We start from the raw sequence: 72,089 nt of genomic DNA, 5'->3' as shown, positions 1-72,089 counted from the left end.
CTCTCATCGCCTGTTGGCATTCTCTCATATTTGCTATCATTCACTGGTCCCTTCCAGCTTCCAATCCTACCCTTTCTTTACCCATGTGTTACATCTTGACATAGCTGACTCCTTTATCCACATTCTACTGAATATACCACATCCCTTGAAATTTTGCATTTCCCTCCAGCCAGTGACCCATGGAATGTTTTCCATGTTGTTTTATGTTCTTCAGGGACTTTTAGGTCTGCCAGTGTTAATATCTAATCTCTCTAGTTGTATTGCATTACATCTATCATTTTATCTTCTCAAAGGACTATAGTAGGTGAATTTTTCTTTATCCATTTCTGTAACACACATTCCTATGTAATCAATAAGGCCATATTCATAACCATCTTCTGCTGTCTCTTTGTAGATTTTTCACATTGTATTTTCTCAGAGCTTGAAGCTGAGAAAGTATGTATACTGATTATTTCCCTTCAAAGATCACCTAACCCCAAATCACAGTTACTTGTGTTTTAAATCATTCATATCATTATTGACTCCTGATGCAGGCATTTACCCAGGGATTCTAAATATTGCGCCTTAATTTCCATGCAGAAATCGAAGCATATTCTATAATAGCACATAACTTAATTGGTTAGCTAGCTAATCAGCGCTGTCAATTGGATGTTAACAAGCAATTATCAACACTAGTTGGCATTAATTAAGATTTACGCACACGACTTGCTAAGTGTTTTCTGTAACGTGGTGTCACGTGATATCCCAAGCTAGAGCCTATTGGCATATTGTCAGTTTCTCTAATGTACTGTAGTTCTGGAATTCTCTTGTTGATACTACCTGGCCTACTTCCTTCTGCCAGTATTGGGCTAGGCCCTACAGTTTTCCCACCCATTGTTTCTTTTTTTTCACATGGAATACCCCTGTGAAATTGAATTTCTCCTCCCAAGTTTGCTGCATTTCATTTCTAAACAACTTTTCACCCCATAGTCTTTCTTAGTCCCATTTCACAGATCCAAGATAATGGCTTACTTGTAAGAATTTAAAGAATTGTGGTTGAGGGATGTTATATTTGGACTGGAGATGTGCAAAGGATTGTATGTACCTTTCCCTACATCATACTTATCACATGTCCCATTTAATAATTAAGGGCCTCTTTTATCAAACTGCACTAGTGGTCCATGGTGCGGTAATGCCGACAAAGCCCATTCACTTGAATGGGCTTTGTTGGCATTGCCGCATGGGAACCACTAGTGTGGCTTGATAAAACAGGCACCAAATTAATAACATTTTAGACATCATCAAACAAGGTCTAGATTTAATGGAAGAATGGGCCTCTACTTTCAGGCTTAACTTAAATAAAGATAAAACTAAGTTTTTGATTATAACAAATCCATTCAGCCCTGTATCAGAAACCAGCTTTACAATCAACCAAACTACTTATACCCTTGAATCCAACTTGATATTTCTAGGAATAATAATCAATTAATACCTAACTCTAGAAGCCCAGGTAAATAAAGTGACCACAAAGATTTTCAAAACATTATGGAAACTAAAGAGATTAAGAATGTTTTCCCCTAATGAAACCTTTAGATCCCTGGTTCAAACATTAACTCTCTCACAAAGCGATTACTGCAATGCAATTTATGCCGGTAGCAAAGAATTGTTAGTTAAGAAACTGCAAACAACACAAAACACAGCTGCATGGCTGACCTACAAAGTTGCTAAATTTGAATGGGAATTTCCACTTTTGGTAAGATTGCATTGGCTCTCAATAAGAGCCAGAACTGTTTTTAAAATCTATACTGTGGTATACAAAATACTATATGGGATGGCACCCGAATATAGGCCTTTATTATCAATCTGTGTTAGCAGCTCCCAGTGCGGTAATGCCGACAAAGCCCATTCACTTTGAATGGGCTCCGTCAGCATTGCCACACTGGAACCACTAGTGCAACTTGATAAAAGAGACCCTATATGCTTAATCTGCTAGACCTTCCTGCAAGAAATGCCGTACCAGACACCAGAGATTACCTCATTCTCCGTTTCCCTAGTTGCAAGAATATTAGATACAAATCAGCTTCCTCTAGTGACAAAATGGTGGACTACATTTCTGAAGGGAATAAGATACGAAAATAATTACCTACTATTCCAGAAATCTTTAAAAACCGTCTTATTCAAAAAGTTCTTATCACAGGATGTCAATTAATCTTATATAATGAAATACAGCTCTTATAACAATGTATCTGTTTCATACGCCATTCACTCTTTCTCAATTCTCTGTTTATTTATAATGTAACTTTATACTAATATATGTAAGCTACGTTGAACTGATATTACTTTTTGGCAAATGTGGGATATAAATACCAATAAATACATAAATAAATACATATTACCTCTCTCTTGACATGATGAAGCAGCTTACTGAATAATGGGGATATTCAATACCCACTGATGCCACAGAGCTGACTCCTATGATCCTCAGTCACTCCTATCCCATCAGGCATAATGGCACAGGTTGATCCCTAGAAGTTGGTTTGTGGTACTACCACCACACATCAAGCTGCTAAACAAGGTTGGATGTTACTGGGAGGTAAAATATTCTCAAAGCTGGCATGAATTTTTCATGAATAATTCAGCTTGCAAAGTTACAGTGGTGGAAATAAGTATTTGATCCCTTGCTGATTTTGTAAGTTTGCCCACTGACAAAGACATGAGCAGCCCATAATTGAAGGGTAGGTTATTGGTAACAGTGAGAGATAGCACATCACAAATTAAATCCGGAAAATCACATTGTGGAAAGTATATGAATTTATTTGCATTCTGCAGAGGGAAATAAGTATTTAATCCCTCTGGCAAACAAGACCTAATACTTGGTGGCAAAACCCTTGTTGGCAAGCACAGCGGTCAGACGTCTTCTGTAGTTGATGATGAGGTTTGCACACATGTCAGGAGGAATTTTGGTCCACTCCTCTTTGCAGATCATCTCTAAATCATTAAGAGTTCTGGGCTGTCGCTTGGCAACTCGCAGCTTCAGCTCCCTCCATAAGTTTTCAATGGGATTAAGGTCTGGTGACTGGCTAGGCCACTCCATGACCCTAATGTGCTTCTTCCTGAGCCACTCCTTTGTTGCCTTGGCTGTATGTTTTGGGTCATTGTCGTGCTGGAAGACCCAGCCACGACCCATTTTTAAGGCCCTGGCGGAGGGAAGGAGGTTGTCACTCAGAATTGTACGGTACATGGCCCCATCCATTCTCCCATTGATGCGGTGAAGTAGTCCTGTGCCCTTAGCAGAGAAACACCCCCAAAACATAACATTTCCACCTCCATGCTTGACAGTGGGGACGGTGTTCTTTGGGTCATAGGCAGCATTTCTCTTCCTCCAAACACGGCGAGTTGAGTTCATGCCAAAGAGCTCAATTTTTGTCTCATCTGACCACAGCACCTTCTCCCAATCACTCTCGGCATCATCCAGGTGTTCACTGGCAAACTTCAGACGGGCCGTCACATGTGCCTTCCGGAGCAGGGGGACCTTGCGGGCACTGCAGGATTGCAATCCGTTATGTCGTAATGTGTTACCAATGGTTTTCGTGGTGACAGTGGTCCCAGCTGCCTTGAGATCATTGACAAGTTCCCCCCTTGTAGTTGTAGGCTGATTTCTAACCTTCCTCATGATCAAGGATACCCCACGAGGTGAGATTTTGCGTGGAGCCCCAGATCTTTGTCGATTGACAGTCATTTTGTACTTCTTCCATTTTCTTACTATGGCACCAACAGTTGTCTCCTTCTCGCCCAGCGTCTTACTGATGGTTTTGTAGCCCATTCCAGCCTTGTGCAGGTGTATGATCTTGTCCCTGACATCCTTAGACAGCTCCTTGCTCTTGGCCATTTTGTAGAGGTTAGAGTCTGACTGATTCACTGAGTCTGTAGACAGGTGTCTTTCATACAGGTGACCATTGCCGACAGCTGTCTGTCATGCAGGTAACGAGTTGATTTGGAGCATCTACCTGGTCTGTAGGGGCCAGATCTCTTACTGGTTGGTGGGGGATCAAATACTTATTTCCCTCTGCAGAATGCAAATAAATTCATATACTTTCCACAATGTGATTTTCCGGATTTAATTTGTGATGTGCTATCTCTCACTGTTACCAATAACCTACCCTTCAATTATGGGCTGCTCATGTCTTTGTCAGTGGGCAAACTTACAAAATCAGCAAGGGATCAAATACTTATTTCCACCACTGTATATTTTTTAATTTATATTTTAAATGTATACAAATTCTTACAAGATATAACTCTTGTAACAGCAGATAGGGTAAAAGCATAGAAATGAAATACAAAATAAAAAGTTAAATCAATAAAAAAAAAAAAAAAAAAAGTCAATAGGTAAATTAAGAAGCAATCATTATGCAAAACCCCCCGCCTCAAAAAAGGGAGAGAATCCAATAGAAAAATCTAAGAACATTAACAAAAGAGAAAAAAATTAGAAGGGACAAAAAATCAGAAAGGACAAACATAACATGACCTGCTAACTCACCACATTAGAACTAATGCTTCCATCTGCCAGCAACCCATAGGTTGTCTGTAAACAAAACTTATTTGCTAGAAATTCCTTCAGGTGTGCAGGTTCATAACACAAATATTTCCCATTAGCAAATTTAATTAAACATATCACAGGATATTTAAGAAAACAATTCACCCTTTTCCCTATAACATCTTGCCAGAGATGCAGAGAAAGTTACTCCTTCTCTGCATCTCCATGCAAAAATCAGGGAAACACCACGCACAATGACCCATAAACTCAACAAATGCATTATCAAATTTTTGCCATTCTTAAAAACAAAGGAAATGAGTAAGATTGCTTGATCTAGCACAGAGGTGCCAGTCAGGTTTTCAAGATTTTCACAATGTATTCATGAGATTGATTCGCATGTACTACTGCCATTGTATGCAGATAGATCTCATTCATATTCATGTATGCAAATAGATCTCATACACATATGCAAATAGATCTCATACATATTCATTGTGGAAATCTCAAAAACCTGACTGGGTTGTGGCCCTTGTGGACCGTGGTTGACTACCCTTGATCTAGCAGTTCCTCAGAAGGCGCTTCAAGCATAGCTGTTACATTTAGAATGTCCATAGATCCCTGCATACAGTCTTCCTCTTTCCTCCTGCTTTCTCTAATCTGCCCTCTCTTAGATGGATGATAGTACAGTTTGTTAAATGGCATTTGACGCGTGTAGGTCATTACCACCCGGTTACCATGTGAGACTCTACCGCTAGGTCAATGGCTGGCGGCAAAGTCGCAGACCCAAAATGGACGCGCGGCAATTTTGATTTTGCTGCATGTCCATTTTCGACAAAAATTTTAAAAGGCTTTTTTTTACAGGCACGCTGAAAAATGGATCGGCGCGCATCCAAAATCCGCGCCTACACTACCGCAAGTCATTTTTCAGCGCACCTTAGTAAAAGGATACCTGAGACTGAACTCCCTATACTTCCTCAGACTTCTTTTCCAGTGCTGTTAACTGTCCCTTTTACTGCCTTACTTTCTCCTCTAGAAGGGCTACCTAGGAGGTCGCAGAGTCTATAGAACCTTCCAGTCCACTCAATGTGTCCTCAACAGTACCTTCAAGAATAACAATGGCTTGACAGATGGACTTCAACGTGATCACTGCAGGTTTCTCTAACCTCTGCAACCCACCATTTTCTGGCTTTCCCTGCTGTTGGGTTTCTGATTCAGTCTCAGAAAAACACAGAAGAACCAAACTCCACAGTCAAACAATGAAAAGATACCATAGTGGAGGCAACAAAGAAGTCAAGGATGTCTTTATTTCAAATTTTCAAATGACTCAATACAGCCGTGTTTTGGCTACAAGACCTGCATCTGGAATCTGCACATGGAGTCTAAAACACATCTATTTAATAAAAACCCCCAAATTAAAACAGTGATAAAAGATATGAAGTGCAATAAATGTCTAAAATAGTGCCAAAATATAAATGCACAACAAATGTGAAATCCCTCTAAACACTGTAAAATGGCCAAGATATGGAATTATCAAACTTTACATGAATATGGCTAATGACAAGGCCATGACTGCACAGTATCTCATGTGATCAATTGTTAACTAATTGATAATCTTTTCTCTATGGTGTTTTGTTATTTATGTGTTTCATGTAGCCTAGTTAGTTATTTATTCATTGATCTGGCTGTCATTGTAATGTGTTTTTATTGATTATTATTTATTTGAAATGTTTTAATTATTTATTCATTATCATCTATTTATTATGTTTTTTATGATTTATTTTTCATGGTCCTTGTCATTAGCAATATTCCTGTACAGTTTGATAATTCCATATTTTTATTTATCGCTTTTTTATTTTACTCCATGTGTAGACTCCTGGTGTAGGCCTTGTAGCCAAAACACCGCTGTGTTGAGTCATTTGAAAATTTGGAGAAAAGACATTCTTGTTTTCTTTGTTGCCTCCACTGTGGTATCGTTTCCTTTTTTGGGGGTCCTGATTCATTCATGGTTAGAGCAGTGGGCTGAGAAACTGGGTTTGATTCCCACTGTGCCTCATGATCCTGAGCAAATCACTTAACCCTCCATTGCCCCAGGTACAAAACTTAGATTGTGAGCCCACTAGGGACAGGGAAAGTAGCTATATATACAACTTTTCTGCAAAACGTCTCTGCAATTACACCCATAGATCTTCCTGGTGTACCTACCCTCCATTGCCCCAGGTAGAAAATAAGTACCTGTATGTAATATGTAAATTGCTTTGATTGTAAGTACAGAAAGGTGGTATATCAAATCCCATCCCCTTTCACTTTCTCTGCACTGCTTCTTGGTGTCACACTCATCACATCACCATCTGAAGCCAGCACTTCAACCGTCCCCATCATTGGGGAGCTAGTGGTGGGAGCAACTGGAGGGGCCTAATCAGCCAGGCTAAAAGGGTAATTGTATAATCTAGACATTGTAAGAGGGAAACGGGAGCTAGTACCGCCACCTTTCCCTATTTCATCAGAGAAAATAGATAAGCAAAGAAAATTTGATGCAACTAAAGGTTTCCCCAGTAGAGGGCACTGGGACTCAGTTAAGCCAAGGTGGGGAAGGGGACTCAAGATTGAGGAAGAACATAGTAACATAGTGGTAACATAGTAGATGACGGCAGAAAAAGACCTGCATGGTCCATCCAGTCTGCCCAACAAGATAAACTCATATGTGCTACTTTTCGTGTATACCTGACCTTGATTTGTTTCTGCCATTTTCAGGGCACAGAAGTCTGCCCAGAACTAGCCCCGCCTCCCAACCACTAGCCCCGCCTCCCACCACTGGCTCTGCCACCCAAACTTGGCTAAGCTTCTGAGGATCCATTCCTTCTCAACAGGATTCCTTTATGTTTATCCCATGCATTTTTGAATTCCGTTACCATTTTCATCTCCACCACCTCCCACGGAAGGGCATTCCAAGTATCCACCACTCTCTCCGTGAAAAAATACTTCCTGACATTTTTCTTGAGTCTGCCCCCCTTGAATCTCATTTCATGTCCTTTAGTTCTACCGCCTTCCCATCTACCGAAAAGGTTCGTTTACAGATTAATACCTTTCAAATATTTGAACGTCTGTATCATATCACCCGTTTCTCCTTTTCTCCAGGGTATACATGTTCAGGTCAGCAAGTCTCTCCTCATACATCTTGTAACGCAAATCCCATACCATTCTTGTAGCTTTTCTTTGCACTGCTTCAATTCTTTTTACATCTTTAGCAAGTCCAGAAAAACTCTGGTGGTACCACCCAGTGGAGGAGAGGCTTCCTGGTAAGGAGAAGAGCTATATAATGCCTCAGGTTAAACTAGAAAGGAGGGAGGAGACAAGTCAGCCCATAGAGGTGGAGGAATACCCCGGAGCTGCAGAGCCTAGTAAAGAAACTATGAGTTATGACGAAGTTGCACCTGTTCTCCAAGATTCAGATGAAGAGATGAAAGTCCAGCATACATAGCAGCTTATAAGGTAGTGGCAAGCAGTGCCTCTGTAAAGAAACTCTGTGGATAAGAATATGAAGATATAATTTACCTTTGTTCTTTATGTTTTTCTAGCAGAAATGGGGAGGGTAGCACAAAGAAGCTTAAGCCTGCTTAATTGTGACTGATAAGGGTTTTGGGTCTGCCAGCAGTCTGAGCCCTAGGCTTATGGAAAAGGGGCTCAAACTGTTCCATTTGGAAGTATTCCTTTACTGCTTTAACAGGACGTTGCATGGAGGTAGACTTAGGAGTAACATCAGAAAATACTTTTTTCACAGAGAGTGTAGTGTACATCTGGAATGTTCTTCCAGGAGAGGTGGTAGAGTCAAAAATGGTGAGTGAAATAAAAACAAAATGCATGGAATGGACAGAGGGGATGCCTGAATAGAAAAAGGATGGAAATACAACATGGCTGTAGAAGTGTTATATTGGGCAAGAATGATAGAACTAAGCCAAAGCCAAACAGACTTGTATGGTCCATGTCCCACAAATGGCAAAAGACTGAAGAAGATTTACCAAATCCAGTATGGGGAACTAAAGCCAATGCCAGATAGACTTCTATGGTCTATGTTCTGCAAATGGCAAAAGACAGGTGAAGCTTTGGCAACTCCAGTGTTGTAGATCAATTTATTGTCATGTGCTGCAAGTGAAGGTGCTGTGCAGCTCAGGAGGGAGAGGAAGACATTTTGACTGGTGAGTTGAATACTTGGGGATGATATATGGTTATAACCAAGACTCCCATCATGTTTGGTTGCCTATAGGGTTGACATAGTGGACACTTGACAACCAGTGTTTAAACTTGGGTGGCTGGGACCCTCACAGATTGGTAGGCATGGCTCTGGTCATCTTGTTAGGCAAACTGGATGGACTATGCATATCTTTTTTTTTTTAACTTTATTTATTGATTGTAAAGCAACATAATATTTATAAAAACATATAACAGCATATAATATGGAACAAAGAAGAAAAAAAACAAAAACAAAACAAAACAAACAAAAAACCCTTACAGGTCAGTGAACATTTGCTTTTCTCTTGTTGTAATCTTCAGTAGTACTGGAGGTTGGTTTGGGGCACCACCCAGAAAATATTTACAATCCAAGATGCTCTATCTTTTAAAATACTAATCCTCAAGGCTTTGACTCCTGACTTGTCACTTCCTCCTAAATATGCCAAACTGTTTAACTTAATGATTTCTCTTGCTCTTCATCTGATTGCATTGCATTGGAAGAATAATCAGCTTGTTTCATATCACGAACGGTGGAATCTGCTGTGTTCTTATAGGCGATATGAGGAACTGGCTGCCATAAGATTTGGTTGCATCTCCTCTTTCCATAGAGCATGGTCGCTGCTAGACAACTATGTGACTTGTGAAGGGAATTAGCTCTCTAAGGTATGTTGCGCATATTGTCCTGTTTTATTTTTATCAGCTCACTGACTATGCATATCTTTATCTGCAGTCATTTATTGTGTTCTGTGTTATACTAGTATTCTATAATGAAATCTGGGTGCCTAGGTTCCATTATGGAACATGTTCTTACTGCTTGTCCTCAGGGAGCCTAAATGGAGGCTCACATTTGTTAAATTGCCCCTAAGGACAAGTCCTTGGTGGGGGGGGGGGGGGGGGGGGCCTTCCCCGGGGGGGGGGGGCCTTCCCCTCTCTGAACTACCAGTGAGCATATTCTCAGCTACTTGGTGGTTAGCCAAAAGAGCTGCAAATTGAAGAATAGAAGATTGCCTAGGCAGTAAGGCAACTGGATTAACACTTGAGTTTACATTTCCATTTGCCCATTGTTGCAGCAAAAAAATTAAGAAAAGCACAAATTCGCCGAGCAGCCTGTCCAAACATCCTGTCCTTGCACCATCTTGGATTCATATTGCAGCGTGCACAGTTCACAGCGTGCTGTTCTTCAGTCTGTATTTGTTTCTTATTATTTGCTGGAGTAAAGTAATGCAAATTATGGTAAAATAATGCACAATTTTGCCAGTTTACATGTGTATCGCATATTAGTAACTACCCCCCTTAAGAAGTGAAATGCACCTTTTTGTAATGCTTATTGCATCTATTTTTCAACTTGCTTCTTTGTTGTTTTTCCTATTTTATTTGCTATTTTCCAGCATAAAAGAGATTTTAGCTTTTCTAAAACACCATTTACGTACAGAAGAGTCTATATACACACGTGCCCCTGCTCACGGGCTAGGAGGTGAGTATGCTACATTTTCTTGTTCATGTGTGTTTAAGCCATTTGAAATGAATGGATAACAAATTTTTAAAAAATTAAAAGCTGAGATTCAAAGTCTGCTTGAAAAACTATTGTCCTCAAGAAAACGTGTTATTACTTTCCTATTGCAAAAGGACTGATTTAAGAGAGCATATAATGCCAGTCTTAGCAGAAGAGAACAATAGGATCTGAAAGTCACAATTCATAATTCCCATCACATAACAGAATAATTTGCATTTTAAATGATCCAAAAGAAAACTTTTTAGTTACAAAAGTGATTTTCAGGAGTAGTTCTTTATATCTCTAAGAATCTCATGGCACAAATTGTAAGTAGATTGCCGAGCTGAATAAATGAATATGAATTACTAGGTCTGGCTTTGCATCACCTTGCTTGGTTTTTCTTAGAAGTGAATCACTGTTTCCATTAATGCTAATGAAGGAAAGCAGAACAGATGGATGAGATTTTAAACATTTACAGTAGAAGATGGCCAGAGAGTATTGCTATCTACAGGCCCCTTCTACAAAGCTGCAGTAAAAGAGGCCCTGCGGTATCATCGGCACATGGATTTGACATGCGCTCAGGCTGCCTTTTACCACAGCAGGTAAAAGGAGTTAAAAAAAAAAAAAGAAAAGAAAATTGCCATGCAGTAAGTGAACCAATTGCTGGACAGCCATTTCCCAGGGAAGCCCTAACCACCATCTGTTTAGGAGGTGGAAGGGGCTCCCGCAATAACCCAGCGGTAACCGGGCAATGTGTGGGGCTGCCCAATTACCGCTGAGTAAGCCCCCGGTGCTAAAAAATAAAAAATATTTTTTTAAGTGCCAGAAATGGTACATGCTGGGGCAGGCACTACTGCCAGGGCTCCTGAAATGACGTGCGGCAAAGCAGCGAAATGGGTCTGCATATATGTGTGTATATCTGTATCTATCTATCTATCTATCTATCTATCTATCTATCTATCTATCTAGGATGTAGCTATGTGGGGCCATGGGGGCATGGGCCCCCACAGATTACGCCCTGGCCTCCTCTACATCTGCCCTCCCCCGCCGCCGCCCGCTCGCCCCCTGCCCTGCCGCCGCTAAATCAGGTACCTTGTTTGCTGGTGGGGGTTCCCAAACCCAGCCAGCAAAAGAGTCTTCTTCAGCGCCAGTCGACTCCGGCGCCTTCGTTGTGTGATCATCTGTTTCTGACGCCTTACATCCTGCACCATGCATGTAGCCCCGTGCAGGACGTAAGGCGTCAGAAACAGAAGATCACACAACGAAGGCGCTGGAGTCGACCGGCACTGAAGAAGACTCTTCGACTGGCAGGGATTGGGGACCCCTGCCAGCAAACAAGGTACCTGATGCGGCGGCGGGGCGGGGGTCCAAAGTGGCATGATTTAAGCAGGCAGAACAGACTCTAGTCTTCTTAAATCATGCTGAGTGGGTCAGGTGCTGATAGCCATGGGCAGTTAACCAAGCAGGGCTGCAAATATTGGCATATCAGCTCTGACTGCCATAACACTGTCTGGTTAGTGCCGAGACAGTTCGTGGGCAGAGCTTGGACAGAGCTGGCACTTAAACGCTTACGGACAATATTCAGTTATCTAACCCGTTAAGTATGTGCATAAAGTTGAGACAGCAACTTTGTGCGCTGAACTAACTGGATACTGGTATGAATATCGGCCAGTGCCTGGTTTGCTTTCCCACTGACCCAGACATGATCGAGCATTGAATCTGCTGGCTTAATCTCTCCGCCCTCCCCCCTCCCACTTCCCCCAGGACTTAAAACCAGCTGACAGTAGCAGGCTGAATATTGGCTTCACTTTGTGAAGAGTGCACACATTATCTTTGATTTCAAACTTTTAATATACTTGGAGTTACCATCCACTGGTATACTGTACTTTGCTTGGAAGATACATTTATGGAAAAAGAGAAACCATGGACAGTGATCATATGCACTTTCTATTTGCACTGGGGTTCAGGCTGATAGTGAGAACAGCTAGTGGATACCTCAGAAGAAGGGAAATCTCCTGATCAATGAGCCTAAAGTTCACTGTGAGGGTGAGGGCGCCTATTTTTAGGTACCAAGAATGCACCTACTTTTCTTTAAAAAATATGTCAAAAAATGCAACTGTATTTTAGAGGTGATCACTTACTTGCTGTCTTACGAACCTTTAGGACTCATCTAAGGTTTATTTACTATTGCTGCTTTTGGTTTTTACTATTTTGAGGTTGTTTTTGTTTTTATTTTATTATATATGTTTTTTTTATCTCCACCTCTGATAAAGATGGTATATAAATACAATTCTATTCTATTCTACTCCAGCCACCGAGCTACTGTAAATGCTCGTGCCTAGATTTGGCAGAGTGTGGGTGAGGTGCATAAACTTTGCCTTTCTGAATGTTCACTTGTAAAATTTGTGCCATAGAGCATTTACTCACATAATAGCACATAGATTGAACATACATATGTCAACACGTATGTGTGTGTATTCATGCATGTTCTTACCATCTAAATCTAGGCAGCCGGAAATCACTAAAAACTAACCTGTTTAAAAAGGCTTACCCTACCGATCCAACTTAAATGCCTGACCTCTGCAACACAACAAATCTAAATTGCGTAACGGACATAACTCAACTCTTCCGTTCATGATTCCCTAATGTGGCTGTGCCACATGAACTTTATCCTATCATAACATCACATTGTATTTGTTCACACTGGAATCTGCAAACGCCTCTCCGGTACTATGTAAGCCACATTGAGCCTGGAAATAGGTGGAAAAATGTGGGATACAAATGTAACAAATAAATAAATAAAAGGGGGCCCGTTCACAAAAAGAAATGGTTGTGCGGTAAGTGAACCTCTTGCTGCATGGCCATTTCAGGAGGGAAGCACTTACTGCCACCCATTGAGGTGGTGGTAAGGGCACCCAGCGGTAACTGGGCAGCGTGCGGTGCTGCCCGATTACTAACAGGTAAGCACCGGTGCTACAAAAATAGAAAATATTTTTGTAGCACCGGAAATGGCATGAGCTAGGGGGTGGGAACTACAGTAGCCCGGCAGTAGTTCAGGCTTGGCGTAAGGCAAGTATGTTGCCGTGCGCCAACCCTTTAGTAAAATGGCCCCTGAATTACCCCCATATAGACAATCTATCTCTGCCACCAGGCAGTTCAAGTCCAGTAATGATTTATTTCATTATTGGCTTGATTTTGAACAGTTTATGTAGTGCTCCTACCCAGGGTATCTTACAACACAGACAACAAGGTATAGGATAATGAACCCAAAGCAAAACAATGATGGGATGTTGTTCTAAAACAGGGATTCTCAACCCAGTCCTTGAGACACACCCAGCCAGTCTGTTTTTTTAGGATATCCCCAATGAATATACATCCTTATAATACTGGGCTATACCCTACTTGCTAACTGAACCAACAATACTACCAGTATAAATCTCTCTGCCAGTTAATTCATTTTTAGAAAATACCTTTATTATTTATTTACTTACAAAACCTAATACCTTAACATATCTTTCCTTCATACACACTCATGCACACTCACTTACAAATGCACACTCATACACATTTCACAATAAAACCTTAATGGAGCAAACCCGCTAATACATGTTATATCATAACTGTTCAAAATGCCCAGTAACCTCAGCAGGATATTTGTTCAAAACGTTCCTCTGATGCTAATACTGCACTGCCCCCACGGTGAATATACACGAGATAGATTTGTATAAAATGGAGATAAATTTGCAGGCACTATCTCATGTTGGATATCCTAAAAACCTGACTAGCTAGGGGTGTCATGAGGACTGGGTTGAGAACCACTGTTTGAAATGAGTAATTTTGTGTTTTGAGCAGACAGAAAGATTTGTTTATTTATTTATTAGGATTTATTTACCGCCTTTTTGAAGGAATTCACTCAAGGGGATGTACAGTAAGAATAAATCAAACATGAGCAATAGGCAATTACAGCAGTAAAAGTATTCAAATAACAATACAAAGTATGGTGTGGTATACTACTTACAATGTCAACACAATACGTAATAGAACATTTTAACTGACAGTGAAGGGTATAAGCAAAGATGAAACATATAGATATGTAAGAGAGTAAGAGGAGTTAGAAAGTAACTGCTGACCCAACTTAGTCTCTGACAGATGCTTTTATTTCATTAAATTTGAAAATAAAAATTAAAGGTTCGACATTCAAAATGATTTAACAGGGCAGGAGAAGCTCCTTCCCAGTTAAATCACTTGTGCCTGCCTATCTGCTAATATTCAGTGGCACTTAACTGGATAATACTGCTGAATACCAGCACTAACCATGATACTTGAAGTCAGTGATTTCATGGAGAGTCCAATATTCAGCACTTAGAAACATGGAAACATAGGGGCTCTTTTACAAAGTGGAAGACCAACATGAGATTACCACACGCTATCCCAGAGCTATCACTGGCCCAACATGGCTGTTGGTGGTAGTTCCAGCTCCAGTGTGCGCCATTTCTGGCATGCCAGAATTTTATTTTTTAATAGCGCGGTGACAGAAAATATTCCCCGCTCTATGGCCACGTGGTAAGAGTTATCTTACCACATGGCCATTTTTCGGGGGACGCATTTTACCTGCTGCTGTAAAAAGGGCCCTGGCGCATGGGAAAAATGGCCCCCACCACTACCGCAAAGCCCTTTTCCCCACAGCTTAGTAAAAGGACCCCATAGAAACACGTCAGTCCAACAAAGTGTGATGTGATAATATATATGAATACTTGACCTTGATTTGTCCTTGACATTTTCAGAGCACAAACCGTAGAAGTCTGCCTGACACTGGCCTCAGATAAAGGCCAAATGGTCCATCAAGTCTGCCCATCCACAGCATCCACCATCTCTCTCAACACTTAACCACATAAGCTAACCAGACAAAAGGGACCACATAAAACACAGTACTACCTTTGTCCACTTTAACTTATACAGTTAAGTGTCTAATATCTCACCTAACCGCATAAGTGACAGCCGTCCACATATATCTGGATATTTAATGCCAGTGCCTGGACACAGCCTGGAATTAAATATCCAGGCGTAACATTGGCAGTGGCCAAAAAAGCACTGACCGCCACCAGCTGAATATTTGCCCCTAAGAAAATATCTACGAGGAAACAATGGCATGTCCTCATGAAACAAGGATTGCATTGATGATGTATATATAGTTCATGGAGTGCCTGGAAAGAAGAAAATGTTGCAATCCACTCAGAATGACTTTCTTACAAAATATTCCATGGAATATTGCAAATTTAGTAATTCGTTCACAAGAAGAGATGAAACCATCAAAGGGTAACAGATTAAATGAGGGTTCCTTCTTGGGAGACAAAGACATAGAGGGGGATTCCTAAAGTCAGAGAAACATTGTAGGAGGAAATGGCTGGGGGTGCTCTATGGGTCAGGCAATGATTACAAGCCCTAATTTAGTCACTGATATGTTCTGTTGGCCATTTGCTTTAGTTATTGGTTTAGCTGTAAAACCCATTTACCTCAGTTTGTAACTATCATATTGTGAACCTATGAATTACAGTATTGTAAACCCCCTAGTGGTGGAGTAGGTAATTGCAACAAATAAATAAATAGATAAATGAAAATAGAAATGTCACGGTTTCAAGTAGAGTTCCCAAATAAGCTCCACACAACCAAGGGATTTGACAAGAAAAATATTAGATATTTTATTAAATAGTAAATAAATGGAAACACTTGGATATGTTTCTTTAAGTTGGTACCAATGGTATTAAATAGAGATGGTAGAAGGTGTTAAATACTTTCCAATAAATTACAAAGGCAATAAGGTGTTCAAATTTACAATAAAAATGACCAAGACCCTAATCCAACTTCTGCGATAACACAAGACATCCCAAATACAATCACAAACTTGTCACTTCGCTTCTCCACTACCTCTGCTACTAAAGTTCAGTCACTCTACAATAAATACTTCAAGGATAAAATTCACAGTTACTCTAAAGCATCAGACAGATATACCTAGCTACTTCTTTCCCCTTAATGTAACTTCAACTCTGTTCCCCAGGGACCAGACCCTTTGTTCCCAAGTCTAAATTTTCTCTTACAGATTCACATACACCCAGGCTTTCCTTAGATAAGTGTGTTACAGTGAGTGTGTAATGACAGTTAGTGTACTCAGATCCGAGGTTTTTTTCTTTTTGGCATCAATTTGTGTGCACACAATGATATTACCGATATATCAGTTCTTCGCTAGCATCGCTGCTGTTTTACAATGGGTACCTTGGCTGTCTCCACGTCTCCTCGGTTGGTGGGGTCAGCTCACTGGCTCAGGAACTCCAGGGTACCTACTATCCTGACTCAAAAATAAAACCTCAAAAAAGGAAAACCCTAACTCCCTGTTCATAGTGTGTGTGCCCTCTAGACTCAGTCAGTAATTTTCTTTGGCAAAGAGCCTTGTGGACTAACTAAATTTAAATAAAAAGATAAGTGAGGGAAATTCCTATCTAACCCTCTCAAAACATTCCCCTTTTTCTTTTATTGTTTCCCCTATCACCCATTCTACGCCCCCTACTCGAACTGATGGACCATTAAACTAAACCCCTTAAAGGCAGGCACTCACTTGGCTCCCTTCTTGGAGCATGCCTGCAGCTTCCTCTCTGTGCCCGGGCTTGCCCTTCTTCCTCCCAGCATGCCTCTGGGCTCCTATTCTTTCTTGGCTACTCCATCCCTCGTGTTCCTAGATTGGCTTGAAATTCTTGCCAATCCATGGGTCAGGCTGCCTCCTGATTCCCTATTGGGCCTCCTTTTGATAGGCCTGGGATCCTCAGCACACGATTGGTGCTGTAACCAGCTCTTGGGCCAGCCTCTTCTCTGCCTTCTCTCTCTCTCTCTCTCTCTCTCCCTCCTCTGCGACCTGGGGTGCAGCTGAAGCACTCACGAGCTAGCAGGGTTTTTTTGCTGGTCCGCCTTCCTCTCCACCATGGTGCTGGAGGATGCCACAACTTGCACTGCACTCCCCATGCAAGCAGCAGAGGCCCTTCTCCAGCTCCCTGATGCTGCAGCACTCCTCTCTCCTCTCCTCCTCCACCCCCCCCCCCCCGGTAGCCTGTAGTGCTGCCATGAATCACGGTCCATGGCACTTCCAGGTTTGCAGGTGGTCCCGGAGTGCCACCGTGAATCTCAGCACTTCTGGGTTCACAGGGGTTTGCTGGTCAGCTTCTCAACTCTTCATCTGGTGCTGCAGCTCAACCTAATACCCCCGCCAGCTCTGGGGCTCTCTCCTGGCCCTCCTGACTCCTACTGATGCCCTCCTAACAGGGAATGACGTAATTGTTTTTTCCCCCCATATTTACAATATGCAAATTTGCCTTGTGGAATAAATGCTACTCAAGATTTACTGTGGGGGACACCACTACAGTTTGCAATAATCAACCCGTCAAGGGCTCATTTTGAATCAACCAGAAAGAGTGCCTTTTACTTTTTGGCACCCTCTCTGTGGAATGTCCTCCCTGGACTGTTTGATTTGAGCAGTCCTTTTGCAAATGCAAAGCTCATTTAAAGACATATTTCTTTACCCTTGTCTTTGGGGTGACGGGGGGGGGGGGGGGGGGGGAGGGGGGTCTGCATTGGACAGTTCTGCAGCCGATCGACTATTTCATAGTTTGTTTGTTTCTCTGGATGAATGATAGCTGCCCTATACCTTATGGAGTTCCTTTCTGCCTGTTTAAATTTTATTGTGAATTGCCTTGAAAACTAAAGGCAATCGTATCAATTGTCAATAAACCATAAACCAACTCTGGTCATTTGAAATTTGTTATAAAGAAAGAGCACAATATTATTTTTAGCTTTCTCATTAATGATGATGAGCACCAGACCAGTAAATGTAGGAATGATCACACGGCAGATGGTTTACAGTAAATTGCAAAAACAGCTGCCTTAACACGAACAAAGCAATGTCTTAGAAGAATGCAATTTTAGAACATAAGAATAGCCACACTGGGCCAGACCAATGGTCCATGTAGCCCAGTATCCTGCTTCCAGCAGTGGACAATCCAGATCACAAGTACCTGACAGAAACCCAATTAGTAGCACCATTCCATGCTACCAATCCCAGGACAAGCAGTGGCTTCCTTCCCAGAGGACAGGAGAAGGGCAGATGTGGTGCCTCCTGAAGTAAGGAGGAGGCTGGGAATTACAGGCCTGTTAGTCTGAGCTCAGTGGTAAATAAACTAATGGAAAAGCTTCTAAAGCAGAGGATTGTAAGGTTTATAGAATCGAAAGGACTGCAAGACTTGAGGCAGCATGGTTACACTAGAGGCAGGTCTTGTCAGACAAATTTGATTTCTTTGACTGGGTGACCAAACAGTTGGATATGGGAGGGGCGCTAGATGTGGTATACTTGGATTTTAACAAAGCCTTTGACATGATTCTGCATAGGTGACTGATAAACTGAAAGGCCTCAGTGACTAACTGGATTTAAAACTGGTTAACTGGAAGGAGACAGAGGGTATTGGTAAATGGAATTTGCTCTAAAGAAAAGGATTTTATCTGTGACATACCATAGGGATCAGTCCTTGGGCCAGCTGTTTCTAACATCTTTGTGAGTGATATTGTAGAAGGACCATCTGGTAAGGTTTGTCTCTTTGCAGATGATACCAAACTCTGTAATAGGGTAGACAGGGTCATCCACTTGGGTTGCAAAAATCCAAGGGAATAGTATAGTATAGGGGGTGCAGTACTTCTATGTTAGAAAGAAGAGTGGAACTTAGGGGTGATCTTATCTCATGGCCAAACAGGTAGAAAAGGTGCTGGTCAAAACCAGGAGGATGCTCGGGTGCATAGGGAGGGGAATACTGTGTGTAGTTCTGGAAACTGCACTTTCAAAAAGTTTTAAACAGGATGAAGTTGGTCCATGAGTTTAGGCACAGGTATACGCTACAGTAAATGAATCTTGCCTTGATGAACTAAATTATCGTATAGCTCAAAACTGACAAAATAACTGGGCTGAGTGATTTTGGAAAAGTGCTCTTCATATGTGTGAAGGAGCAGTTGAAATATCTGGATAAACATGTGCACTCCCTTCCGGAAATGCAGAATGCACATGCATATTTTGGTCCTGCCCAAGCCCCACCTAAAACCTGTCCTCTTGTAATCCACATGTGCTGTAGATTTACACATGTACATTTCAGCTTTCTAAAATCAGGTTTTACACATGTATATGATATACTCGAGTAAACACCAGTATTTTATTTATTTATTTATTTATTACATTTGTAACCCACATTTCCCCACCTTTTTGCAGGCTCAATGTGGCTTACATAGTACCGTAGAGGTGTTCGCCATCTCCAGCAGAGAAACAAATACAAAGAGTTATTGTGGTCGAAGAAGGTTCACGTGTTATAGACACATTGGGGATTCATAGAAAGGAAGAGTTATGCAATGTCTGTTTCAGGCTGTAGTTTTGTTGTGTTATCTGGTTTAGGCATTTAGGTTGGGTCGATGGGGTATTGTCAGGATTTTGATAGTGAGCCCTTGTGCTCCGACTGAGCACGGTGGAATGCAGAGATGCCGCACTCGGTCGGGCAGCCGAACAACCCCGGGCTTCACCTGGGAGCGACCATCGTTCCTCAGGAGTTGAGCTCTCAGGTGCAGGTGGCCACCAGGACTTCTGGATACGATTGGGGTCACACGACCGCTGGCCATGGCAGGCAGAAGCGGAAAGATCAGTGAGGGATGAAACACTCCACAGGACCAGGCTGACAGTGAACAAGGAATGGACCAGGTCAATCTGAGGGTCTGGGTAGGCAGCAAACAGAGAACAGTCAGGGTCAATCCGAGGGTCTTGGCAGGCAGCAAACAGAGAATAGTCAGGGTCAATCCGAGGTCCTTGGCAGACAGCAAACAGAGAATAGTCAGGATCAATCCGAGGTTCTAAGCAAGTAGAAAAGTCAGTCACTGGAACGCACGTACGAGAGCACCAACCTCTACCAAGATAGAAGCTGAAGCAAAGACAGTGGCACCAGCCAGCTCTTAAATAGGCCTCCAATCAGAGGATCCCGGTTTCAGCTGAGAGGCAAGAGATCTCATAGGGCACGCCCTAAAGATGCTCAAGATGGCTGCCCTACCTAAGATGGCTGCTCTCAGATGATCCTGCCAAGATGGCCACCTCTCAGATGATCTTCCAAAGATGGTTGCTGCCCAGATGATCCTTCCAATATGGCCACCGTCAGAAGAACAAGGTAGGGTTGCAACAGGTATGCCTTTTTGAACAGGTTGGTTTTTAGTGATTTCCAGAAGTTTAGGTGGTCATACGTTGTTTTCACGACTTTTGATAGTGTGTTCCACAGTTGTGTGCTGATGTAGGAGAAGCTGGATGCATAAGTTAATTTGTATTTGAGTCCTTTGCAGCTTGGGTAGTGGAGATTTAGGTGTGTTCATGCTGATTTGATTGTGTTTCTTGTTGGTAGGTCTATGAGGTCTCTCATATAGCCCAGGGCTTCTCCGTAGATAATTTTATGGACCAGGGTGCAGATTTTGAAAGCAATATGTTCTTTGATTGGTAGCCAGTGTAGTTTTTCTCAGAGGGGTTTGGCACTTTTGAATCACGTTTTTCCAAATATGAGCCTGGCTGCTGTGTTTTGAGCGGTTTGAAGTTTCTTTATGAGTTGTTCTTTGCATCTTGCATATATTCCATTGCAGTAGTCTGCATGGTTTAGTACCATTGATTGTATCAAATTGTGAAATGTTTGTCTCGGGAAGAATGGTTTCACATGTTTGAGTTTCCACATTGAGTGGAACATTTTCTTTGCTGTAGAGTTAACTTGGCCCTCAAGTGTAAGGTTATGGTCGATAGTAACGCCGAGGATTTTCAGGCTGTCTGAGATAGGGAGGGTGTGATCTGGGGTGTTTATGTTTGTGGGCTTGTTCGTATTGTGTTGGGATGAGAGGATGAGACAGTGTGTTTTATCTGTATTGAGTTTGAGTTGAAATGCATTTGCCCATGAGTCCATGATGTTTAGGCTGAGCTTGATTTCATTGGAGATTTCTATCACAAATAAAGTAAGAATAGGGTTTCTAAAAGCTATGGTGAATTAGAAGCTTGACAGGATACACATGTCCTTTGGCTTCCATTTACTTAGCTGTGAAGGATGTAAATACTACAGGAACTTTTGGGAGATATTTTTAATGAATGCATCTTTGTAAAGGTTTATAAGTTTGTTGCCCAAGCAAAGCACCTTATTTTTTAATGAGTCTAAGAGCCACATGGAGATAAAGTAATAAACCAAAGGAACGTGGAGTCTGTGGCAGACAGGAGTCTTGAACTTACATTTCACAACTTCTCCACAATTGTAGTCTAATGCTCTTCCCTAATATTATAATTAATCTCATGTTCCAAATATTTATAAAGTCGCATTTTGAGGCCTTCACACTCAGGGTGCAGCTCAGACCAGTGTTGTTTATCTGCACATTTAAAATTCTGTGAATCTTCAAGATAAGCTGGAGGATCAAATTACCCTTTATGTCCCTCATTTTGCCATAAGGTATAAAGAGTTCTCTGCAGAATTTCAAGCAGGCATCTGTATGATAAAAGCCACTTACCGAAAATGAGATTTTCCTGCAGTGCGAGACTGTTCTATGACTTGCAGGTTATATCTACTCACTTTGCTGATTGAAAATTACTTTTTTTTTCACACATACAGTTACTACATAGTAAAAAGTGAATTAGGATTTGTGGTGATTCTTTCAGGAGCTGACAAATGCCTTCTTATTGTTTGGTTTCATCTCTTGAAAGATTCAAATAATGTTTTGCTTCCCATTGCAGTGACCATTCACTGGAAGGCTACTTTAGTGCAAATAACAGTAGTATAAAAATATATCTTGACCTATTTTTTCGTTCACTTATTGTGAAAAATAATTCAGTGATTGCAAGTAAACAACTGGTCTCCTGGGTAGTGCACTGGGCTGAAAACCAGTATAAACCATGGTTCAGTTCCCACAACTGATACTCCATGGATAAATGTATTTCTTCTTTATATTGGAATTAAATTTAATGCTAGGACTGGTAGGGTAAAGTTATACTTAATGTATTGATATCTGTATGAATTTTGATTTGTACTAGGATAAATGGTGCTTTTTATATTGATAGGATGGGCCTAACTGAATGCTGTTAACCTCTTTTGATTTATGAAACTGTACTTGGATTGAAGATGCTTTTTCACTGTATTATAAGAATAAGTTTTAACATGAATTCTATAAATCCTATGACTTCTTTTGCAGGAAAAAAGGTACCAGTACTCATACAGTGCCAACCTTAAGGGTGGGGTCACTATATATGGCTCCACTGCTATGGTAGCCACACCCCCATATGAGCCACACCTATTTTACCAGCCATGGCGCATATAAAAAAAGTATAATTGAAAATAGTACACACCAGTCCCTAAGTTTAACAAAAGAACCCCCAAGAGTGACCATAAACTAATAATATATGTAGGCAAATATCCAGCTGAAACCCCCCAAAACCAGACTCTAGCATGCATAACATCAGAAAAACAAAATATTTGCCCTTTTTCTGCTATAAAGATAGCAGATGTAAATTTCAGAAACTGACATATTTCATTCACTACATTACAAATTATCAACAACAAATAAAACAAAAAATTAACACAGCTACCACACTACTTTATCTTAAAATAAAAAATAAAAATCTTTTTTTTCTACCTTTGTTGTCTAGCTACGTACTTTTTTTTCAATTATTTTGGTCCCAGTCTCGTTCTTATGTTCATATTGCTTGCTAATTTAGATTCAATCACCACTCGATCTTTACTTCGGAAGTCTAATTCAAATTTCACTGCTTACAAGTCTTTCTTCCTGACTTCAGTCAAATAACTAAGGAGAGGAAAAGACTTCAGACGCTCGATACCATTACTAGATATATTATAGTGGGTATCGTGCTGCTCAGCGTTTACTATTGAAAATAGATTTTTCTTTATGTAAACATACTGGCGAGCATCCTCACAAGTCTAAAAAACCTCTCCAATATGTGCCTTTCTTACTTAATATATTATTTTCATTTTATGTATAGTTGTTTTTAACATTCTCATCAAAAATGCTCTGGCATTTATCTGTTCTGCGGTTTGGACTAATGGGTAACGCCCAACAGCAAGCTCCTGTTTCGCAGATTGCTTCATAAGGAGTAGGTCCCTTAGTCTGCCTCGCCCTGTTTCTATGTTTGCCACTGTCTTATGTGCCAACAGACTAAGGGACCTGCTCCTTACGAAGCAATCTGCAAAACAGGAGCTCGCTGTTGGGCGTTACCCATTAGTCCAAACCGCAGAACAGATAAGTGCCAGAGCGTTTTGATGAGAATTTTGCCTGCATAAGCCAATCTTCCACTGAGGTCCTTAGGGAGCATCGGACAAGCACAGAGGATTCTCTGTTGCAAGGATGCACCAGTAAAACCAGAGATTTAGGGGTCATTTTACAAAAGCGTGGCAAGCCCACCGCGGGTTTGCCCTGTGCCAGTTTGGCACTACTGCTGGGCTACTACGGGAGCCTGGGGTAGTGCCTGTCCCCACTGCACACCATTTCCACTGCTCAAAAAATATTTTCATTTTTTCAGCGCCGGGGGCTTACCCGGCAGTAATCAGGCAGTCCTGCATGATGCCCAGTTACCACCAGGTTAGCGCAGGGGCCCTTACCACCTCCTAAATAGGTGGTGGTAAGGGCTCCCCCAGGAAATAGCCACCCAGCAAGTGGTTAACTCTAGTGTCGGCATCTTAGAGTCAGTGGATGCCATTTTTTGAAAGGATTTAGGCACAACGAAAGGCTGAAATACACTTAGCCCCCTGAGGAAGCTCAATAGCAGAGTGAAACGGAGAGCCCCGTTGGGCGGAGACTTAAGCTAAATACTAAAAATATGTATCTTATGATGTGCCTTAAATTGTTATAATCATTAAAAAATATCAAAAATGTATAAAATGAATAAAACATGGAGGTTTTTTGACCAATGATAATAACGGAGTCTAAATAAGCTGGCACTTAGAAATTATTGATCTGCTGCCAAGCGTAGACTGTTGAGGTCTTTTCCTCCATCAATATAAATTATATCAAACATTAACAGCTCACAGTGAAAAGTTATTATTACTTGAAATTTCAGCTTGTTAAGTGGGTGTAACTTATCACATGGTCATTTCCTTTCTATAAAGAAGTGCTTTTTACCCGCTATGGTAAAAGGGGACTTCAGTGTGCGGCAAACCCGTGCCACTGAGGCCACCGCAGGGGCCTTTTTACCATGTAATCTATGGTTTTGCAACAGGAAGGAACATTGGCAAATTGGTTGAGCCTGATGATTTTAAGTACCATCATATTCTCTGCTAAGCCTGGAGCACAACAGAGCTTTACTGCACCCATGCTTCTCAATTCATAGTGTACAGACTTTGAGTAATTTTACTTCTTTCATACATTTACTGCTGCACTGCTATCAGCAGATACAGAACTGAAGGAAGCCCAAATAATTCTGACCAATTGTATCACACAGTTTTAAAATTGCAGGTCATTTTGTTACCTCATTTTCTCACTTAAGCCTTTTCTCTTGTTTGTTGTGATTGACTGAGCAGTGTGCAAATGGAAAATGGGAATCTAAAAATGCCTTAGAGGAAGTGATAAAGCTATGTACTGTGGAAGTTGGGAAAGTGAGGTATTTAAAGACTAGCAAAACCCCCCCCAGAAAATCAAAAGCAGAAATGGCAGTAAAAACTAATAAATACTGTAAAATGAATTCAGTCACCCCATATCATATGTTGCTCCATTTATAGTGTTGGATCAGGCTCAAATGAATCACCATAGTGTAGTTCCTTTCAATTTTAAAGCAGCAGTTCAAAATGCAGTAAATGAAAATAGTGTTTAAACTTGCAAGGATTTTCAGCACTGCCAAAGGTCATTTCCATCTGTTTTGTGAACTAATGGAAATGTTTTTATATCTGGCTCTATGTGATTGCAGTCAGAATTAAGATGATGCCTGATTCCTGTTACTCTATAATGTACTAGAATAAACAGTAATAGTGCCGCAATTTGGAATACATGACACCCTGCACACAAATCAAAGCTAATGCATGCTGTGATAAGGAAAAGTGACAAATAAATTATAATGATGCAACCTATTAATCCTGGATTCTTAGCTGCAGAGAAGCAAGGGTCGAGTTGGAGATCAAGTAGAATCACAAAGGGAAAATGGGCAGACTGCCTGGCCTGTGTGGTTTTTATTTGTCGTCATATTCTGGTTTTACTGTGTCTTTGGTTTCATGCACGATATAGAAGTAGTAAAATGGAATTCAAATGTAGGACTTGCTGTATGTGTACAAGGAATGCTGTATTCATTGTTATAAAGATACAGGAAGAAACTCTCAGCTCGATATTCAAAGCCACTTATCTGAGTAGCAATATTGATAAGGATAGTGCCACAGGCAAGGGACATTTCCTTGATCTTTGGCAGCATTATCCAAATCCATGTAAAATTAATTTGTAGAGATCACAAAGCTTGCATAATATGGGTGACACATTTCCTTTGCAGAGCAAAGTGATTCGACCATGTAACTCCGATACAAAAGCACTGGTTACCTGTTTGCTTTTGGATTCAATTCAAGATTTTAAGACTCACTTTTAGGGCTCTACGTTCCGGTTGCCCACCCTATCTCTCTTCCTTAACAATTCCTTACTTGTCCATATGGACGCTGCATTCCATCAATGACCACCGCTTGGTCCCTCCTCCTCCTCCTAAAGCTCAACTGGAAACCACACAACCTTCAGCCTTTTACTGCTTGGCTCCCACCCTATGGAATTCTCTATCTGCATCTACAATCCGAATTGATTTATGCACATTTTAGAGCCTCTCTAAAACTTACCTTTTTCAACAAGGCAGAGAACAAAGTGGTCGTCTCTTGATTATTGTATTGTGATGTAATCTTTTTTGCTTTCCTGCAGTGTAATTAAACTAGGTGCATCAGTAGCTTGCATAGCCCCTGTCAGACCCAGCCCCCTACTTTGAAAACCTCTCAGCTTTAGTCTTCACCCAAGCAGTGGCAGTGGAACTCATAGGCTGCCTCCCGCATGCTCTGGAGCTTCCTCCCTGAACCATCCCGCCCTTCACAAAACAGGAAGTTGCATCAGAACAGGTGGGACAGTTCAAGAAAGAAGTGAAGAGAAAAGCTGAGAGGATTTTAAGATATGGGGGGTGGCGGTGATGGTGGGGTGGGGGGAGATGGGAGCTGCAGTGGTGGCATGGGGGAGCAGCACAGGGGGGCAAGGGGGAGATGCACTCCCTATGAAAAGTTCCTGACTATGCTACTGTTTTCCTGTCTGTAAATGGAATTCCTTTCCTTTTCAACCATTTACCCCTCAATATTCAAAAGCAGTTAACTAGCCAGGATTGGCACCTGGCCAGTTAAATGCCTCACAACCGGCTATCTGGAGATATTCAGTGGGGGGATAGCCAGCTTTTCTCCTGCTGAATAGCACTGGATAGCAGATAGCCAGTTATATCGGGCAATATAACTAGCTATCTGCCAATTTTCAACCACACTTTAACAGCTATAGGGCCCTTGTACTAAGTCGCGCTTAAAAGTGCTCTGCGCTGGCGCAGGTGCGTGTTTTGAATGTGCGCAATTCAATTTTTCAGCGTGCCTGGAAAAAAGGCTTTTTTGTGGCTGAAAGTAAAAATGCGGCAAATTAAAACCAGCATGCGTCCATTTTTGGCCTGAGACCTTACCACCACCCACTGACTTAGCAGTAAGGTCTCATGCGCTAACTGGGCGGTAAGCGGCCAACATGCATAAACTGCTGATTACCGCCCAAAACTGCATGTTTTGGCTGTGCATCAAAAATGGAATTAAAGCCTGGGGCACGCAGTAGTCAGTCGGTAGTTCCTTAGTAAAAGGGGCCCCTGTATTTGGCCAAGTGAATACATAGGATATCGTTAGCCAGTTTGAACATAACCGGCTAAGTCTGAATATCAACTTAGCCGGTTATGTTCAAAGAATGGAATACCATCATTTGAGATTCAGCAGGATCATTCTTTTTCTTTTTCATTATTATTTTTTGAACAGTATCATGGACATCTTTGAGATTTTCAAGCATCATTTATGTGTACTGTTTTGAGTGGGTTGTTCCCCTTTAAGTGTTTCATGCATTATGAGGCTTTCATCACGTGAATATGTGACTACTCAAAAGGGAAGTTCCAGTTGCTAGCATTAAGCTCATGATTTAAATTCAAGCACAATAAAATGACAAGTAAATGGCTGCATGTATAGCTCCTGATGAAGAAATACAAAATGGGGCACCTCGTAGAGCTGCAGTCAATGCAAAGCATGCCACAGCTAAGTGATATATATATATATATATATATATATATATATATATATATATTGTTTTGAAGAGTTGTGTGGGCACATGAAGTTTTTGCACAGTGTATTGCTTTATAGACACAGAAAAACATAATAATAGTTGTTTTTAAAAAGTTGCACATATATTTATGATTTGGTTCACAAAAGAAGTCATGGTGATGTTTGAACATGGTCACCGATATTAGCAGAAGTAGCTGATAGCTCTGTTCTGCATAAGTGATGCACGTGTGTGTGTGTTGACACACAGTGATTTCTTATATGTATTCAACAACATATTGAGGGGCATTTTCGAAAGAAATGTCTAAGCTGGAATTTGGACGTCTTTGTAAAACGTCCAAATTCGGAGGCAAGGAAATCGTAATTTTTGAAAAAAGATGGATGTCCAGCTTTCGTTTCGAAAATACCAAAGACATCCTTGGATTTGGATGTCTTTGATTTTCGGCGATTTTCGAAACCAAAGACATCCAAGTCTAAAATGTCCAAATGCAAGCCATTTGGACGTGGGAGGAGCCAGCATTTGTACTACACTGGTCTCCCTGACACGCCAGGACAGCAATCGGGCACCCTAGGGGGCACTGCAGTGGACTTCATAAAATGCTCCCAGGTACATAGCTCCCTTACCTTGTGTGCTGAGCCCCCCAACCCCCCCAACCCCACTACCCCCCACTGTACACCACTACCATAGCCCTTACGGGTGAAGGGGGCACCTATATGTGGGTACAGAGGGTTTCTGGTGGGTTTTGGGGGGCTTGCTGTTTCCTCCACAAATGTAACAGGTATGGGGATATGGGCCTGGGTCCACCTGTCTGAAGTGCACTGCAGTACCCACTAAAACTGCTCCAGAGACCTGCATGCGCTGTCATGGACCCGAGTATGACATCTGAAGCTGGCACATAATATTTTTAATGATGTTTTTGAGGGTGGGAGGGGGTTAGTAACCACTGGGGGAGTAACAGGAAGTCATCCCTGATTCCTTCCAGTGGTCATCTGGTCATTTTGTGCACCTTTTTGTGCCTTACTCGTAATAAAAACAGGTCCGGGTGAAAACGTCCAAGTTTTAGTCTTGGACGTCTCTGCTTTTTTCCATTATGAGGGGCATAATCGAATGGAGATGACCATCTCTAAGGGCGTCCATCTCTGAAGACGTTCCCGCGAAGGGGCGGGGAAACCGGTATTATCGAAACAAGATGGACATCCATCTTTCATTTCGATAATACGGTCGGGGATGCCCAAATCTCAACATTTAGGTCAACTTTAGAGATGGTCGTCCCCGGTTTTCGGCCATAATGGAAACCGAGGACGCCCATCTCAGAAATGACCAAATCCACCGCACTGAGAATCGATAGCACAGCTTTGTAAAAGAGGTCCTGAAAGCACGGCCAATTGCACCAACTGAAACGTGGTGCAAATGTACATGCCTATATTAGGCGCATATCCTTTTAGTCTATAACAACATGCATAAATGCTAGGAATGCTCCCAATTCCACCCATGACCCTCCCATTTACACACCCCTTTTTTTACTTGCGCATAAAATTTAGGCACACAAATTCCAATCAAATCTAATTAGTGCCAATAATTGCTTGTTAAAAGCCAATTATTGGCACTAATTAGCTCATTAATGTCAAAGTTGTTAAGGGGCCCTTTTACTAAGTCGTGTAAGCATCTACACATGCCCAACATACGCCAAAATGGAGTTACCTCTGTGTGGCTCTTGTGGTAATTTCATTTTTGGCGCGCGTCCATATGCGCATCCGAAAAATCATTTTTATTTTCGGATTCATGTATCGGACGCACGCCAAGTGGCATTTGATGCGCGTAGGTCATTACCTCTCGGTTACCGCATGAGACTTTACTGCTAGGTCAATGGCTGCTCATCTGAAAAATAATTTTTATTTTCAGATGCATGCATGTATCAGACGCACGCCAAGTGGCATTTGACAGTCGTAGGTCATTACCTCTCGGTTACCACGTGAGACTTTACTGCTAGGCAGTGCATTTTTTGTAGGAAAAAAGGTGCCGGTACTCATTATGGGCGGGGTCACCACATATGGCCCCACCCCTATGATAGCCACACCCACATTAGCCACACCCATTATATCAGCCATGGCGCATATGAACAGACATCATTGAAAATATACTAGTATGGGAGAAAAACAATAACTTGTGATTTTTTTTTCATTATAAATCATTTCTGTAAGATGTTACAGCTCCAGTATACCCAGTGCAAAATAAGACAACAGATGTAAATTCTCGGGGGCGGAGCAAGATGGCGGCAGCAACATCACCTCGCGAGTAACATCGAGTAGTCAGCAGGAGCACAAACCCTTTCTCTATTACCTAAAAAAATTGTTTTACCTGTAAAGAAATATGCCGCACACAAAGAGAAAGGCGTTTGTTAGAGCTGCGGCCCAGGCAGCTCTAACTTCTACACCTACCCAGAAGACGCTCGACAGTTTTCTCGCGAGAACCGCGATGACGGCGTTTGGAGGTCCCGCTGAGTTTATAGCGCCAGGAGAGGCTGACCTCTTGGGACAGGATATTTCGTTGTCCCCTTCAACGCGATCTCAACCGCCACAACCGACTGGGGCCGATTATGGAGGCGACCCGCAAAACCGCGATGACGGCGAAGCGGCGAGTCAACTGGGCCCCATAGCGATTTCCCCAGTCGATGCCTGTGTTTCATCTAAGGCCCAGAAAGTGCCGGTATCACTCGAGCTATATGGGAGACACTTCAGACGGTCTTAACTTCAACTAGCAAGATTGACTCTCTTGTGAGTAACGTTCAGACTTTGTCTAAAGACCTTACAGCAATGAAAAATGAAGTCTCAGAAAGAATGAATCATCTATCTGATGAAAATGTAAAAATGAAAGAAATTTCAGCAAAGCTTATACAAGATAATACATTGATTCATTCCAGACTGGAGTATTTTGAAAACTACAACAGGAGGCTCAATTTGCGTTTGTTGAACTTTCCAAGAACTTTAGTTTATTCTCCTTTGGATATTTTCAAACGATATTTGATGGAAAATTTGAAATTTACAGAAGATAAAATACCTCCACTCAATAAAGTATATTATTTGCCAGCAAGAAAATTGAAAGATGGCCCCCAAGAACTACCACAAACAGAACCTGATTTAAATGTTTCGGAATTATTAGAATCATCCTTGACTGAAATAACTGAAAGACAAACTCTTTTAGTATCCTTTATTTTTCAACAGGACCTGGAACTGGTTAGAAAAACTGCATTAAAGCATTTACAAACCCCATTTTATGGGAAAAAAGTACTAGTCTTTCCAGATGTCACTAAACAGACTCAGGCTAGAAGGAAAGAGTTTTTGGCATTAAGATCTGCAACATTAGTCTTGGGAGCCTCTTTTAATCTCAATTATCCATGTAAATGCAATGTGAAATATTTAGGGGTTAAATATGTATTTTTTGTTTCTGAGCACCTGAAACAGTTTATTACACAGAAAAAGGTTTTATAATTTATGTTGGAGTTTAGTAGGTCTGATTAGCCTTGGAAAAAGAGACTAATGAAAAAGTAAAATGCGCGGTATATACTATTAAGCCTTTACCTCTTATTTTTGAAAGATATTTGAAACTAATCTCCTGAGTAGTACTAAGGTCCAGCCCCTTCAATTCGGGGTCTAATACAAGTTGATAATCTATATTTTCCTTATTTAATTTTTTCTTTAGAGAAAATTGCCTGTAACCTGTTAAACTGCTTTACTTGTTCAAGATATATTACTGTAAATTAATGAAAATGATAAATAAAGAATTAAAAAAAAAAACAGATGTAAATTCTCAAATTGGACAAATTCCAAACACTAAAATGAAAATAAAATAATTTTTTTCTACCTTTGTTGTCTGGTGACTGTTTTCTATCCATACTGGTCCAAGTGTCTGATTCTGCTGCTCTCTGTCTGTTCTCTTAACTCCGTTTCCAGGGCTTCCTTTCCATTTATTTCTTTACTTTCCTCCTTTCTTCTTCCATGTCCAGCGTTTCTCCTCTCTCCCCACCAACCCCTCCATCCATCCATGTCCATCAATTCTCCTCTATCTCCTGCTCTGCTCTCCTCTCCATCCATTTCCAGCATTTCTCCTTCCTCTCCTGCCATCCCATCCATGTGCATCTCCTTCCTATCTTACCTCCCCTCCATCCATGTCCAGCATGTCTCCTCTCCCCTCCCCTCCCATGTCCAGTGATTCTCCTCTCTCCCCTGCCCTCCTCTCCTATCCAAGTCCAGCAATTCTCTCTTCCCTGCCTTCCCCTTCCATCCATGTCCAGCAATTCTCCATTCTCCTCTCTCCCCTGCCCAGCAATTCTCCATTCTCCTCTCTCCCCTGCCCTACTATCCCATCCCCTCCATGTCCAGTGATTCTCTTTTGCCCCCTATCCTCCCCCTCCCTGCAATGTCCAGTGACTCGCCCCAGCCTCCACCTGCCCCCGAGATCATTCAAACCCCAGCCCCATTTACCCAGCCCCCCAGTCCCACTTGCCCATACACACATACCCCCAGCCCTACTTGCCCACACACACACTCCCAGCCCCACTTGCCCACACACACCCCCAGCCTCACTTGCCCACACACACACCATCAGCCCTACTTGCCCACACACACACACCCCCAGCCCCAATTGGCCACACAACCCCCCCAGCCCCAATTGGCCACACAACCCTCCCCAGCCCCAATTGGCCACACAACCCCCAGCCCCACTTGCTCACCCTCCCCTGCTCGCTCCCTGCTGTTTGCACCGATCCCTGCCTGGTAAAACTTATTTTTTTCGCGAACCGGCAGACTGAAGAAATAAAACAAACAGCTGACAGGCTTGCCTCCTTCGATCGCGTTGGCCGCTTCCTTTCCCTGCAATCTCAGCGCGTCCTGCCCTCGAGGAAAGGAAATGACATCAGATGAGGGCGGGACGTGCTGAGAATGCAGGGAAAGGAAGCGGCCGACGCAATCGAAGGAGGCAAGCCTGTCAGCTGTTTGTTTTATTTCTTCAGTCTGCCGGTTTGCGAAAAAATAAGTTTTATGAGGCAGGGATCGGTGCAAACAGCAGGGAGCGAGCAGGGGAGCCCCAGAAAAAAGGTGCCGGTACACCGTACCGTCGCGTACCGGCACAAAAAAAACACTGCTGCTAGGTCAATGGCTGGCAGTAAAGTCTCAGATCCAAAATGGCCGCGCGGCAATTTTCATTTTGCTGTACATCCATTTCCAGCAAAAATTTTAAAAAGGCATTTTTTGTAGGTGCGCTGAAAAATGATTCTGCGCGCGCCTAAAACACATGTCTACACTACCGCAGGCCAATTTTCAGTGCACCTTAGTAAAAGGACCCCTAAGTGAGTAATGGGGAGGGAGGCATACACATGGGCAAAGTGCGGGAAGACAATGGGTGCTTTGCCAAGTGATACGCACAACATAGAATACTACCAGTTGAGTGCGTTGCATGGCACACTTAGACATGCCAACTTACGTCATCCATCGCCCTGTTATAAGTGAACACACCTATATTTTAGTGCACAAATGCATCATTGCACTAGGATTCTATAACAGCTTAGGTGCATCCTGAAGCTCAGCATGCCTCATTATGGCACCTACATCATGGCACCAAGTTATATTTGCACAATAACAGCTTCTGGAAAAGGAGGTTATTTTGCTTCTCCTGCAATGATTGTCATTTTTAGCGATTATTTCTGCAGAGCACTGTGTGAAATGAGATGAAGGATTTTTAAGTAAGTACCAGTGAGATGAGTAACTTTCCTCACATAGCTTGGAACTTTCTCAGTGAGGACTGGTACTCATCACAGTAAAACAAATGTAACCCCTTTGAAAATCACACTGACAGGCGCTAAAAATTCAGGACATTCTCTTAGTCTTTTGCTTTTATGCCCCGTGGCATTTGATAACCCAGACATGCACCGTATATTTCAATAGTCAACAATTCTTTGGATTTTTTAATTGATATCTATGAGATATAAAGGATGTCCCTCAGAGGAAAAAAAGAAGCTCATGGAATCTGTAGATCTACTTTGGCCCTAAAAGAGTTCTTTAAAGCAGGGGCATAGCCAAACAACAGATTTTGGGTGGGCCTAGGTAAAAGGTGGGTGGGCACCAAGTGTTCTACCTCTCCCCCCCCCAAAAAAAAATATCTCAGTTGGCGGGAAAACGCTTCTTTCCACCTTGGCAGTCTGCAGCAGGCATGCGCTGAAAACTGAGCATGTGCAGATGCCAGTATCTTAGAGAGTAGCGTTTTAGTTACCATCAGGGGGAAGTCCTCAGCTGGCGGAGCTTGGGATCCCCACCAGCTACCACTAAACGTATGCTACTGTTGAGTGGGTCTGAGCCCTAAGTGGGTTGGCCCTGGCCCACCCAGGCCCACCTGTGGCTACGCCACTGCTTTAAAGAAAAACATAAATCATTACAAAGACGCCTTCTTGTTTAGAAGCATGGAGTTGGGTTACTATTGCTAAAATAATAAAATAACTTTCCAAATTGAAGTGAATTTCCCAGAAAGGCACAAGCTAATAAAAAGATAAGATCTTCAAATAATGTGTGACTAAAAAACAGGGTATGTTATTTATAAATATTTATGAAAGAATCACTAGGTCTGGCCAGAACAGTGACAGCTCCAGTACAATGCACAGTGTAAAAAAAACAAAGCAAAAGTAAGCATTCAAAAGTAAGGCAATAAGAGACTGATTTTTACCCTTTCCAATAGTTTGAAGTATATCAAATCTCTGCCTACAAAAAAAGCAGCTCAAAGAGTTGAGACAAATTTAAAGTGAGAGCTTGCAAACATCAATTAAGTCATACTTCAAGTACTTACGATATGAAATCTATTTCTTAAAGGGCCCGAGATGTGTGTGCAAATAAATTGGATAATGAGCTCTGCTAACAACCAATCATAGATGTTAACTAGTAATCATTAAAATTTGTGCATGCATCTCGAAGCACGCTGTTCTATAAAGCATGGCGCCTAATCCCATGGCATGTATCTCACAAGGGGGTGTGGTCATGTATGTGTCGGGGGCGTTCCAAAATGTTGCACACAGAATTGCAGAATTCTGCCTAATCGCTCCTAACTTGGGAGCTGGCATTTACACCAGGTTTCAGCAGGGGTAAGTTTAGCATCCAAACGTTAGGCACAGGATCCGTGCATGCTTTTTATACAATAGCACTTAGCGCTGAGTTTATTAGGTACCTACGTTTTGGAGCCCTTTATGTTTAATTAAAGTGTGTATTGTCATGCAGTAAGGGCCCCTTTTACTAAGTGGGGGTAAGCCCAACACGGACTTACTGCTCACCAGGGGCTTATCTGAGGTTCGGCGGTAGGGGGGGCCAGGGCCAGAGTGAGGGGGCACATTATAGCCCCCACCGCCGCCATTTCTGACCCCCCTGCCGCCGCTGCCATTGCCGACCCCCCTGATGCCGTCACCTACCTTTGCTGGCAGGGGACCCCCAACCCCCCACCAGCCGATGTCCGCTTCCTCCTGCCTTCAAAAATATTCCTTCAGCTGGCGGGGTCTTCTGTTCTTCTTCATCCTCCGTGGCGTGCTGTTCATTCAAAGAGCTGCAATCCAGTTTCTGAGTCTGACGTCGCTGCACGTTGTACGTGCAGGACGTCAGACTCACAGACTCTGGCTGCACGTTGTATGTGCAGGACGTCAGACTCACAGACTCTGTTTCTGTGAGTCTGACGTCCTGCACGTACAACGTGCAGCGACGTCAGACTCCGAAACTGGATTGCAGCTCTTTGAATGAACAGCACGCCACGGAGGACGAAGAAGAACAGAAGACCCCACCAGCTGAAGGAATATTTTTAAAGGCAGGAGGAAGCGGACGTCAGCTGGCGGGGGGGGGGGGGGGGTTGGGATCCCCCGCCAGCAAAGGTAGGGGGGTCCAGGGCGAAATCTGCGGGGGCCCAGGCCCCTGTGGCCCCACACAGATACACCCCTGCTGCTCACTAAACAGGAAGTACTGCTGGGCTACTGCAGCAGCCTGGCAGTACTTCCCACTCCTAGCACGCCATCATATCCGGCACTACAAGAATATATTTATTTTTGTAGTGCCGGGGTGTACCTGACACTAATCGAGCATTGCCACGTGCTGCCCGGTTACCGCTGGTTTAGCATGGGAGCCCTTACTACCACCTCAATGGGTGGCGGTAAGGGATCCCCCCTGAAATGGCCACACAGCCATTTCCTGCAGGAAAGAAAGACTTCCCTTTTACCTGCTGTGGTAAAAGGGGGCTTTGATGTGCGTGAAAAACACCCGCCGATGCCAGTGCAGGCCCCCTTTTGCCACAGCTTGGTATAAGGGGCCCTAAGTGTTTTAAACCAAAATGATAAATAATAGGCCAGTATTCAAACAACACCCCATGAATGCAAAACCCTGCTATATATATATACTAGTAAAAGAGGCCTGTTTCGAACAGAAAGGGAATGGGCGCTAGCAAGGGTCCAGGGTCCCCTCCCTCCCTCCCTCCTACCCCTTTCCAGGCGGCGTCATTGGGGAACACAGAGCCTGGGCTGCCGTAGCCACGTGGCGCGCACCTCCGGCACACGCAGGCTGGGCTGTTTTGCTATTTTCTTTGGCGCTCCGCGTCACAGCTGGCCTCACACTGGCTTGACCCCGACTCATCCAGATTTGCCGCTCCTGTCATCACGGCTCCTCCCCTCTTCCCTCTGCTAGCCAATCTGGTGCCTCCGTTCCCTCGTCTCCTCCCTCCGGCCCTGATGCATCTGAATTCGCCACTCCTGTCTTCGCAGCTCCTCCCCTCACCCCTCTGTTGGCCAGTCTGGTGTCTCTTTTCCTTCATAGCCTCCCCCATGTCCTGCATCAGTGTGTGTGTGTTTCCCTGGCAACTATACAGAGTTCCCTCGAGGGTGGGGTGATTACGAACCCTACGAACACTACACGGCTTCACTGCCAGCTGCCACGGAGTCAGCTTCAGAACAATGGAGGTGCGAATTATTATATTAGATATATATATACACATACACATTTTCAACCTCTGTACAGATAGTGGCAGGCTGATAATCTATCTAACCACTCTGTCACCACCTATATAGTGGAGGGGTGATATTAGGGCAGACTGAGGATATTTAGTTTAGATCTGTTCACAATAGTAGCTGGCTATGGTCCTTATTTTAGAAGCAACCCCATGTCTAAATGGCAGCATTTAAATGTCATTTCAAAACAGGGGCCATTCAGACATGGGGAAGCTGATACGGGAGAGCTAATGCAGGGGCATGGGGTGGGGGCTGTTGTTGATGCAGAGGGTTGGGCGAGAGGGGACTGTTGCCAATGGAGGGGTCTGGGAAGGGGAGAAGGATATTGTAAGGCTGGTGCTGATCCAGAGGGTTGAGGGAGGGAGGGACAGGAATATGGTTGTTGCTGACGCAGGAGATTGGATGGAGGACAGGGATTTGGCTGTTGCTGATGCATGGGATTGAGAGAGGGGTTGGGAGAGAAGAGGCTATGGCTGATTTCGGGAGCTGGGAGTTTCTGCTGTTGCAGGTAGAAGGGCTGGAAGGTGTTGCTGATACAAGGCCTGGGGTGGGGGGCTGTTGCTGATACAGGGGGTTGGGAGTTATGGGGGCTGCTGCTGCTGCTGGGGCTTGAATAAGAGGGACTGGCAGTGGAAAATTTATTTTGAGTCAATGAATGGAATCCACCTAAAAAACTATTATATTTTTTTTGTGACACAGATATACCAATAAACCTCTATTTTACTGATCCCTAGAAAGCACTTAGGGATTATTAAAGAGTAGTGCATGTTATCTGCCACAGGACTCATTTTATTTCTATGGGCCATGCTGCAGATAACATCATGTGCTAATCTTTAATAAAATACCCCCTCCCTTAAATGCTTGAAAAACAACCCCCTAAAATTCCAAACTAGAAACAACTAGAAGCAGTAGTTCTAGATATCATGAAATATATTATAAAATGTAAGAAAATAACCCAGGGTATTGCTATTACAGTTTGTATAAAATGCATGTATTACAGTTCAGCAGCTGAATGCCTGTATTTGTATCTATAAGAATTACGCCTACTTTTTGCCAGTGCTGATCCCTTTATGGCCCTTCGCAGAGTTTGAAATCCTGTTTAATAGTGTGCTAAATGCACAACCATTTGAATGCTGACCAAAATCTGAAAATGAAACCTCCCATTAAAGACAATTAATTAAGAAACCTCACAGCACTAGTATTTCCAATTACAATGTAAAAAATGATATTAACATACAGTATGATCATGTTTTCTCTGCAATCGAAATTCTCTAAAATAAATTAGGCTTATATATTAGGAAGAGATATGCCATATCCTCTATGAGATCTTTTTAATAAGCTGTGGTAAGCACTAGCGTGTGCTTACCATGGAGCAGCTTAAAAGGGGTTACCATGGGGCGCACAGAGGTGTCCTGCAGTAAGTTTCAAATGTGCATGCACTATCCATGCGCTAAAAAATATTCTTTATTTTTAGGCCGAGGGGGCATGTCTGGGGGAGTGGAGAGTGGATTTTTCTCAGCTAATCAGTTAGCACATCAGCATTGCCACGTGCTAACTGATTACCACAGGATTGGTGTTTGAGCCTCAGCTGCCTAAAAAACAGAGCTCCCAATCAATCTGCAGACTCATTTTGCTATGATAAATTGCCCAAAGTTACTTAGGAGTCCTTTTACTAAGGTGCACTAAAAAATGGCCTGTGCTAGTGTAAGCAGTGGTCTTCAGAACTGTGCTCAGTACTCTAAATGAGGCCTCACCAGAAATTTATACAAAGGCAATTATTACCTCCTTTTTCTTGCTGACTATTTTCATGCACAGAAGTACTTCACCCCTAAACCAAACTGCTCCCTTGGGTTTTTGCAACCTAAATTCATGACCCTGCATTTTTTAGCATTAAATCTTAGCTGCCAAATTTTAGACCATTCTTCAAGCTGTGCTAGACCTTTCCCCATGCTATTCACACCATCAGAATATTTTCTAAGCTATGTTAGCTGGTTAATGCAGGAATTACCATGTACTTTCAATTAGTATGGACCCATGATAACAAGTACCACTACTACTACTACTACTATTTAACATTTCTAAAGCGCTACTAGGGTTACGCAGCGCTGTACAATTTAACATAGAAGGACAGTCCCTGCTCAAAGAGCTTACAATCTAATGGACAAATGTACAGTCAGTCAAGTAGGGGCAGTCAAATTGGGGCAGTCTAGATTTCCTGAAAGGTATAAAGGTTAGGTGCCGAACGCAACATTGAAGAGGTGGGCTTTGAGCAAGGATTTGAAGATGGGTAGGGAGGGGGCTTGGCGTAGGGGCATTAAACATTAGTGCATGGTAATTCCTGGACTAAACAGCAAATAAATTAGCATTTTAGGGTGGTAAATGGGCATTAATTAGGCAGGGGTTTGCACTTTACAGTTAACATGGAGGTAGTTGCCATGCATTAACTATTAATGTGACATATAGGGGGAGATTCTATATATGGCATCTAAAAAAATCGGTGCTGAAATCAGTGCCAACTAAGCGTATTCTTTAATCGGTGCCTAGATTTAGGCGCCGATTATAGAATAAGCTTAGTTGATATCTCAGCACCTAAAACTACACGCATCCATTTACACTAATGATAATGTGGCGTAAATCATGGCGCATAGATTTACGTTCCCTGGGCCATAGTCTATAACTATGTGCATACATTTTGGAATGTCCACAAAATCCCCCATTTCCCCGCCTGTAACCATGCCCCCATTTGCATGCCTGCTTTAGATGTTCGTTGCATTTCGTTGCAGAATACGCTTAGCGAGCTGTGTGCCTAAATTCTAATCGGTGTCAATTAGTGCTCATTATTGCTTAATAAGTCCTGTTATCAGCGCTTATTAACTTGTTAAGTTACACGTATTGTTATAGAATCCACGCCAATTTCGGTGCAGATCTCTAGGCGCACTATATAGAATCTGGGGGATAGAGGGTAATTTTGCAAGGAGCAGCCTAATTTTGAGCAGCAGAAATAAATGGCTGCATTCTGGTCATTTTGCACATTATGCTAAGTGGCCACTATTGCACATTGAAGACCTTTTATAAAATAATTACCATCAGAAAAAAAGTGCCATGTTTTGATGGTGCTTGCTTTCCCATGGGTATATGCATAGGCAGAGTTTGGGTAAAGCATTGGCAGAATGCAAGGGACCAAAATGGCAGCTGTTGCAAGCTGATAAAATCCTCTCACTTTGGAAGAATTTTGCTTCTATACATTTTCCTTCACAGCGATGAGGAAGAGAAGGGGAAAAGTAAATGATGTTCCACCCTTACCGAGTGCTTTTAATATCCCACAGTCATTGATAACTACCAACCAGAAGCACAACAGCATCAACAAAAAACATACCTAAATCTCCACTACCCAAGCTGCAAAGGACTCAAATACAAATCAACCTATGCATCCAGCTTTTCCTACATAAGCACACAACTATGGAACACATTACCAAAAGCGGTGAAAACAACTTATGATCACCTAAACTTCCGGAAATCATTAAAAACTAACCTGTTCAAAAAGGCATACCCTACCGACCCAACTTAAATGCCTGTACCCTGCAACACAACGAAACCAACGCTCGTAATGGACATATAATAACTCTTCCTCTCTACGATTCTCTTCCTCTCTACAATTCCCTAATGTGTCTGTAGACACGAACCTTATTCTACCACAACATTACTGTATTTGTTCATACCGGAATTGGCGAACGCCTTTACGGTACTATGTAAGCCACATTGAGCCTGCAAACAGGTGGGAAAATGTGGGATACAAATGTAACAAATAAATAAATAAATAAATAAATAAATAAATAAATTTGCTTGACCTCTTTAGCTCCCAGGAGAGCACAGAGGACACTTTGCTGGCATGGAAAGAGAGGGAGGTCTCCCCAGCCTTGAAGAGGGTGTATTTTTAAGCCTGCTTGATCAGGCAAGAAAGGAAGAGAGTGCAGGTGGCCCCTACCATTGGGCAGCCCTGGGCATTTTGCCAGGCTCACTCAGGAGCCCTTTTACTAAGGTACATAGGTGCCTATCCTGCTTATAATCGAAATAGAAAAACGTCTATATTGTGACCCAAATCGGGAGATAGACGTTTATCTCACAAAAACGAATAAAGCGGTATAATCGAAAGCCGAATTTGGACGTTTTCAACTGCACTCCGTCGCGGATGCGGACAAAGTTGATGGGGGCGTGTCGAAGGCGTGGTGAAGGCGGAACTGGGGCGTGGTTATCGGGCGATCAGAGATGGGCGCCTTTCGCCGATAATGGAAACAAATATGCGTTTTTAGCGAGAATTTAGGGCACTTTTCCTGGACCCTGTTTTTCAACGAATATGGCCCCAAAAAGTGCCCTAAATAACCAGATGACCACTGGAGGGAATCGGGGATGACCTCCCCTGACTCCCCCAGTGGTCACAAACCCCCTCCCGCCACAAAATATGCCGTTTCACAACTTTTTATTTTCACCCTCAAATGTCATACCCACCTTCCTGGCAGCAGTATGCAGGTCACTGGAGCAGTTATTAGGGGGTGCAGTGGACTTCAGGCAGGTGGACCCAGGCCCATCCCCCCCCCACCTGTTACACTTGTGCTGGTAAATGGGAGCCCTCCAAACCGCCCCCCAAACCCACTGTACCCACATGTAGGTGCCCCCCTTCACCCCTTAGGGCTATAGTAATGGTGTAGACTTGTGGGCAGTGGGTTTTGAGGGGGATTTGGGGGGCTCAACACCCAAGGGAAGGGTGCTATGCACCTGGGAGCTGTTTTACCTTTTTTTGTTGTTGTAAAAGTGCCCCCTAGGGTGCCCGGTTGGTGTCCTGGCATGTGAGGGGGACCAGTGCACTACGAATCCTGGCCCCTTCCACGAATAAATGTCTTGGAGTTATTCGTTTTTGAGCTGGGCGCTTTCGGTTTCCATTATCGCTGAAAAACATAAACGCCCAGCTCAAAAAAAGATAAACGTCCATGTTTTTCGAAAATACAGTTCGGTCCGCCCCTTCACTGACCTGTTCTCGGAGATAAACGCCCAAGGAGATAGACGTTTCCGTTCGATTATGCCCCTTCACGAGTGTACAATGCGCGTCAAATTAGAACTACTGTTCGGCACACACATGCCCCGGGCTGTAATTCTAATTTTCATGTGTGTCCAATACGTGCGGCAGAAAATATATTTTTATTTTCTACCGCTTGGCGCTAACCGGGCGGTAGTCAGTAGTGTATGTGCGCTAATGGTTACTTCCCAGTTAACACATGAGACCTTACCACTAAGTTAATGGGTGGCGGTAAGGTCTCAGGCCCAAAATGGATGCACCAATTTTTATTTTGCTGCACGTCCATTTTTGGCCCCCCAAAAAGGTCTTTCTTGCAGGCGTGCTAAAAAATGGACCTGCACACGTTCAATACACAAGCCTACACCAGCGCAGGCCATTTTTTTGGTGTGCCTTAGTAAAAGAACCCCTCAATGGTAGCTATGCCCCTGACTGTAGAGGTTGTGCGCAAAGTCAGGGACCTACAGATGTTGTCCTTATTTCTAGACAACTAATGAGGGGAACATAAATTTGAAGCTTTCTATTCTTCTATATTTTTCTTTTAAACCCTAAGGTTGTGGACAGGAGAACAAGTGAGAGTTTACCATATGTAGATGATTCTTGCTTTAGGGGTTTTCCAATGAGGAAAGAATCCTAGCCTGGAGTGAAAGAATTCCAGTTGGTTTGCCAGAAAGGCATTTGGAAACCACACAACTGTTTGCTGTGACATTTTTTTTCTAGTGGAGACAGTTTCCATTCTGAGACTTCAAGTCACTGGAAGCCAGTGCCAAAAAGATGCTACACCACTGGCAGAAGAGGAGTTTTTGCCCACAAGATATTCAAGTGGTGTCCGAAGAGATAGAGGAATTCCCCAAAACATTGCCTTTTAGAAAATCCTACAACAGAAAAGTAGGGGAATCCTGCATACATGGCTTTTGACTGTAAAAATTGAAGAAATATATTCAACCCCAATCAATGTTCTGTCTACCTGCTTAGTCTTCAGGAGAAGGGAGGGGAGGGCAAATGCAGAGAGAAAGTAAAACTTACTGAGAGTTTTTCATTGGCTTCCCATATTGTTTTGAGTGAACTTCAAGATATTATATCCAACTTTTAAAACTATATGTAGCTTTGGTCCAACGGTAATTGAAAGACTTTGTGAGTTGGTATTGTCCCAGTACTCCATTGATTCAGGAGGCATAGCTTTCTGCTCCCTCTCTGAATGAAGTCAAATCAGCAACCATGAAAAATCATATCTTTGTTTGTGCATCACTGGTGCTTTGGAATACATTGCCGTTCACCTTGAGACTTGCTGTCTGGCTTTTAGATATCAGGTAAAACCTTGATTCTGCTAATTTGCTTTTGAGTAAGTGGTGTGTAGTCTGGTTTTAATGTGTGTATATATATGTAGGGACAGGTTCTGTAAATGGTGTCTATAATCTAGACACATCTGATTAACGTGCCTAGCACTATTCTATATAATATACCTAAATTTAGGCGCGGTGTATAGAATAGTGCATAGGACCAGCATTTAGGCACGGCCATTTACGCCACTGAAAACCTGGTATAAATACCTGTGCCTAAATATAGACGCATTCTCTCAAATTCTATAATAGTATGCGTAAATTCGAGTAACCCCCATACTCCTCCCTTGGCTATGCCCCCTTTTAAGCTACACATGTTAGAATTTATGTGTGCTCCCTAAAGAATATGCCTAAAAAAGTGCACATAAATTCCAATTATCGCCAATTAGTGATGATAATTGCTTGTTATTGGTCAATTATCACCACTGATTGACTCATTACTCAATTGAGTAATGCACGTAAATTGGCTGCGTGCACAATTTAACATGTGCTACTCACCACACCTTATATAGAATCTAGGGGATATTATGTAGATAACTGTTGTGTTTCCATTTTATTGTTTTCGTTTTCCCAATGATGATAATTATTTGCATTTGAGTTATTTTGATCTCATAGGCAAAAGTGGGAATTGGGATTTTATCAGACATGAAGCCTCATTTTACATAGAACATAGTGATCAGGAGATAGCCAGGACAGGATGTGCTCAGTTCCGGTAGTGTTTTAGAAAAGAAGTTGCTGATGCAGTCTTTATTAAAAATACCTGCAGGAGTGCCAGGGGCATAGCCAGATCTCAATGTTTGGGGGGGTCCAGAGCCCAAATTGGGGGCCAAAGTTTGGCTCACCTCCCTGCTGCAACCCCCGCCCCACCACAACCCCACATACCTTGGCTGGTGAGGGTCCCCAACCCCCGCCAGCTGAAGCCTTTCTCCAGCCCTATTCTCCACGCATTGCCTGCCCTGCTTCCTCTCACGTCGCGTGCGTGCTCAGTTTCACTAAAACTGAGCATGTATGCGACATGAGAGGAAGCAGGGCAGGCAATGCGTGGAGAACACAGCTAGAGAAAGGCTTTAGCTGGTGGGGATTGGGGACCCCTGCCAGCCAAACCAGGGGCCTCAGATCCAATTTGGGTGGGCCCAGGCCCCCCATAGCTACACCACTGGGGAGTGCATGTTAATGTGCTGGCATGTGCAGTAAGAGCAGCCACTTTACAAATATACAAGTTGTATAAAAGAGCAGCAATGACTTTGCAGTTTCCATGTAGAGGTGTAGGCACTTAACATGTGGAAGCTGCAAAATTGTGCTGATGTTTCTATGAGTAGCTGCCCTATCTTACAAATCTACACACGAGTGCCACCAAGTAAGTCATGAAGCTGCAGTTTTCATATGCTTTCATTTTGAAGGAGGAAATCAACTACAATGGATCAAAGGACCCTTTTACTTAGCTGTGGGAAAACGTGGCCAGTGCTAGTGTGGGCATGTGAAATTGGTGCATGCTGGGCCATTTTTTTTTTACTGCAGTGGGTTGTTATTTTTAGTCTTTTTGCCACCACCCCAAATTATTATGTACCAGCCACCCACAATTTGGAGTGATAAAAGACCAAGGCCACGTATGAGAAAAGCAATTTTTATTACTTACCAAATATAGATACAATTAATAGTTTCTCATGGGAGAACAGCTCTGCTATACATAAGTACTATCTGAAGCTGTCTCTCCAAAATAATGCTCTGATACAGCTACTTATATATATATTTTTGCAAAACAATGCTTAGCATGGCTTTAACAAGTTATCTTCCTCAGAGATAATCCTGTTCTCTTTTCTCACCATCTGCTTCCCCTATGTTGCTAAACCACATTTTCCTGTTTCTTTTCATACTTCCTCCTTTCTCATGCCTGCTTGCATGCAAGGATGTCTTATCAGATCATGAGTTTCTGAGTCACACAAACTAGTTAGCCTTTGCCCTTTAGGTCTTGACCCAAGGCTCATGGCCGTGCCCATATTCTACAGGTTAGAAAGGCCTTTTTTAAAATGGGGCAGTAAATGGCTGTGCACAAATATTAAAAGTAGCTTATTTGTTCATTTCTGATCTGAAGGAGATATTGCCTTTGAAAGCTGATCAAAAAATGTATTAAATTAGTCCAATAAGAAAGTATCATCTAATTTTCTTTTCTTTATTTTGTTTTATTTTAATTTATTACCAAATATTTAGAAATTTTATACCTACCTGACTTGATATCACTGATTTTGCAAAAAGTCATCCTACTTGGAACTGTTTAAATATTACAGAGCTACCTTTGTGATTCTCAGGTCCTTGGTTAGAACCCAAATCAAAACCAGTCTGAGATGTGCCATTCAACTGAATAATAATAACAATAATATTGAAGAAACTGAAAGAAGGACTACTTAAAAACGAAAAAGTAAAACTTAATCTCATTAAAAAGTATCCAAAAGTCCAAAAGTATCTCAGAGGCATCAAAACTAAAGCAAAAAATTATGACAGTTGCATAGAAAACTCAGCGATATGAAAACAGAGTTGTCCAGTACAGACAAAACAATGAAACCACTGCAAGTTCTTTCCACAGCTGCAAAGGAGTGAAATACAAACAGGCTTATGCTACGACCTTTGCATACAAAAGCACACAGTCTTGGAAGGCCCTGAAAACCATGAACAATCTAACCAGCTTCCGCAAAGCTCTGAAAACTCACCTCTTTAACAAAGCTTACAAAAGTCACCCTCAGTGATACAAATCATCCCAAACCACCCAAACACTCCTAAACCACTTCTCACACAACCGATCCAACATCCGCCCATCTAAATTCCTCTTTCACCTCAGCTTATGATCAACTGTATTTAAATCATGTACTGACATTATCATAACCTTACTCTGTAAGCCACATTGAGCCTGCAAAAAGGTGGGATAATGTGGGGTACAAATGCAATAAATAAAATAAATAAAGAAAAACACATTTTAGAAACTATTGTGAGAAAACCAAAAAGAACATAATAGAAAGGCACCATGGATCAACAAAGTTCCAAGTGAGTATGATTCAAAGAAAGCAGATGACAGATGTTGTGATAACAACTGAAATGGTTCAACAGCACGCCAGAACGATCAAAAACTGGAGTGCCTCTGGAAAAGATGAAGTCCATGGATTCTGGCAAGCCTACATCCCAGATCAACAATATAGTTTAACAGCATCCTGCAATCAACTACTAATGAAGAATGAATGACAACAGGAAGAACCTTTGTGATCCAGAAAAATAAAGAAAATGGCATTAATTAAAGATAATTACAGACCAATAACTAGCCTGCCCACCACCTATCAAGCTATTCACTGGAATTACAGCCACTTTAATATATGCCTATTTGAAGGAAAACTCTCTTCACCCTACAAGTAAAAGGGAACTTGCAAAAATTCAAGAGGGGCAAAATGACCAATTGCTGATTGACAAGATGATTTTGAAAAATCCAAAGAGAATGAAACCAAATCTTTTCATGGCTTGGTACGACTACAAAAGTCATTTGATTCAATTTCCCCATCATTGGATACCAAAATGTCTAAAAGAATCAATTGCCTCCTGGAAGACAAATCTGGTGGTAAATTGAGAAGAGCCGAGTGAACTCAAGATTGGATAGTCCAAGGAGACAAAAGTCATGACAACAGGTGAAAATTGGAGCAGTGAAAAAAGAAACTGAAGGAATGATCTTAGCAGCTCAAGAACAAGCATGACAAACAACTGTTTTGAAAGCCAAGATTGAAAAAGGTTTCAAATCACAGCAAATGCAGATTATACAACACCAAAGATGAAACCGTAGAGCACCTAATCAGTGCCAATAGCAAAGTAGCCCAAACCAACTACAAACAACACTATGAGTGAGTGGCTAAATTAATCCATTGGAATCTCTGCAAAAAGTATGGTTTTATTGTAGCAAACAACTATTGGGTTCATTACCATTGAAAATCTTGTGAGACTTTAAAATCCAAACTGACAGGCACTTGGAGCACAACACTCCTGACATCATGCTCATGGAAAAGAAAAATGTATGGTTTATTGATGCCGCAATACTCAATGATAGTAGAATTGATGAAAAACAGCTGGAAAAATAACAAAATGCCATGATGTGCAGACTGAAGTGGAAAGACTTTGGAGGAAAAAATTGATGGCAATATTAATTGTGACTGGAGCAATACCGATTGGATTTCCAAAATGTTTGGAAATGTATATTTAAAATATATAACCCCAACAATTTTACAATTGTCCTACTTTGAACAGCAGATATTTTACATCAATATCTCTGTGATTTCCAGGTCCTTGGGTAAGATCTCAATTAAAGAGTTAAAATTAGTCAACATTAGCTGTGATGTTCCACACATGAAGACATAATATTATTTGTTTATTAGAACTTGTTATACCGCCTATTCCAAGAGGCGGGTCTAGGCAGTTTACAAATAAGCTAGTTTTAAATTAACATGCAAGAATACACCAGAGAGTTTATATTGTTATGATTCTGCTAGTAGGCAGGGGAATGTTTGGGACTCGCCCCTGATTGGCTTGTCAGGGGCTGAGCTGTCTGATGCAGCAGACGTCAGATCCCTGATCTACTTAAGCCTACCTTTCCCTACAATTCTTGCTTTAGCTTTTGATTGCCTGTGATTGCTATCAACTGACGCCTGCTTTCCTTTCTCTCTGTTGGTGCTAGTGCACTCTGTGTTACGTTCGAGAATTGCCAGGAGCCTAAGAAATAAGATGGGGGAGTTGGAATATATTGCACTAAATGAAAAATTAGATATAATAGGCATCTCTGAGACCTGGTGGAAGGAGGATAACCAGTGGGACACTGTCATACCGGGGTACAAATTATATCGTAGTGATAGGGTGAATCGGATTGGTGGAGGGGTAGCATTGTATATTAACGAGAGCCTTGAATCAAATAGATTGAAAATTCTGCAGGAAACAAAACACTCCTTGGAATCACTGTGGATTGAAATTCCATGTGCAAAGGGGAAAAGGATAGTGATAGGAGTGTACTACCGTCCGCCTGGCCAGGACGAACAGACGGATGCGGAAATGTTAAAGGAAATCAGGGACGCAAACAAACTGGGCAACACAATAATAATGGGGGATTTCAATTACCCGCATATAGACTGGGTTAATGTAACATCTGTACACGCAAGGGACATAGGATTTCTTGATGAAATCAAGGACAGCTTCATGGAACAGCTAGTTCAGGAGCCGACAAGAGAAGGAAAAATACTAGACTTAGTCCTTAGTGGTGCTCATGATCTAGTGCAGGGGGTAACGATACGAGGGCCACTTGATAACAGTGATCATAATATGATCGGTTTTGATATTGGCATTGAAGGAAGTGAAACTAGGAAATCAAGTACGCTAGCGTTTAACTATAGAAAAGGTGATTACGACAAAATGAGAAAAATGGTGAAAAAAAGACTGAAAGGAGCAGCTCGCAGAGTAAAAAACTTGCATCAGGCGTGGATGCTGTTTAAAAACACCATCCTGGAGGTTCAGGACAAATATATTCCACGTATTAGAAAAAAGGGAAAAAAGACTAAACGTCAGCCGGCGTGGCTAAACAGTAAGATAAAGGAAATCATTAGAGCCAAAAAACAATCCTTCAGAAAGTGGAGAAGAGAACCAACTGAAAGTAACAGGATAGATCATAAGGAATGCCAAGCCAAATGCAAAGCGGAGATAAGGAGGGCAAAAAAGGACTTTGAGAAGAAATTAGCGTTGGAAGCAAAAATACATAGTAAAAATTTTTTAGATACATTAAAAGCAGGAAACCGGCCAAAGAGTCGGTTGGGCCGCTGGATGAAAATGGTGTTAAAGGGGCGATCAAGGAGGACAAAGCCGTAGCGGAGAAATTAAATGAATTCTTTGCTTCGGTCTTCACCGAGGAGGATTTGGGGGGGACACCGGTGCCGGAAAGAATATTTGAAGCGGGGGAGTCGGAGAAACTAAACAAATTCTCTGTAACCTTGGAGGATGTAATGGGTCAGTTCAGCAAGCTGAAGAGTAGTAAATCACCGGGACCTGATGGTATTCATCCCAGAGTATTAATAGAACTAAAAAATGAACTTGCGGAGCTACTGTTAGAAATATGCAATCTGTCCCTAAAATCGAGTGTAGTACCGGAAGACTGGAGGGTAGCCAATGTTACTCCGATTTTTAAGAAGGGTTCCAGAGGAGATCCGGGAAATTATAGACCGGTGATGTCCTGACGTCGGTGCCGGGCAAGATGGTGGAGGCTATTATTAAGAATAAAATTGCAGAGCATATACAAAAACATGGACTGATGAGACAAAGTCAGCACGGATTTAGTGAAGGGAAGTCTTGCCTCACCAATCTAATGCATTTTTTTGAGGGGGTAAGCAAACATGTGGACAATGGGGAGCCGGTTGATATTATATATCTGGATTTTCAGAAGGCGTTTGACAAAGTGCCGCACGAAAGACTCCTGAAGAAATTGCAGAGTCATGGAATCGGAGGTAGGGTATTATTATGGATTAAGAACTGGTTGAAAGATAGGAAGCAGAGAGTAGGATTGCGTGGCCAGTATTCTCAGTGGAGGAGGGTAGTTAGTGGGGTCCCGCAGGGGTCTGTGCTGGGTCCGTTGCTTTTTAATGTATTTATAAATGACCTAGAGATGGGAATAACTAGTGAGGTAATTAAATTCGCCGATGACACAAAATTATTCAGGGTCGTCAAGTCGCAGGAGGAATGTGGACGATTACAGGAGGACCTTGCGAGACTGGGAGAATGGGCGTGCAAGTGGCAGATGAAGTTCAATGTTGACAAGTGCAAAGTGATGCATGTGGGTAAGAGGAACCCGAATTATAGCTACGTCTTGCAAGGTTCCGCGTTAGGAGTTACGGATCAAGAAAGGGATCTGGGTGTCGTCGTCGATGATACGCTGAAACCTTCTGCTCAGTGTGCTGCTGCGGCTAGGAAAGCGAATAGAATGTTGGGTGTTATTAGGAAGGGTATGGAGTCCAGGTGTGCGGATGTTATAATGCCGTTGTATCGCTCCATGGTGCGACCGCACCTGGAGTATTGTGTTCAGTACTGGTCTCCGTATCTCAAAAAAGATATAGTAGAATTGGAAAAGGTACAGCGAAGGGCGACGAAAATGATAGTGGGGATGGGACGACTTTCCTATGAAGAGAGGCTGAGAAGGCTAGGGCTTTTCAGCTTGGAGAAGAGACGGCTGAGGGGAGATATGATAGAAGTGTATAAAATAATGAGTGGAATGGATCGGGTGGATGTGAAGCGACTGTTCACGCTATCCAAAAATACTAGGACTAGAGGGCATGAGTTGAAGCTACAGTGTGGTAAATTTAAAACGAATTGGAGAAAATTTTTCTTCACCCAACGTGTAATTAGACTCTGGAATTCGTTGCCGGAGAACGTGGTACGGGCGGTTAGCTTGACGGAGTTTAAAAAGGGGTTAGATAGATTCCTAAAGGACAAGTCCATAGACCGCTATTAAATGGACTTGGAAAAATTCCGCATTTTTAGGTATAACTTGTCTGGAATGTTTTTACGTTTGGGGAGCGTGCCAGGTGCCCTTGACCTGGATTGGCCACTGTCGGTGACAGGATGCTGGGCTAGATGGACCTTTGGTCTTTCCCAGTATGGCACTACTTATGTACTTATGTACTTATGCTTTCTCTCCTCGTGGCTTGTAGTTCTGTGTGAGTGCTGGGTATTCCCAGCGTGTGCTTGATTGCCTCACTGCACTGCACCTGGGGTCTATTCTCTGCTTGGCTGGTGTTGTGCTTTGTGGTAAGCTTGTCCCTTGTATCGTTCAAGTTTCCTTTCCTCTGTGTTAACCCTTTTGTGCCTTGCTTAGTAATGCCTTGTAGCCCTGCCTTTGTTGGCAGTAGAGAGTTGCACGGGGACAGAAATATTACCCATCCCTGCCCAACCCTGCTGGAATCTTACCCATCCCCACCCATCCCCTCTGGAATCTTACCCATATCCACCCATCCCCGCAAAAATTTAACCTATCTCAACCCATCCCCACCCATCCCCGCAAGAATTTAACCATCCCCACCCATCCCCGTAAGAATTTAATGGTACATAAAAGAAAATTCAGGTCAGCTCCCTTAGTCTCTGTCTGGATTTGAGCCACAGCACTGTAGGCAAGGAAGGAATGGAAGTTGAAACTTGGAACACTCTGGTGTGCACATCTAAGATTTGTCTCTGATTTACTGGCACTGTGTGCTGAGAGGTCACCACATGCACGTGCCAGTAGGTCAGGTGACATCCGATGCTCATACCTGTGTCAGAGCTGAGGTCTGCGCATCAGCCCAGGAGCAAAGAGGATTAATTGTAACATAGTAAGTGACAGCAAATAAAGACCTGAACGGTCCATCCAGTCTGCCCAATAGTCACACTCATTATCAATTCATGATTAAATCAACGAGTGTGATATTATATACTTGATTATAGTCTTTCGTGTTTCTGGAACATAGACCATAGAAGTCTACCTGGCCCTATACTTATGTTCCAACTGCTGGAGTTGCTGTTGAAGTCCACTCCAGTCTATTTGTCTTCTCATTTGTGGGACACAGACTATAAAAATCTATCCAGCACTGTCCTTATGTTCCAGCCACTGAAGTTGCTGTCTAAGCCCTTTCCAGCCCATCCTAAACCAGATTGCCATGTATGAGACACAGACCATACAAGTCTGCCCAGTATCAGCCCTAGTTCATCACAGCCAGAGTCACCATCTAAGCATCACTTGACACATCCACACACAGGCAGCCATTTATGGTTAGGTTTTTTTATAACTTCCATTTTCTAATTAGAGATCTTCTGTGTTCATCCCACACCTTTTTGAATTCCGTCATCATTTGTGTCTCTGCCACCTCCTTATTGGAAGACTTTCCACATTTGTGCTGTCAAAGCAAGCAAGAAGAGGAGGAGGAGGAGGAGGAGGAGGAGGAGGAGGAGACAGCACTCAAAGAACTTGGTACTCAGTAGATGAGAGGCTGGTGCAGGCGCAGCTTATACTTCCATGGGAACCTCGCAGTATTGCTTCCATCTCCGTGGGAACCCCACAGAAACTGGCCTCCGTCCCCATGGGAACCTCGCAGAACTGCTTCCGTCCCTGCAGAAATCCCATGGGTTCCGCAGGATTCCCGCGAACTCCGTTCCTGTGCAGCTCTCTAGTTGGCGGCCTCCTGACCCTTTGTTTCATCCTGGGGGTTGTTTTTCTGTTGTTTGCTTTATAAGTACATAAGTAATGCCACACTGGGAAAAAACCAAGGGTCCATCGAGCCCAGCATCCTGTCCACGACAGCAGCCAATCCAGGCTAAGGGCACCTGGCAAGCTTCCCAAACGTACAAATATTCTATACATGTTATTCCTGGAATTGTGGATTTTTCCCAAGTCCATTTAGTAGCAGTTTATGGACTTGTCCTTTAGGAAACCGTCTAACCCCTTTTTAAACTCTGCCAAGCTAACCACCTTCACCACGTTCTCCGGTAACGAATTCCAGAGTTTAATTACGTGTTGGGTGAAGAAACATTTCTCCGATTTGTTTTAAATTTACTACACTGTAGTTTCATCGCATGTCCCCTAGTCCTAGTATTTTGGGAAAGCGTGAACAGACGCTTCACATCCACCTGTTCCACTCCACTCATTATTTTATATACCTCTATCATGTCTCCCCTCAGCTGTCTCTTCTCCAAGCGTTAACCCTTTGTCTGCAGTGTTGCCCTGCTTCTGGCAGGTTAGTGTTTTAAGCAGTCTTTTCCTTTAGTCTGCTTCAATTCTTTCTTTACTGTGTCTGTCTCCTGTTTCTGGTGAGCTCTGCTCCTTATCTGATCTGTGTGTGTTTAAGCAATGGCTTCTGTTTGCTTACCTTTCCCTTAGCTTTGTGTATCCCTATAAGCAGTTCCCCTTTTCCCTCATCCACACTCTTATCAATATCACCTCTCGCTTAGACTATTGCAACTTGCTTCTCACAGGTCTCCCACTTAGCCATCCCTCTCCTCTTCAATCTGTTCAAAATTCTGCTGCACGACTAATATTCCGCCAGTGTTGTTATGCTCATATTAGCCCTCTCCTCAAGTCACTTCACTGGCTTCCTGTTTCCGCATACAGTTCAAACTCCTCTTATTGACCTATAAGTGCATTCACTCTGCAGCTCCTCAGTACCTCTCCACTCTCATCTCTCCCTACATTCCTCCCCGGGAACTCCATTCACTGGGTAAATCTCTCTTATCTGCACCCTTCTCCTCCACTGCTAACTCCAGACTCTGTTCCTTTTATCTTGCTGCACCATATGCCTGGAACAGACTTCCTGAGCCAGTGCGTCAAGCTCCATCTCTGGCCATCTTCAAATGCTGCTTTTAACTCCTAACCCTTATTCACTTGTTCAGAACCCTTATTTTATCATCCTTACTTTATTATTCCCTTATCTCTTGTTTGTCCTGTTTGTCTGTCATAATTAGATTGTAAGCTTTGTTGAGCAGGGACTGTCTCTTCATGTTCAAGTGTACAGCGCTGCATACGTCTAGTAGCACTTTAGAAATGATAAGTAGTAGTAGTAGTAGTTGTATATTGTGACGCCAGCTTTGTGCAGTCTGGTGTGTGGATTCCCCTTGCCTTTGAGTGCAGTGTGGCAACGCCTTGTGTATCCCTATATAGCAGTTCCCTTTTTCCCTGTGTGTTGTGAGGTCAGCATTGTGTCTGCTTAGGTGGCTTCACCTTTCCTTTGTGTGCTGGATGGTACAGCCTAGAGTGTTCCCTTGTGGGGCTTCCTTTATTCTTGTCTGCCCTGTGTGTGCAGCCTTGCGTATTCCTATAGAAGCTTCTGTCTCTCGCCCTTTCCCTTGTGTCTCTAGCCAGTGCTGTGTGCATCCCTTGTGCTCCACTCCCTTGGGGGACTTATCAATGTTCTTTCTCCCTTCCCAGTGTATGAGTGGGTTCCCATTCGGCCGTGAGGCCCGCATGATTGGACTCTGTACGAGTGGGTTCCCGATCAGCCATGAGGCCCTCCTGAATGCTCTATCTCCCATTTTCCGGTGGTGCTAGTTGGTTGTTGAGTGTGTGCGGGGTTTGGTGGCTGGGGTGGTGTGTAGTGCCTGTTCAGTCTACCCCAGGCCTTGGCCAAAATCCTATACTAGGCCTCAGCCTGGGCTCAAGGGCTCACAACCAGATTAAAACAACGCTAAAGCCATGAGCTCGACCAAACCCTCCGCTATGCAGTTACTCCAGCAACTGCATGCTCAGATTCCACAGGTTATGGGAGCCATTGATGCACTGAATTAATGGATAGACACTCTTACTGCTATTGGGACTAGTGGGAACCCTTCACCCCCTAGGCCACAGAGTCCCGTGTCGGGTGTCCTAGGCATTCAGGTAGCCCAGCCCCCTCGTTATGATGGCAATAGTAGGACTTGTCGGGTCTTTATAAATTAATGCCAAATTGAGCTACAGGCCCAGGATTTTCCTTCGGATCGAGCAAGGGTGGCGTACATCATCTCCCTGCTCTCAGGATCTGCCATTGCCTGGGCCTCCACTCTATGGGAGAAGAGGGACCCCAACCCCAGATTGGATAGTTTGACAGAATTCCTGAAACAATTTTGTCTTATTTTTGAAGAACCCAGGAAGGCTTCCTCTGCGGCAACCCAACTTCTGAATCTGCATCAGGGTCGGCTTTCCCTGGCGAGTATGCCATTCAATTCTGAACCTTGGCAGCAGAGTTGGGATGGGATAATCAGAGCCTTACTGCAGTATTCTGGCATGGGGTCTCTCCCGCCATCAAAGATTAACTCACAGATCAGGAGCTACCCCCCAACTTGGATGACCTCATTTGTCTCTGCACCCAGGTGGACATTCGTTTCAGAGAGCGTGCCAGTGAGCGTCTCGCCAGTCAGCGCTTTGGACAGGCCCCTTCATTCCAATCTCAGGTCTTGCGAGATGGGCCAGAAACTATGGAGGTTGAGCGTGTGTTTACTTCATCCCAGGAGAAGCGACGAAGACGCTCCGAGGGGCTATGTCTTTATTGTGGAGTCAAGGGACATTTTGTCCTTGGTTGCCCTTATAGGAGGAAGTCGGGAAACCAGCAGCCTTGATCCCGGCCATGGAGACAGGATCTGGGCAAAAGTCTTTCTCTCCCTGGACGCAAGTTTTGATTCCAGTTTTGTTGTCTGTTAAGGGTGCTCCTGTCTTGAAGCTCTACTGGATTCTGGTGCTGGGGGCAACTTCATCAGTAAGAACCTGGTACGGAGCCATCAAATTCTTACCGAATATCTACCACACCCCATCTCTGTGTCAGCGGCATTGGGTCTATTTCAAGGAGTTTTACGCACCAGGACCATGCCTATGATGATACGAGTTGCAGTTCTACTTAAGGAAATTATCTCCTTTTATGTGCTCCCGTCTGCCAGTGATTCCATCACTCTAGGATTACCATGGCTTCACCTGCATAACCCCTGCACTGACTGGGAGCGGGGTCAGTTGTCGGCTTGGGGAACTGTCTGCCATAAAGTTGCATGCATAAGTGGGAGCCCTGCTTATGCCCATCCTTCTTCCTCTCCTGTGTCCTCCACCCATGCAACTAAACTTTTGTAAGTTAAACAGGTAGCTACAGAATAGTAGGGTGAACATTGAGATTTACATGTGTATGTGTGCCCATGCACACATAAATATCAGTGTTCTGTACGTTTATGTGCATAATGCCCATGTAACTGAACATAAGAACATAAGATCTGGACAAGATGGCGCCGAGAGAGGACGCACATCTGTGAGTTCCCGATACCCAGCTGACATACCTGGGAGGTAGCACTCTTCCCCTGTTGAACCTTGGGGAAGACAAAGGGAAAGACCGGGGTTTTAACCTCCTCTGACCCTGCAAAACTGGCTTCCCAGCAAAAGACGCTGGAATGATTTGGAATCCAGACATTGAAAGTGCAGACGCCAACGATGACTGGACCCGATACTGGCCAGACGGACTGAAGCATAGAGACGGCTTCGTTAAGCCAGCCTCAAACTACAGCTCCCCCTCGACCCAGAAGCAGCTTGCTATTGGCAGAGATGCCACATGAGGAACCATCTGAAGTGGTGAGCTCCCGAGTGGCTGGAGGAGGCCCTGCCGCTACCTCGACCCCAGAACTGAGTAAAACAGGTAGTACAAGGGCTGATAGCCCGGTATCTCCCCTGGTTCTGGAGGCTGCTTCTAAGGGAAGTCGAGTGCATCTAAAACCAGCTGTGATAACAATGGAAACTGTGTGGAATGCCATTCAGGGTATTAACACCACCCTCACCCAGGTAACAAATTCTATTAAAACTGAACTTTTAGATTTAAAACAAGAATAAAATGCACTATCTGGAAGAATACAAGAAAATGAAAAGAAAACTGAAATACTAGCAGAACTTGCAGAACTTAACAGGAGTAATGGTTAAAGACAGGGAAATTCTAGCTAGAAAGCTAGAATTTCTTGATAACCAAGGAAGGAGAAATAATTTAAGATTTCTTAATTTTCCTAAGTCACCATTGATTCCTGCAATAGATATGTTAAGGAAATACTTCGGTGAAATTTTGGGAGTTCCGATAGAGGGTTATCCACCAATTATCAGAGTTCAATATATTACTGGAATCAGAACTCGCTCCCAAGGTTCTCAACCTGGACTTAATCTTACAGAATTCCTGGAAAGTTCTTTGGAGGTGGTAACTCAACACACAACTCTCCTAGTGACGTTTACATTGGAACCAGATAGAAACAATATTTTCTGTTTGTATTTTAGACATATGAATGCATTATTCTTAGAAGCCAAGATACAAATATTTCCTGATTTGAATAAAGAAACACAGAAAAGAAGGCGAGAATTCATGGTGTTAAAACCAAGAATACTCGCATTAGGTGGAACTTTTGTATTGAAATATTCTTGTAGATGTTTTGTATCTTTAAATGATGTTAATTATGTATTTCTTGATCCTGAGAAAATGCAGAAACTGGTAATTGCTAAAGAGAAGAGTGATGGTGTTGGTTCTACCTGAATCTCTACACAGATTAATATGCTAGTAATATCAGTTTGTTGGTTTATGTGCTTTTTCCTCTCAATTTATTGTAAGATATATAATTTCTTTAAGCATTTTCCTAGTATCTTGTCCAACTACTGTGGTCAATGTAAGAAGAACTAATAGTCCAATTTTGTTAAAGTCCTGGAGAAATCCTGTATAATTAATCCTAATATCCTTTACATGTATAACATGGATGTATTATTTGAAAATCATAAATAAAAAAAAATAGAACATAAAATCTGAAATTTGGCAATGGAGTAGTTAGGTACAGATAACCATGCCTGTTGAATTAGGTTTCAAAGAAAGGGTGTAAGAGGATGTTAAAGCAAGGAAGTAATGATATATCTAGAGCTTTTTTTGAGGGGTACTTAGGGGTACTGAGTACCAGCACCTTTTCCATTGTATGCTAAAACTGACCCATGGACCCCAAGTTTTAATGAAAGAGCTCAGGCTCTACACACCAATTCTGCCTTGTCATAGATTCTGTGACTGGCTGCAGAGGGCCTGGCTATTGTGGAGTGGGTTCCTAGGTGTTCACCCCACCCCTGAAATGTGGCCTAGCATTTGAGTACCAGCACCTTTTTTGCTAGAAAAAAGGCACTAGATATATCCACCATCTTTTCAACTGTGTTATGTAGGGTTGTGTACAGAATGAGGATGCATATCCACTTAGCCACAGTTGCTTAATTGCCTAGCTATGGCTCTGATTGTGTAAGTTCATGAGCAAATTTTAATTAGTGAAGGTTTTCTCACTTGGTCAATTTGAGAAGCTCTTTAATTTATTCTGCATTATTACTTTCTGTACTGTTGATTTGCAATGAAAATTACAGCAATATTGTTTCCAGCAGTCTGTTTAGCAACAGTGAGTTTTTGCTATTAGGCTGTCTTAAGTGATAGAAAATATATGGAGCTGTAAAGTAATAATACTGAGAGACATTTTTTTTCTAGATAAATTTACATTAAAAACAAATAGCAGGGCATGACATTTCGGGTGCAACTGCTCAAGGCAAAATTATTTCTATTTGGCAGGCTTGCTTATCCTGAGATTAGTGGACAGAGTAGTAGATTGGGACTAGAGGGAGGAAATTTAATCAGAAGTTTCTAGCACATGTAATATTGGCAAAAACTTTTGGATTTAGCTCAACTCTTTCTCAGTAGTTCAATGTAAGTTACGTTCAGGTACACTAAGGGAGTCTTTTACTTAGGCATGTTGGCGTTTTTAGCATGCTAAAGACGCCTATGTGTTCCTATGGGCGTCTTTAGCACTTAGCATTCAACTATTTTTAGCGCATGCTAAAAACGTCAGCACGACTAAGTGAAAGACCCCCAAGTATCTTCCCGTCCCTGGAGAGCTTACAATCTAACCTCTCCTCTTTTACAAAACCACATGGCAATGCCGACAATGTGTCAGCATTGTAAAAGGGGAGGGAGGGAGATAAGTCTGTATCTGAGGTAATAGAGAGTTAAATGATTTTTCCAAGATCAGAAAGAGCCAAAGTGGGATTTGATCCTTGACTTCTCTTGTTCTCAGCCCATTGGTATAACCATTAGACAACTCCTCCATTCCAATGTGCTATGCAAGCAGCAATACATCTTATATGTATCTAGGTCATACCTCCACCACTTTCCTGCACCCTCACCCTCACCCTCTCCTCTGATCATTCTCTCCTTTAGGCATTAAACAACAATGATCCCTGATCTACTAAAATAGCAACAGAAAATAGCAAAAGCTAAGAAACAAAATAAACGACAGAACAAATATCAAAACAACCAACTGTTATCCCTGCAGGCAGGTCATGCATCCGATAAAGTAAAAGCCTGTTTAAAAAGATATGTTTTAAGAGCAGTTTTGAAGATCTCTTAGAACCCTGTTTACTAAGCTGTGCTATAGGTGTGGAAGAGTTTTTAGCACATACTAACGCTAGAAACACCCATAGGAATACATAGATGTCTCTAGCATTAGAGCGCACTAAATTTTAGCGTGCGCTAAAATCACTAGCGCACCTTAGTAAACAAGGCCCTTAATGCTTTAGGCAGTGCATTCTATAATTTTGGTCCCATAAAAATAAAAAGCTGAGTTTTGTGTACTTCCCAAATGAGCTTGAGCTGGACGAGGCTTAATAAATGTTCATTAGCTGAATGTAAATGTCTTGTGGGTTTATATGTCATTGTACCTCTCCTTAATTGCCAGCAAAATTTCAAATATGTACTAGCTATGTGTAGCAAATATACAGAAACAATGATTACTGCTGGGGGAAAAAGTCTCAAAACCCCACCTTCACTTTTTTAAAATGATAGGACTTCAAAGGTGGTCATATCACTGGCATAACCCCCCCCCCCCCCCCACCAATTTGAATAATTAAAACTCTGTGCAATGGCAATTTCCTGGTGAACCCAGAATAACTGACTCATAAATAAATCAGTGGCTTAACTTTCAATCAAAATTTGCTTTGCAGTAGACCCCACCAATTGTGGCCAAAATTTCACCTATGGCTGTTTCAAGGTGTCTCAGATCAAATCTAAAAAACATATTAAACAGTGTATATAAAAAAACTATATCTTTAACGAACAAGATTGTTAGCTTAAATGTCACAGACCAAAATTATACCATGGTTGATGAAAGCGAAGACACCAATTTATGTGGCCTAGAAGGTCTAAGAGGTGCTATTTTATCTAGTGTTTGAGACAGAGTAGAATTGCAAGTGGAAACCATTGAGTCAAGCAGTAGAGTACTGAAATTCAAAGGAAAAGATGCATCTAGAGGGTCTAAAGTTGATGGATCAACGGAACCATGCTTTCTAGACATAGAAGAGGGGTTTGGGTCTCGAAAAGGTAAGGTATCCAATTATGATGGCAAATTGATTAGGCAAGACTTTCTTCGGCTACATCCATGTTTGTCTATGTGTTCAGTAATGTTGTTCTTTATAATAGTGTAATGCCCCCTTTGTGAGATTTCCTGGATGTGGGGCCTGACCTGGCAGAAGCCCCCCTCCCACCCCAATTCAGCTCCATTAGCCCCTTCAATGTGTGGCACCTGGTGCCTCCTCCTAAGGTAGAAGCATTTTAGTGGGTGGGATTTCCCTCCCTTCTCCCCTCCCCATTCTCCCCAGGAAATTTCAAAAAAACACCTCAGTGAATTTAACTCTCTCAGGCTTTTTCAATCCTCCATTATCTGTGACTTGCACTACACTAACAGGGTTCACAGATTTCACAGAGCAAAGAAATCATTCTTTATTCACTCTTTTGGAACCTCAGCCCTTTTTTGACCAAGTCCTGTAGCTGCAGTTGTTCCAGCACTGAGAAAAACCCCTCACCTCCTAAAAACATTTACACTGGATCATCAATAATCACCGGAAACTATCACAGAATTAATCAAATTTATTCTAACTCACAACTATGTCCGCTTTAACAATGATATCTATCTACAAATCATGGGCACTGCGATGGGCACCAGGACAGCACCCCAATATGCCAACCTCTTTATGGCTGAACTGGAAGAGACATTTCTGAATACATACCAGATCAAACCCCTAAAATACTACTGGTACATCAATGACATTTTTATGATTTGGACTGAGGGGGAAGAAACTCTGAAACAACTTTATAGTTCCTTCAATACATACCATCCTACAATCAGATTCAAAATTGACTACTCCCCAGAAAAAGTCAATTTTTTGGACACCACAGTCTTAATCAGCAATGGCAAACATACATATACAAGAAACCCACAGACAAATGAAGCTACCTCCACAACTCCAGCTTCCACCCTTCACATACAAAAAGATCCATTATTTTAGAGCCAAGCTACAAGATACCACCATATCTGCTCTGACCCAGGGGACATAGATAGACACCTCAAAATCCTGACTGCATCCTTCGAACAGAAAGGCTACAACCGCAAAATAATCTCCAAGAATATAGCCTCGTCCCTCAAAACACCCAGGGAAAATCTGCTACAGTACAAGGAAAAAAAAGCCACAGACAGAATTCCTCTTGTAGTGACATACAACTCAGAGCTGGAAAAATTAAGAAAAATCATAAACGATCTACAGCCACTATTCCAGGAGGATGAATTACTGAAAGAGATATTTCCATCCCCACCAGTGCTGGCCTTCCGATAGCCACCCAACTTAAAATACAAGCTAGTTAGAAGTACGCGCCCAACACAGATTCAAAAAGAAGAGAGTGGCACACATCCTTGCAATATATCCAGCTGCAAACTATGCCAAAACATTTCACAGGACCCCATGGTCATTCACAAAGGAAAAATATTCAACATTAAGGAATCCTTCACATGCTCATCTTTCAATGTGGTATATATCATTCAGTGTAAAAAAATGCAACAAAGGGTGCTACATTGGAGAAACAAGTCAGATGCTAAAGAAGAGATTTAATTTACATAGACACCATATAAAAAATACCAGAGCCAACCAGGATGTCACCTCTGTGGGGCAGTACTTTACAAAACCAGAACACTGTACCAGTGATTTTATGGTGAGAATCCTGAAAGGGAACTTTAAAACAATACAGGAACATGAGACCTTTGAAGTCAGAATGATTAAATATGTTGACCCCCACCAGACAGGACTTAACAAAGATCTGCTTTGTCACCCTCTTATCTCCATGCATATCTCCTTGTCCCTCATCCACCAGGCTTTTCCTGTGTCTCACCTAACCCACCCTCATCCTGTTAGACTGTCACTGAAATGCTTTGATGTTTCACTTATATATACTGTCATCTATCAACATTTGCTTATTTCTGATCTGACGAAGAAGGGCTACCTTCGAAAGCTAATCTAAAAATGTATTATGTCCAATAAAAAAGTATCATCTTATTTTCTTTTCCATGTTTTATTTTGTTCTGTTTCTATTGATTACCTTTAAAAGTGGACTAACATGGCTATGACATCTCTCTACTCAAGTACAGATAGAGAAAGAGACACACACATAGATTTTCCCTCTATTTTAGCTCCTTTAGGGGTCCTTTTACCAAGCTACAATAAGAACTTGTGTTTGCTTACCACAGCTTAAAAGGGTTTACTGTGAGGTGCACTCGGGCATCCTGTGGTAAATTAAATGGTGTTAAAAAATTATTTTAATTTTTACCATGGAGGAGGCATGTCTGGGGCAGAGAGTGGGCATGTCTGCAGTAATCAGTTAGTGCAGCTATATTGTTGTGTGCCGATTGATTAGTGCTGATTGATTAGTGCATGATTAGCATGTGAGTCCTTAATGCCTACAAAATAGGTGGCAGTAAAGGCTTACATGGTAACCTTTTTTAATGGCCTCTCATTAATGGCAACATTAGCACATGGCCATTAATACAAAAATTCAAAAATTGGCCATTTTACTGCTGCACTAAAAATGGCCTTAGTGTACAGGAAAGAATCGCATAAACTAAAACTCAATACAGAAAAAGCACACTGTCTCATCATCTCATCCCAATACAATACATACAAACCCACAAACATTAACACCCCAGGATACACCCTCCCTATCTCAGACAGCCTGAAAATTCTCGGAGTAACAATCGACCGTAACCTATCACTGGAGACCCAAGCGAAATCCACCATAAAGAAAATGTTTTTCTCAATGTGGAAACTCAAACACCTGAAACCATTCTTCCCGAGGGAAATGTTTCGTAACCTGATACAGTCAATGGTACTAAGTCACGCAGACTACTGTAATGGAATCTATGCGGGATGCAAGGATCAAATCATAAAGAAACTTCAGACGGCCCAAAACACAGCAGCCAGGCTTATATTTGGAAAAACGCGTTTTGACAGCGCCAAACCACTCCGAGAAAAACTGCATTGGCTACCAATCAAAGAACGTATCACTTTCAAAATCTGCACGACTGTTCATAAAATTATTTACGGCCAGGCACCGGGATACATGACAGACCTCATCGACTTACCAACCAGAAACACCACAAAATCTACACGATCATACCTAAACCTCCACTACCCAAGCAGCAAAGGACTCAAATACAAATCCACCTATGCATCCAGCTTTTCCTACTTAAGCGCACAACTATGGAACGCACTACCAAAAGCAGTAAAAATTACACTCGACCACCTAAATTTCTGGAAAGCACTAAAGACAGACCTGTTCAGAAGAGCATACCCCACCAACTCAACATAAAAATACCTGGTCACTTGCGACACAATGTAACCAAAGACCACAACAGACATTAACTGACTCTTCTTCTCCCTTTCCCTCTCTAAGTTCCCCCCAAATGTACCTACCATACATGTACTCCACAATATCACTTTATATTCATTCATACCATGTATTTGTTCAGACCGGAATCGGATAATGCCATTAACGGTAAAATGTAAGCCACATTGAGCCTGCAAAAGGTGGGAAAATGTGGGATACAAAAATGTAACAAATAAATAGTAATAATAATAATAAGGGTGCACTAAGTCCTGCTTTGCAAAAGGGACCCGTAGAAACCTAGGCTTTAGTAGGCTAAAGCTTATAATTTCAGCCCTTCACAAAACACTCCAATTTATCCAATCCAATCCCCACTTTCTTTTCTTTTATTTCATCTCACAAACCCATCATTCCACACATCAACCAATCGCTGAAACTCACAGAGCTCCCTTACAGCTGCTTCACTTGCCCAATCTATGTATCACCAAAAATGAAAATGCCTCCATTTCCTTGCAAAATATGTCTTTCTTTAAGTGCACTCTGATCTTTCCCTTTTAGCTGCTAGAAACATTTTACATGTACAAATGTTCACAGTTAGTGTCTTCTTTTCTCACTACAGGCATTGAAATGAGGTGCCAAAATTTTCCTTTCCTGCCTCTCTCCTTGTTTATTTTATGTAACCCTGATTTTTAAAAAGGGTTCTAGGGGTGATCTGGGAAATTACAGACTGGTAAGCCTGGGTTCAGTGCCAGGAAAAGCCTTGGAAACTATTATAAAGAATACAATTACGGAACTCGTAGACAAACATGGTTTAATAGGACAGAGTGCATGGATTCAGCCAAGGGAAATCTTGCCTCACCAATTTGCTTCATTTCTTTGAAGGCATGAATAAACATGTGGATAAAGGTGAGCCAGTTGATGTAGTGTATCTAGATATTCAGAAAGCTTTTGACAAAGTTCCTCAAGAGATACTCCTTTGAAAATTAAAAAGTCATGGGATAGGAGGCAATGTCCTTCTCTGGATTGGACAGAAAGCAGAGGGTAGGATTAAATCGCCTTTTTTCTCAATGGAGGAGGGTGAAAAGTGAAGTGCCACAGTGATCTGTACTGGGACCGGTGCTATTTAACATATTTATAAATGATCTGGAAAATGGAATGACAAGTGAGGTGATTAAAGTTGCAGATGACACAAAACTATTCAAAATTGTCAAAACACATGGGATTGTAAAAAATTGCAGGAAGACCTTAAGAAACTGGAAGACTGGGCATCCAAATGGCAGATGAAATTTAATGTGGACATATGCAAAGTGATGCACATTGTGAAGAATAATCCAATTCATAGTTACCTGATGATAGGGTCCACCTTAGGAGTTAACGCTCAAGAAAAAGATCTAGGTGTCATTGTAGACAATACGCTGAAATCTTCTGCCCAGTGTGCGGTGGTGGCCAAAAAAGCAAACAAGATGCTAGGAATTATTAGGAAAGGGATGCAAAATAAGACCAAGAATATTATAATGCCTCTGTATTGCTCCATGGTGTGACCTTATCTTGAGTACTGCATTCAGTTCTTGTCACCGTACCTCAAAAAATATATAGCAGAATTAAAAAAGGTTCAAAGAAGAGTGACCAAAACAATAAAGGGATTGGAACTCCTCCCATAGGAGGAAAGGCTGAAGAGGTTAGGGCTCTTCAGTTGGAAAAGAGATGGCTATGGGGGGGGGGGGGGGATATGAGTGAGGTCTATTAAATCCTGAGTGGTGCAGAATGGGGAAAAGTGAATTCATTTTTCACTCTTTCAAAAAGTACAAATACCAGGAGACACTCAATGAAACTACATGGAAATACATTTAAAACAAATAGAAGGAAATATTTTTTCACTCAAAGAATAGTTTAGCTCTGGAACTCGCTGCCAGAGGATGTAGGAACAGCAGTTACTACATCTGAGTTTTAAAAAAGTTGTGGACAAGTTCCTGGAGGAAAAGTCCATAGTCTGTTACTGAGCTGGACATGGAGGAAGTCACTGCTTTCCCCTACTTGTGACTTGGATTTGCCACTGTTGGAAGCTGGATACTGGGCTAGATGGACCATTGTTCTGACCCAGTATGGCTGTTCTTATGTAACTCAGTAAAAGGGTCCCTTAATTTGAAACATAAAACATGCCACTTTAAAAGTTTGAAATGAGATCCAGTGGAGTCAGTCTAAATATCATTTTAGCAGCAGTGTTTTGCAATAAAAGTTTCTTCTGTAATTTGATAGAAATTCCACATTAAATTGGATTGACGTGATCTATCAGGGAAAGTATTAGCAACTGAACCAATAAGGTAAAGTGATCCTCTTAAAAGTATTGTCTCACCGGTTTGAAATGAAATTTTCTGAACAGGTTAATCTGAGGCTCCGGTGTTAGTGAAGTATCTGGAATCACCCCTAAACCCTTTGCTGTTTTCTCAGTTAGTACTATGGTAGATGAAATTGAATGTGCTGAAGAAGATAACTCAACCTGAATATATATGTGTGCATGTGTGTTTTATTCCTTTTCCTGTCTCTTGCCTTGTTGTGGGTAGATGGTAGCCATGGTTGAAATGCATTTGTGTTACTCAGGTTGGTGGCAGTGTTGAAGAGGAATAATAAAGCATGAAGATTCTGGGGTTTGGAGAGCGAAAGAGAGAGAGAGAAAAATTTTTTTTTTGCAAGAAAGCTGTAGATCAAATTAGCCACGGACTTTCACAGACATTTGTGTTCTGTTTTTGTTTGCTTGTTTTGTTTTATTTATTGTTGATTTGTATTAATCTATATCAGGTGCCTTCCTTGAAGGCTTGAAGGGCAAGTGAATGATATGAAGGTTCACTGACCTGCCAGGATACCTTCAGTGGTGTTTAAGGAAGTGAGAGGCCCAACTTCAGTATTAATGCTCCGGCATCCTAAAGGAACATCCCAGAGGCTGTGACAGTTGCTATAAACTCATATAAACTCGTATCACCACAACTATCATGGTAAGTTATGAGCTCCTGTGCTACTCTAAACTCCTTATATAGCCACTTCTGTTCTGGCAAGTGGCTCCAGAACTCATATTCTCAGAATCCCCTGCAGATATCACAACGATACTTTCAATTTCAAAAGAGGAAACGTAATTAGAAAAAAAAACCTTGCATGTTATTTTTTTCTAAGCTTAACCACATAATACAGAAAATACATTAGATGTTATGGGGCCTATTCAGTAAACTGCTTTAGTGTATTGCTGAACATTAAATACCTGTGTTCGTACTGAATAAATGTTACAGTGACAACATTTGTTTTCATTGTAACATAATTTTTGTATGGAAGTTTAAATGAACTGAATAATATTTACTGTAAGTGTAGCACAATTTGTGTTAATTTGTCTGCATGCAGCGGTCATAAATGTTGCTATAATTCTAGTGATGCAGTTAAAAGTTTGCATTAAATACACTTTAACACACAAATTTTATTATAAGAACAGAAGAGTTGCCAAATTGGGTCAGACCAAAGGGTCAACCATCCCAGAATCCTGTTTCCAGCCATGATCAATCCAGGTCACAAGTACTTGGCAGAATCCCAAAAAGCAGATACATTCCACACTGCTGAAAAAACAATGGATTTTCCTAAATCCAATAACAGATTATGACAGTGATTCCCAAACTCAATCCTGGAGGCACCCCAGCCAGTCAGGTTTTCAGGATATCCACAATAAATACATTTGCATGCAGTGGAGGCAGTGTATGAAAATCTCCCTCATGAATATTCATTGTGGATACCTGAAAACCTGACAGGCTGGGGTGCCTCTAGGACCAGGTTTGGGAACCACTGGATTATGGACTTTTCCTCCAGGAACTTTTCCAAATCGTTTTGAAACCCAGCTATGTTAACTGCTATCTTCACATGTGCTAGCAATGAATTTCAGAGCTTACCTATTTGTTGAGTTAAAAAATATATATTTTCTCTGATTTGTTTTCATTGTAGAGTGTAGTCTCTATTATCCAACCTTCGGCATATCCGACAGACCCCTTCGGTGACATCATCATTTTTCTGTTAAGAAGTGCACAGGTTCTCTTCCTGTTTTACGGCTTCACACAATGCTGGTTAGTGTTAATAAACAATACTGTATTTTAAATACAGATACCCAATGTCTTTGAAGTACACTAAGGTCCCCTTTTAACGCAGTAGGTAAAAGGCAGGTTTCCCTTTTCTTAAAGAAATGGCCGTGCTTCAAGTGAAACACTTGCTGTGTGGTCATTTCAGGGGGATCACTTACTGCCACCCATTGAGGTGGCAGTAAGGGCTCCCACGCTAACCAGGCAGTGGTACAAAAAACTGAAATGTTTTTGCAGTGCTGGAAATGAGATGCGCCGGGGGAGGGAACTATCGCCAGGCTGCTGCGGTATCCTGGCGGTACTTCCCTTTGAGTGAGCAGTAAGCCCACATTGGGTGGTGGTACTTCCCTTTGAGCGAGCAGTAAGCCCACATTGGGTGGCGGTACTTCCCTTTGAGCGAGTAGTAAGCCCACATTGGAATATCAATGCTGGAGCCCAATCATGGCCCAGCATTGAATTTCCAGGGATAACTCCTGTGGTGGTCAACAAAACGCTGATTGCTGCCAGCTAAATAGATTGTGAGCCCTTTGGGGACAGGGAAATACCCACCATGTAACTCGCCTTGAGCTACAACTGAAAAAAGACACTAGCAAAATCCAAAATCTCTTTCCTTCCTCTTCTCAGTTCCCCATTGAAAGTCACTTGGTACGTGCCAACTCTTGTTTGGCAATATGAAATGAAACCACTAGATGGCAATCAGTGTAAACTAAGATAAGCTAATGCTGAAGTAATTTACAACAAAATGCCTACAATCCTTCCGACTGATTTTGTGTTTTAAAAGAAATCGCACACATATATTGCAGATCCTAAAATGTTACAGGCTACTGTGGTGGAGAACAACCACGTGAAGTGGAGGAACACCAACAAGCTACTGTGATTCATTTTATTTTTCTCTCCATTAGCAATTGTGTTGCTGTAGACCATTCAACCACAATAGCTATTAATAGTCTCATTGAAGCTGTACAGAGAAGTCACATAATGGGCTTTGAATGTCAACAAAAATCACAGAACTGATATAACATTTTGGATATCTCATTTTGGAGATCTCATTCTCCCAGTTTAGCCAGGGTTCAGACTGTTTCCTGTCCTTAGCGTGGTCAGATAAAAGGCTGCTACCTCCCCCTCCATATTCTACACATTCTCTCAGTCACAAGGCTGAGGACTGTCCACACACATGACTTAACCAAACACAAGCTGACAACCGGATGATCAGAAGCAAATGCCGGCACTAGAGGTTGTTAGCGCCATACAGGCGCCTGTGTTTGCTAACGCCCCATGATCAGAATCCCCGAGTGCGTGAAACAATGCGCTCACAGGCTCTGAATGCAACTAGCATGCAAATGCATACAAAACAGGGCTCTTAGTGCAAATAGCATGCAAATGCATGCTAAACCTATTCATCCCCAATGATCAGCAACCAGAGTGCTAAAGATTGGGTCACTGGCTGTGGCAAACCCTACACCAGCTCCAAGCTGGCGTTAGGGTTTGTAGACCATTGGGGAGGAATGGTGAGCCCTGTCCAGCATGCATTTGCATGCTAGCAGGCCCCCATTCCCCCCAATGAAGCAACCCCCCCCCAGGAACCGATGACCCCCCCCCCCAGCTACAGGGGGCTGGAGGTCCAGCGGACCTACGGTCCCCCCGATGACTCCCCCCAGTTTCAAGGAGAGCTGGAGATCCAGTGGGTCTCCAGCCCCTCTATCTCCCCTCAGCATTTCTAAAAGGTCCCTGCAGGCTCATTTTCGAAAGAGAAGGACGCCCATTTTTTGACATAAATCAGAAGATGGGCGTCCTTCTCACAGGGTCGCCCAAATCGGTATATTGGAAAGCCGATTTTGGCCGTCCCCAACTGCTTTCCGTTGCAGGGACGGCCAAAGTTTACGAGGGCGTGTCGGAGGCTTAGCGAAGGCAGGACTTGGGCATGCCTAACACATGGACGTCCTTGACCCATAATCAAAAAAAAAGGGCGTCCCTGACGAGCACTTGGACGACTTTACCTGGTTGTGTTTTTCTTACAAACAAGCCACAAAAAGATGCCCGAAATGACCAGATGACCACCGGAGGGAATTGGGGATGACCTCCCCTTACTCCCCAAGTGGTCACTAACCCCCTCCCACCCTAAAAAAAAGTCTTTAAAAATATTAATTGTCAGCCTCTTTGCTAGCCTCAGATGTCATACTCAGGTCCATGACAGCAGTATGCAGGTCCCTGGAGCAGTTTTAGTGGGTGCAGTGCACTTCAGGCAGGCAAACCCAGACCCATCCCCCCCTACCTGTTACACTTGTGGTCAGTGGCGTACCAAGGGGGGGGCGGTGGGGGCGGTCCACCCCGGGTGCATGCCGCTGGAGGCTCTTCATTTTCATGCTCCCTTTGCCCCGGAACAGGTTACTTCCTGTTCCGGGGCAGAGGGAGCATGAAAACGAAGAGCCGGCAGGCGCGCGGCACCCCCCCCCAGCGGCGTGCACCCGGGGGGGGGGGTTCGCCGGGGGATCGGGGTTTTTTTTCGCCAGGGGGGGGCGTCGCACTGTTCTGGGGGGGTGCTGCACCTGGGGGCGGGGCGCATCGGCGATCCGCCCCAGGTGTCAGCCCCCGTAGAAACGCCACTGCTTGTGGTGGTAAATGTGAGCCCTCCAAAACCTACCAAAAACCCACTGTACCCACATCTAGGTGCCCCCCTTCACCCTTGAGGGCTATGGTAGTGGTGTGCAGTTGTGGGCAGTGGGTTTGGGGGGGGGGTTGGGGGGCTCAACACACAAGGTAAGGGAGCTATGTTCCTGGGAGCATTTTCTGAAGTCCACTGCAGTGCCCTCTAGGTGCCCGGTTGGTGTCCTGGCATGTCTGGGGGACCAGTGCACTATGAATGCTGGCTCCTCCCATGACCAAAGGGCTTTGGATTTGGTCGTTTCTGAGATGGGCATCCTTGGTTTCCATTATCGCTGAAAATCAGAAACGACTAAGTCTAGGGACGACCATCTCTAAGGGCGACCTAAATTTCAAGATTTGGTCGTCCCTGACCATATTATCGAAACGAAAGATGGACGTCCATCTAGTTTCAATAATACGGGTTTCCCCGCCCCTTCATGGGGATGTTTTGCGAGGACGTCCTCAGCAAAACTTGGATGTCCCTTTTGATTATGCCCCTCCTGGTGGCCCAGTGGGTGACCGACCCCCCCCCAGGCGACAGAGGAGCTGGATGTCCACTGGACCTCCGGTCCCTCTGACACCACCCTGAAACAGTTCCGAGAGGGCTGGAGATCCGGTGGGTCTCCAGCACCCCTCTAACCCCCTAGCATTAACAAGGGGTCCCTGGTGGTCCAGTGCCAATCTCCTTACCCCCACCACCCCCTACCTCGAGTTGGAGGAGGGAGGTAGCCTGCCTCCCTCCTCTTCCTTCGACGCCACCTGCAAAATTGCAACGCCCAGCTCTGCCCAGTGTATCCTGGGATGCGCTGGGTGGGGCTTCATACCATATAAGGTAGTTTCAGAAATGCTCAGGGAGTTAGGGGGGGGGCTGGAGACCCACCGGATCTCCATCCCTCCTTGAACCTGGGGGGGTTAGGGGGACCAGAGGTCCAGCGGACCTCCAGCCCCCCTGTCGCTGGGGGGGTGGGGGTTCAGTTGCCCACTGGGCCACCAGGGACCTTTTAGAGATGCTGAGGGGAGTTAGGAGGCTGGAGACGCACCAGATCTCCAGCCCTCCTTGAACCTTTGGGGGGGGGGGGTTGTCAGAGGGACCGTAGGTCCGCCGGACCTCCAGCCCCCATTTTGCCTTGCTTGGGGCAGGGGTAGTTGGGGTCTGGTGGTCCCATGGACCTCCAGCCCCTGTATTTGAGAGGACTGGGCTTTTGACAGCCCAGACCTGTCAAACAAATGCGGGAGAACTGTGCTGAGCGCATACTCAGGCACAATTCTCCCGCACTTCTACCCCATGATCAGAGATAATTGCATGCTTAAATTTGCATGTCATTATCTCTGATCATAGTTGTAATAACGCCCCGCGCTGTTCCAGCGCTATTTTAGAGCGCTGCTTGGAACAGCACGGGGCTTTTGATCATCTAGGTGTGAGAGATTTGGAGAACTGAAAGGTGCTCTCTGCAATGGCAAGCAAGATTGTGCATAATTGGCTTGGTTAGTGAGAAGTGCTCCTTCAGTTTGGGGGAAAATCCACTGCTTATTTCTAGGATAAACAGCATAAAATGTGTTGTACTTTTTGGGGATCTTGTCAGATACTTGTGACCTGGATTGGCTACTGTTTGAAACAGGATGCTGGGTTTGATGGACCTTCGGCCTGTCCCAGTATGGCAATACTTATGGCAGATAGAGCTGCTGATTCTAGACCAGAGCATAGCTGTTTCCATCTCCAGCTGAAAAGCATTTATCTGCTAGTATTGCCTAAACACATCTGCTCTTTTGTAACTATTATGGTATATGTTGGAAATGACTAATTAAGGGACCCTGTTACTAAAGGGCATTAAGCCCTTAACTCATGGTTAGCGTGTGAGAACAGGCTAATGCATAAATGTGTTTAAAGCATTTTGCAGGATTTTGCCTGTCTGCATGCACTAATCTGCACATTACTGTCTTTTTACAAATACTTTTGGAAGGGGGCATGGCATGGGCAGAGAGTGGGTGTGGAAGCGCTAACCAGCTAGTGTGTTATGCTTACCATGTGCTAACTGGCCAATGCAGAGTTAATGTGGAAGCACTTAGCACCTCCTAAATA

The sequence above is a fragment of the Microcaecilia unicolor genome, chromosome 5 (genome assembly GCF_901765095.1).
Source record: "Microcaecilia unicolor chromosome 5, aMicUni1.1, whole genome shotgun sequence".
Classification (NCBI taxonomy): Eukaryota; Metazoa; Chordata; class Amphibia; order Gymnophiona; family Siphonopidae; genus Microcaecilia; species Microcaecilia unicolor.
Note: the sequence above shows the minus strand (reverse complement) of the source record.